The sequence below is a fragment of the Littorina saxatilis genome, linkage group LG1 (assembly GCF_037325665.1).
Source record: "Littorina saxatilis isolate snail1 linkage group LG1, US_GU_Lsax_2.0, whole genome shotgun sequence".
NCBI classification, from domain to species: Eukaryota; Metazoa; Mollusca; class Gastropoda; order Littorinimorpha; family Littorinidae; genus Littorina; species Littorina saxatilis.
The window spans coordinates 43,089,836-43,152,335 of NC_090245.1; the positions used below are offsets into that span (position 1 = coordinate 43,089,836).

At 41.2% G+C, this 62,500-nt stretch overlaps 3 protein-coding genes and 2 non-coding genes across 7 annotated transcripts; 4 read left to right on the forward strand and 1 right to left on the reverse strand.

Annotated features, from left to right (window-relative positions):
* Positions 1-1,392: 1,392 nt before the first annotated feature.
* LOC138970468 (uncharacterized) lies at positions 1,393-8,232 on the forward strand (the record flags this gene model as incomplete). The annotated part of the gene is given in 7 exon segments (XM_070342930.1): positions 1,393-1,524; positions 2,216-2,420; positions 2,663-2,852; positions 4,327-4,375; positions 4,724-4,926; positions 5,961-6,087; positions 7,022-8,232. Coding segments are annotated over 7 exon segments (1,089 nt in total), but the record flags the coding sequence as incomplete, so codon positions are not given.
* A 1,286-nt stretch (positions 8,233-9,518) lies between these two features.
* Positions 9,519-28,962, reverse strand: LOC138970480 (protein pygopus-like). 3 transcript variants are annotated; one of them, XM_070342944.1, is made up of 4 exons: positions 28,794-28,962; positions 27,199-27,362; positions 13,459-14,015; positions 9,519-11,743 (listed from the first exon to the last, which is right to left on the reverse strand). In XM_070342944.1, the coding sequence occupies exons 2-4, from the start codon at positions 27,320-27,322 to the stop codon at positions 11,582-11,584; spliced, it is 843 nt and encodes a 280-aa protein (XP_070199045.1). In that variant the 5' UTR covers positions 27,323-27,362; positions 28,794-28,962; the 3' UTR covers positions 9,519-11,581. The 3 variants fall into 3 exon arrangements, with proteins under 3 accessions (XP_070199045.1, XP_070199036.1, XP_070199051.1); XM_070342935.1 differs by having other exon boundaries at positions 28,732-28,962; XM_070342950.1 differs by lacking the exons at positions 27,199-27,362; positions 28,794-28,962 and adding an exon at positions 22,668-23,047.
* On the forward strand, positions 16,055-16,127 carry Trnat-ugu (transfer RNA threonine (anticodon UGU)). Its single transcript has one exon. It is a non-coding gene; the product is annotated as a tRNA-Thr (tRNA).
* A 2,263-nt stretch (positions 28,963-31,225) lies between the features above and the next one.
* On the forward strand, positions 31,226-56,517 carry LOC138970502 (engulfment and cell motility protein 1-like). The gene is made up of 20 exons (XM_070342959.1): positions 31,226-31,561; positions 33,039-33,079; positions 33,772-33,874; positions 34,507-34,557; positions 36,674-36,855; positions 37,397-37,496; positions 38,508-38,665; positions 41,220-41,298; positions 41,556-41,606; positions 42,161-42,280; positions 43,800-43,922; positions 44,544-44,648; positions 44,792-44,900; positions 46,705-46,841; positions 47,995-48,164; positions 49,802-49,917; positions 51,254-51,355; positions 51,834-51,913; positions 55,454-55,582; positions 56,082-56,517. The coding sequence occupies exons 1-20, from the start codon at positions 31,436-31,438 to the stop codon at positions 56,241-56,243; spliced, it is 2,244 nt and encodes a 747-aa protein (XP_070199060.1). The 5' UTR covers positions 31,226-31,435; the 3' UTR covers positions 56,244-56,517.
* Positions 43,042-43,161, forward strand: LOC138951184 (U6atac minor spliceosomal RNA). The gene has a single exon (XR_011451042.1). It is a non-coding gene; the product is annotated as a U6atac minor spliceosomal RNA (small nuclear RNA).
* Positions 56,518-62,500: the final 5,983 nt, after the last annotated feature.

The window sequence follows — 62,500 nt, forward strand, 5'->3', positions numbered from 1 at the left end:
AAGGCTGTTAGACTGGGAAGAGTTGGTGTTACTTCAGTTCGGTTTGTTTCTTTATCAATCAATGTCAACATTTTCTAATAGCATTAGCAGCCTGTTTCATGCTCAAAATAATCATACATTCTTCCTAAATTAAAGACCAAACACAGGTATAGGATCTTACAAGTTCATGTTATTCTTTATTTTTATCCGCTTACTTCCCTGTAAATATAATATTAATAATGGCCATAGGGCGGCATTCTTGAATGAAAACTTCAAATTCTCCAAAACTGTTTGGAAATGGAATTCTAGGTAGGGAAATCCTTTTGTGAAATGACGTCAGCGCCTTTCGGCAATTGGTCAATGCTGTATTGCCACCATAATGGATTGTGTTCACACTTGAAATTAATGCTACTTGAGTTTGTTTTCCAAACTGATATGTAGTGAACGAGAGCATACTGGGTCAGTAATCAGCTTCACTTAATTACCTCGAACAGTGAGATTGACAGAATGTACAGTAAACAAATCTATACGAATGGAGAGACTCAGTAACCGACGAGTGGATACCGGTCTTCATGCTCAAGAATATTCAATTTCAAAGTCAAAATTTCTCTTTTTACCCCGGAAGACAGTGAGCCGGGTAAGCTCAGTCGGTAGAGCACCCAATCGCCAATTCGTTACTTTGGTGGTCAAGGTTTCAAATCTCTGGCCAGGCAATGTGCATTTTACAAACTTTTTTTTAAATAGTTAAACTTTTTCTTTATTTTCTTACTGCTTGTATTTTGTTCAGTTCCTTTCAGTCCTTATTCATTTCTCTTCATTCCAAAGGTTTTGAGTGATGCATTATTTAAAGATGGAATCATTCAAACTCAAAGGGTTGTATAATTATTGAGTAATTCTTTTGAATGATTTCCCAGAATTACCAATTCAATTTTTAGTAACATCGGCTTTTCGGAAAAGCCCAATATGCGATTGTATCACTGCGCGTCAACTGCATGTAATGGTCGTTTACCACTTCTAAGTTCTAATTAATGTACTTCTGACTCCAAATATTCTCTCTTTCAGCAAGATTTTTTTTCACTTTAAAGGCAGATGTTAAAAGAAAAAAGGATCCCCTTTACCAAGGCCATAGTTGGTTCCCTCTTTGTTTCATTTCCAAGGTGTAGACACTAGATGTGTACATGTAGCTGTATACAAATATATACAGTGAAGAAAGTTCATGAATGACAACATTACTTAGTTAATGGCATGGAATTTCATTTGAATTTGGATTAAAATCACTGAAGATAAATGATTGGAAAATATGCCCCATACATCATGTATCTGCATGACTTTAGTCCAGTAGTAGTATATTAGGGTTTGATTTTAAATTGGCCATGAATTTTGAGTCCTACTCTTAAGTGTGTTTACTTTCAGTATGATCGTTGCATGATGTGCAATGGTTTCTTTGGAAAGAACTATGGTCAGCCTGTCTGCAGCACATGTCACCTGTTTCTCTTCTCTGTGGACATCAACAAGGAAGATGGAGAGGGGGAAGTGTACACAGAGGTTCGTACAAAATGGTGTCACATAATGGATTGTTTGTATACCTTTCATTTTGTTTCTTTTATTTCTTGTTCTCCTTTTTTGGGTTAACATTGTGGGCCTTTTTCCGTGCTTATGCTCTGCAAAGCTTTTTTGTATCGTGGCCTTAATTGGTAAAATGGTAGATAATCTGATTACATGTACGGTTAAAAAAATAAACTACATGTGCAGAAGCTTTTAGGACATTTGACGTAGCCGCTGTTGCTGTGTTGTACTACGTTGCAAGCCCCTGGAGCAATTTTTTGATTAGTGCTTTTGTGAACAAGAAACAATTGACAAGTGGCTCTATCCCATCTCCCCCCTTTCCCCGTTGCGATATAACCTTCGTGGTTGAAAACGACGTTAAACACCAAATAAAGAAAGAAAGAAAGCTGTTGCTGTGACAATGACAGTGTCAGCTGGTTTTCAAATCAGGTCAGGCTAAGCAAAATCAGCTTTCAGCTTTAAATGTTAGCCCGTCATAGTCATAATACTTGTGCAGCATTCTTGTCTTTTCTCTTGCTTTTGGCGATACATGTATAAAATAACATAAATCTGTAAATGTAAATGTGACTTAAGTAAGCTGTGTCTGGCTGCATGAACACAGCTTTTTGGCCATATAAGGGTGCTTCACATATTAGTTATTACACAGTATTTTGTTTGTTTTTCTCTGAAGAAAGCAGACTCAGATGACTCAGGCAATGAGGAACCAGTTGGAGAAGCAGATTTTTACGCCAGCAGTGCTGCTGAGGGTGCAAGTCGCGTGACGAAGCATGTTGTGCACAAGACAGACAGGCTGGCTGAGAGAATCAGCAATTTGACGATACCGCGAGAACGTGATCAGGTTCCAGAAGGGCTCGTGGATTCTTTGCCACCTGAGGGTAAGTTGAGTCCTGTGGCCTGGATGAAGAAAAGTTGGAATCAATTGGAGGTTTTAGAGAGAGAGAGAGAGAGAGTGTGTGTGTGTGTGTGTGTGTGTGTGTGTGTGTGAGTGTGTTTGTGTGTGTGTGTGTGTGGTTTTTAGCAGTCGATACAGTACTTCAAAGTTACGCAATCACTCCGTCATTTTCACAATCATCCAGTCGTCCACAATAGAATAATGCTCAGGTTGATTCTCTTTCAGTGCTGCTGGTGGTCTTCCGTTACCTTGACGATATCTCCAAGTGGACAGCAGGGCAGGTGTGCCAGAGGTGGCGACAGATTCTGGACGCAGAGATGTCCCAGTCAAAGTGGAAACATTTTATCAGTCTACGGTGGCCGCTGTTTCAGCCCCAGTACAAAGTGCACTGCTGGAGAGCTATCTATTCAGAACTGTACGCACCTTTTCCAATTCCATCCTTTCTCTGTCTTCTCAGCTATTTTTGTGTTACCTGCCTTTGGGGAAGTATAGAGTTGTAAAGTGCCATTTCACTTTGGGGAAGTATAGAGTTGTAAAGTGCCATTTCACTTTGGGGAAGTATAGAGTTGTAAAGTGCCATTTCACTTTGGGGAAGTATAGAGTTGTAAACAGTAAAGTGCCATTTCACTTTGGGGAAGTATAGAGTTGTAAAGTGCCATTTCACTTTGGGGAAGCATAGAGTTGTAAAGTGCCGTTTCACTTTGGGGAAGCATTGAGTTGTAAAGTGCCATTTCACTTTGGGGAAGTATAGAGTTGTAAAGTGCCATTTCACTTTGGGGAAGCATTGAGTTGTAAAGTGCCATTTCACTTTGGGGAAGTATAGAGTTGTAAAGTGCCATTTCACTTTGGGGAAGTATAGAGTTGTAAAGTGCCATTTCACTTTGGGGAAGCATTGAGTTGTAAAGTGCCATTTCACTTTGGGGAAGTATAGAGTTGTAAAATCATATTCCCTTTTGGAGAAGTACATGTACATGTATTGCGTTGTAAAGTGCTATTCCACTAAGAAAATCAACTCCAAATGCTATGATATTTGGTGAACTTGGAAGATATCCATTAGATGTTAATATGAAATGTAGAATGCTTTGCTATTGGTATAAACTGATTAGTCCTATTCATAAAAATAAATTTTCAAGTATTGTGTATTGCTTTACTTATAAATTGTATATCAACAAGATGATTGAATCTAATTATTTATGTTTTATTGAAAAAACCTTAAATGAAATTGGTCTCTCTGGCCTTTGGACTTTTCAAGAAAATGTTCAATACTCAAGCGCATGGTTTAAAACGAAAGTAAAAAGAAGCTTGTATGACCAGTATATCCATAAATGGTTTACAGAATTTGGAACAAAAAATATGTTTTGGAATTATCGAATGTTTAAAGATATATTTGCATGTGAAGACTATGTCACACACCTGCCATATCAGCAATGTGTTTCAATGATGAAGTTTAGAACATTAAAGAACAATTTGCATGTACAGAAAGAACGTTATCTTAACATCCCGAGGTCAGAAAGAACTTGCACCAAATGTGTATCACAAGACATAGGTGATGAATTCCATTATTTATTTGTCTGTGATTTTTTCAAAGAAGAAAGAGCTGAGTTGTTACCACCTTACTATTGGAAAAAACCTAATGCACTTAAATTTAAAAAGTTGTTTGCTACTAAGAAAAAAAAATTGCTAAAGAATATCTTGGACTTTATTAATAGAATTTGTAACAGTTTTTCATAATTTTTTTATTTTTTTATTTGCTATATTAATATATATTATGATTGTATTGATTGTATTTATTGTTCAAAATGCCCCCAGGGGTTATGGACTAATAAAAACTTGTAACTTGTAACTTGGGAAAATATTGAGTTGTACATGTATCGCCTGTTTTGTTTCAGATTGAGAAGCTCTCCCTGTCGCTACTGTCTGGAAAGTATGATGTTGCAGGTAAGAAAAATATGCTGTAATGTTCACACATAGATACATGTAGTTTGGATTTTAAGGCTGTTTCAAGGAGAGAAAGAAACATTAAAACAAAAATGAGAGTCAGAAAGGCAAGAAAGGAACTCTTGTATGTGCATTCGTTATACATGTATCTCTTAAAGTTTGATTAATATGAAATTGAAGTGGTTTTGTTATTTGATGGGAAGTTCATTGACAAGTTTGATCTCATTCTCAGATCATGAAAGCACGATATTTCTGTCAGAGACAGTTGGTGTTCAACTATATTGTACAAATTAAGATCCATACAGAAACATTGTAATATGATTTTCCTTTCAACTTCATTTTCTTCAGAGCACACCCCCAATAGAAGAAAACTCATGGCGACATCGGCGGCTGCGAAGTGAACTCAAAACGCTGAAGTCAGATCCGCCCGAGGGCATTCAGGCCACGCCCCTCGATCGTCACTGCTGTCACTGGCAGGCGTCCATCACCGGTCCCCAGGGAAGTCCGTACGAGGGAGGACTATTTCTGTTGTACCTGCAAATACCTCACAGGTGATTTTCTTCATTTGCTGTCAGTGCTGGGTTGTTGTCATTCTGATCATCATCGGTCCATGCCGTATCGCCGGCATATCTCTCTGACCGAGTGCATAATAACTGCGCAGAATCTATCAAAATAAGAATACAGAGTTATCTCCCATGTTTTTCGCTAATGTTTCTGAGAATAGACGAACTGAGACGAAAGTGATTGCAGATTAGCCGACTTCGACAGTGATCTCCGTTCTGTTCTTCACAGTTATGATAAAGACATCGTTCTAAGGTTAAAACAAGTCGAAATGTTGAGACTACTGTGGGAAGGAGACCGTGATATTGTTGCATCACTCCCAACTGGTTACGGAAAAAAAGTGTCGTCTGCTTCGTAGCCAAAGTTGATTATCACGTGACACTTTTGCCATATTTAGAGTTGTTTGCACAGTAAATACACCCGCGAAAGATAGCTTGCTTGAAACTGTCTTACATATCAATTCCTTTGTACTTTAAAAATTACACAATTTCATGAAAAATCATTATCGACGATCGCGAATCTGCTTATATCAATAACACATTACGAAAACCTCTACATATGTAAAAAAAATCGATTTCCTCTCCAGAGAAGGAAAACAAAGGCATCCTGTCAGGGATAAATGAGACCCTGAAGGGAAGTAACTCATTTTACCTGAGTTCAGGATGGGTTGTTGTTTGTCGTTGTTTTTTTGTGTGTGCATGCTTGTGTGTGTGTGTGTATGTTTGTGCGAGAGAGAGAGAGAGAGAGGAGGGGGGGGGGGAAGAAAGAGTCTGAGTCTGAAACTAGTCCACATTTTTCTTGTTTTGTGTTTTTTTCAAGGGATATGAAAGATTTCCTCCTTTCATTACTTAAATAACTATAATAAAGCAGATGTTGATTCTTTGTAAATACCCACAATTTTATGCATATCACCTGTCTTGGCTCAAAGTGCTGAAGAAATCATCTGCACTCATTTGCACATGGCATAAGATGCCTATCAGAAATGTCCCCAATTTTATTTATTTTATTTTGATGGTCTTAACAGCTATCCCATGCGGCCGCCCAAAGTCAGATTCATCACCAAGATTTTCCATCCCAACATCAGTCGCCATGGCGACGTTGGTTTGGATTCCATACATCACAACTGGAGCCTGGCTCTTACCATCTCAAAGGTGAGACAGCTTTTAACTTGTGTATGACCCTTTTAGCTTCTTTTGAAGGTATTTAATATTAGATCATGTGTACGTTTGTGTAATTGAACCTTTTGCTATGATTACCTGTTGTGAAACGTTTTGTTATTTGTTTGGTTTCCTCACTCTTGGTCACTATGCCCCGAGGGTATAAAGCTGACACTTATGTTCTCTGCCGATAACACTTCATTTCTTTTCACTAAACGTCAATTTTCATTGTTTCCTGAAGATTCCAGTGATTATACATGTAATAGAATTTCTGGCCAAAAGTCTTGGCTGCAGATCCAGTGCAACTCCAGATTGTGGGTGCATTATTTGGATGGAAATGATGTTTATTAAGCCTCAAATTAATTGGGCAAAGTCAAATTCAGCAAATTTTGAATGAACATTTCATAAACAAATTTGTAAGGTACCAAGCTGAAATGCAATCCCAGAGTTCGGACCAGGTCAAGATACAAGATACAAGATACAAAAAATAATTAAGAAAATTGATGCTAAAAAAGGGTCCGTGACAGTGCAGCCTTAACTTTTACGGCATCATCAAACAGCCCTATCAAAAATCAAGGAAAAAGCACTCAAGCAAATGCTATCAAAATTGTGAACATCAATTTTCATAAACATTTGTTTGGTAGTTTCTCATTACACACCCAACAGACACAGGGAGGGAGATTATATAAACCTCACCCTCCGCTCTCGTGAAATCATTCAGTCAAGTATTGACTGAATGTAAAAAGGAGGGAGTCTTAAAATGGAGGAGAATTTGCAGAGGTTATGAACACAAAATCTGAAAAAGCAAAGTCCTAAAAAGGGGAGGTCTTAATATTAGGGGGTGTTAGTAGGTGTGTTCTCGTGTACTGCCTTGAACCATGCTTTGTTTGCAAGTCATTTCTGAATACGCTGTTTGTTTTCTCTGCAGGTGTTGATAAGTATCCAGTCTCTACTAACAGACCCGTACTGTCACGTGTGTATGGAACCCAAGATTGGGGCCCTTCACCAGCTTGCCAAGCCAGAGTTTGAGAGAATTGCTAGACTATGGACGTGGAAGTACGCCATGCATGATTATGTCATGCCTACCGACGTGGATCTGAATGGGGTGTGATTGTGTTGAGGATGAGGGTGGTACGTGTGCAGACTTGTGTAACTGTAAGTGACGGATTGGATATGGTGTGGTGAGGTGATAAAATTGGGCTTCAGGGAATGTGTGTGTCTGTGCCTGTGTGTGTGTGTGTGTGTGTGTGTGGCTGAGTGTGTGTGGCTGAGTGTGTGTGGCCGAGTATGTGTGGGTTCGTTTGTGTGTGCGTAAGAGCGTGTGAAGTTCATTGTCAGAAGTGTGAAATACCGCTTGGAATTTCTCACCTTGAAACACGAATGGGAAATCGGCCCAAAAAAAGTTCTTGGGGACATTTGCTTTCATGATCTGTTAGTTCTTTGTACTCTACACCTTTGGAACTTGTGGTGGCTTGCTTGCCAAAAATCTACGGTTTTCTTCTACAAAGTTACACAAATCAAGAAAAGGTGTCTCTGCCTTGTCAGTTGTTTTCTTACTGAAGCTGTGCATGGCTTAAAAACGAGAACATCAATTGTGGTGACTATGTGTATTGCTCATTTTGTCATGATTTTCATCAGTCATTTAATTTTAAAGCAGACAAAATTGAGAATGTTGATATTCTCAGTGGGGGCAACCTTTATGATTTTAACATACAATTTGAGATTTTACTTTCCAGCACACAAAGTGTGTCTGCATCTCCTGGTCATCGCAAAGAGAGTTGACATCAGCCTTTTGTGTGTGCACACTTTCAGCTATGTGGTTTCATGTTTCTGTGTTGTTGTATTCGCTCTGTTTGCTGTTGATGAACATTTATAGTCAATTGGAAAGATTGAAACCTTTGGGCTGGAGCTTGTCAAGGATAATTCTAAATGAAAGCCTTGGGTTTTGGCTTTTTGTGAGTGTGCCGAGTGTAAGTGAAAACCGAGACATTAGCTGTTTTGTGCGCATGTTGATGGATTGAAATTGAGATTGAACACAGTAAAAACTTTGTCTTCTGATATTCTGATGTGTCTGAATGATTACTGAGGACAAAAGGACTGGTGCTGAGAGACGTCTGAAGAGTAAAAAAGATATAAATCCTCTGGGCTTTCATGAGTTATATGAGGTCAGTTTTATGGTGCAGTGCTTACTATCACAAGAGATACACATGTGTGTGTGTGTGATTGTTTATGTCTTTAGTGTGTTTGTCTTTTATTATGTTTTATGTTTTATCAGTGTGTATTCTGATTGAAGAAAGAAGGTATACATGTATCTGCATGTGTTTTTCTTTTCTTTCTTGCTCTATTTCACTTAATGATTTTACTAAGTTGATAAAATGTGTGAACAGCAAGTTCTAATGATTCTTCTGTCCTAAATTATTATGATCGAACAGAAGTCTCTTTCTCTGACCCCCCCTCCCCAACATGGGACCCAAATACTGTCATAATTCTTCCTTGCACAGATCCATTGATTGGAAGGGTCTTCTTCAGTGACACGAAGTCAAGAGTGAGCAGTCTGTTAACCCTTACACTGGTGCAATTCTGTAACACATGTTACATAGCCACTGGTGAATTAACAGAGAGAAAAATAAAGAAAAACGGTCATATAGGTTTTCGCATCCATGGGAGGTAATCGGAACCGACCAAACAGACTGAGCCAGTAGCGCGACATATGTCGTGACAGCCAGGTGACAGTATACGTAAAGTAGCGCGACATATGTCGCGACAACCAGCATAAGGATTAAGATCGATATGCCAGCATCTGAAGGGGAAGTTTCTTTAACTTTTGTAAAATACTGCTTAAAGATTTTCTGTTAACACACATTTTTTTAATCTGCAGATGTGATTTCTACACTAGTCTATTTAAAGTAATTGTGCTTTCTTTTATTTGTGTGTGTGTATGTGGGGGGGGGGGGGGGGGCCTTTCTTTTGTTCTGTTGGACGTTTTTGTTTTGTTTTTCTCTCTCTTTCTGTATGGTGGAATGAAAAAGAGTGGATGTGACATTTGTCATGAACGATTTGTAAGCTAGTGTGATCCGCTATGAAAGATTAAAATATGTCATTTCAACCGTGTGCTATCGTTTTTAGTTGAGAAGTGGTGCAGTTTTGCTTTGTGTGTGTGTGTATGTACTCCCTGCCGCTCTCTCTCTCTCTCTCTCTCTCTCTCTCTCTCTCTCTCTCTCTCTCTCTCTCTCTCTCTCTCTCTCTCTCTCTCTCTCTCTCTCTCTCTCTCTCTCTCTCTCTCTTTTGTCTGCCTGCCAGTCTCTCTCTCTCTATCTCTCTCTCTCTCTCTCCTTCCTCTCTCTCTCTCTCTCTCTCTCTCTCTCTCTCTCTCTCTCTCTCTCTCTCTCTCTCTCCGAGCAGTAGATGTACATCAACAAGACATGCAATGGACTAGATTTGCTTTAATTGCTTAAATAAAAAATATGTTACGTTTTCCTTGTTTCCCAAGCAGTGCAGCAATTCGAAATCTCGCCAAGATTTCAAAGCCCACATTTCTGTGATGGGCAGAAAGTTGTACGGAAACCATGAGCCTCTGCTCTGCCCAGGTCAAGATAAAATATGAAGAGTAAGATGAATACACACGCAAATATGTACAAACACCACTCACGCATACAATACATACATTTGTCCGAGTGTGCAAATTCCACAAACAGAGAACTGTCACTTCCAAACAAAAAAAAATAAAATCGCAGCCAGTATAATATCTTTTAGTCTTAGAACCACGTAATAGAAATTGAATACAACATTGTATTTACAACATTCCAGTCTTGCAAAACTTGGAAAGAAAATCGCATTTTTACAACACAAGTCCAGGCAATGTCAGTGAAATTCTGTCAACTTCGGCATGCCAAACATTTTCCATTCCAATAAGGCACAGCCATGGCGATCTGTCGTAGAGTACGCTATGGGCACAGCCCTTCCCATGAAAACAGTTCCGCTCACAATCTCAGTTCTGACCAGGCTTTTACACAGGAAAATAATATCCCATCTCTTGGACACATATAACACAACTGATCAACATCCTGACTGCTTCTTGCGAAGAGTAATACTTTTTTTCATGAATCATTTTAAAGGGTTACCAATAGAATTTAATTCAGTTAAACATAAAATCTTACTCTGCACAGAAAGCACGCGGGATGCTGAGTTTTAGTATGTGTCCAAGTGGAGAGATGGCGCCTTGTTGTTGCTCACCTAAAAGCCCGACCCGATCTGAGATGGTGAGTCGAATCGTTAACACGGGAAGGAACGTGCCGTAAATAATGACTTTTTAATGTTCCTTCAATCAATCAATCAATCAATATGAGGCTTATATCACGCGTATTCCGTGGGTACAGTTCTAAGCGCAGGGATTTATTTACTTATTTATTTTTTATTTTTTTATTTTATGCGATTTATTTATGCCGTGTGAGATGGAATTTTTTTACGCAATACATCACGCATTCACATCGGCCAGCAGATCGCAGCCATTTCGGCGCATATCCTACTTTTCACGGCCTATTATTCCAAGTCACACGGGTATTTTGGTGGACATTTTTATCTATGCCTATACAATTTTGCCAGGAAAGACCCTTTTGTCAATCGTGGGATCTTTAACGTGCACACCCCAATGTAGTGTACATGAAGGGACCTCGGTTTTTCGTCTCATCCATCCGAAAGATGTTCCTTGAGCTATAGTTATATAGTCTTCTGTGCGTCTAAAAATTAAATGCAGATTTTAGGTGAGTAAGTTGCCAAGCAGACAGACTAATGCTAGGATTTACCATCGTCGATGCATCTACACCTACGCCTTCGTTTGCGGCTGAGAATAAACATATATCTTATTCATTGAAATATCTGTTTCTATACACATACGAGTATGTTGTACTGTCTCTAATCGCCCACACTCATCTCTACAATCGGAAGTAACAGACGTGACCGAAATCATGCTTAGTTAAAGAGACCTAGTTCACTGAGGAACTTAAAGCCAGGAGAAAAGTCAGGGCCATGCACAACCAAAGATTTTCGTTAGTTATGCCAATAGTAGCGCCTTCCCAATCTAATCTAGATCACAATCGTTAGCCCTCATCTCTGTATTGAAACGACATACTTATCAGTTAGGCCTCTGCGTCTGCGGTGCAGTTATTGTACGCCCATTGCTTTTTTCTGCCCTCCCGCGTTTTATTACCTATAAACACCTGTTCCAGACTCAGAACCAAAGGCTGAAAATGCACGAAAAAGTTACCAATCGAGTGGGAGCCAACCGCGGGGTGAGCGGAGTGGTTGAAATTGATATTTGTTTATTTGTGATTCTAATGGACCAATCAGACGCTGCAACTGGCTCCCCGGCACTCGGTTGGTAACTTTCTCCTGCACCCCAGTCCAGATAACTGGGACCCTGCGTGCCATGAAACACGGATATGGTCAGATATGTCAATACGCTGGACACGCACTTCACGGGCAGTGGTCATCAGATGTTCCAGCTGGTCTGCGTGGTACGTCCGAAATAGATGGCGATGACGATGAGGGCGACGAGGCCGAGGACAAAGAGGATGGCCATGAAGATGACGAACTGCCGCAGTGAGGGGTGCTCCATCACCAGAGGCGACTTCGCCGAGTGATAGTGCTCCAGCTGCAAGCAACATTGCAAGGAGGGTTAGACTGTGTCATATAGGGGTGCTCCATCACCAGAAGCGTCTTCGCCGAATGAAAATGTTCCATGCAGCTGCAAGAAAGACGAAAGACTCAAGAATCAAATTTTTACTGTTCTTATAAAAACAACTGCGTCTTCGCCGAATGAAAGTGTTCCAGCTGCAAGCAACATTGCAAGGAGGGTTAGGCTGTGTCATATAGGGCTGCTCCATCACCAGAAGCGTCTTTGCCGAGTGAAAATTTAATTGATGCTCCAACTGCAAGCAATAATGCAAGGAGGGTAAGACTGTCATATACAGGGGTGCTCCATCACCAGAGGCGTCTTTTCCCAGTGAAAGTGCTCCAACTGCAAGCAACAGTATAAGGAGACTTATATTTTAATAAGTTATTCACGCTTTATCACGACAATGAACAATCTAATGTTCATCGCCTAATCTGCATAATTTATTAAATGTCCGCTATAAGTATCACGAAAATGTACTTAGAGTATCATAACAGGGCGTGTACAAGATATCGAGAACAGAAAATGTCCGCAAGTCGATCCATTCCACATCACACTTCAAGTAACAGAAATGTTCCACTTTTGAACACGTTTTAATCTGTTACAAGTGTTGAACACTTTGCGACATAGTACATATAGTTTCAGTACTGGCAAAAGTAGCACACATAGTGTTCACTAGTGTTCAAATGAACACTTGGGAACGATATGTGTTTATCAAGTGTACCTCTGCAGGAAGATAATAAGTGGGGACGGGTATGGGAAGCATTTGATATAGAAATGTTCACCACACCCTACTACCATCATTATTCTGTTCCGCTGTTGGACGTCTGCAGCCATGACACCATGTCATGATGGCGACCGACAAATAACCACAGCGACGTCGCTTAGTCAGACGAACACTGAAAGTTGTCACAGACAACAGTGGACATATTGTTTGAGTGTCGAGAAATACTGCTGTACTCGGACAGCCGTGAGAGGCTTTGTTCCAAAGAACAGAGACCTTTTTTTCCCCCCCAAAACAAACAAACAAACAAACAAACAAACAAACAAACACACACACACACACATACACACACATACATGTGCACACATACGCACACACATACGCACACACACACGCACACACACACACGCACACACACACTCCACCCCCACGCCCCCACCCCCACCCCACCCCACACACACTCACATACTGAGTACATAGAGATTTTTGAGAAATTGTTCCTGATTATCAATAGGAATAAAGAGTTCCATCGATATCATCACTGCTGAATGCAAGAGGTTAACCCTACCCCTCAAGTCAAACTACGCGCAGAACCGTTTTCTAGCCGTCAAACATTCTCACAGTCACGAATATCACTCACACCAATCAGTTTTTTTACACTAAAACCCGATTTTACTAAGGCAAAGTCGATTTCGCGAAGACTGCATCACGAAACTCGCTGCATGAACTGACGAAGCTTTGGCACTGAATTTTTGGTAAAATCACTTTGCGAAGTCAACTTCGACCTCAGTTAAAGGCCACCATCGCGGGCGCGACAGATGTAGCTCCGTTTTCCTGTGCCTTTGATACATTCAGTGTCGCCCGCAATGCTAAATCTATAGCTGTGGCCTTTCTTCTACAGCGGCAAGGCTTTGTCTCCTGGAGACGGAAGTTCGGCTTTAAGGTCAGTCTGAAGCAAAGAACAACTCACCCTGTCGTCCACCATGTGTCCGTCCTCCTGGGGCAGGTAACGGGCAGGGGGTCCCATTCCGCCGCCACCCCCACCTCCCCCATGCATCATTTGACCGCCCATCCCGGGCCCCATCATTCCGTGAGGGGGTGGCAGCATCATCTGTCCCCCCATCATGCCGGGGTGACCCCCAGGGGGACCGCCGCCGGGCTGATACCCGTAGGGGCTGGGGAAGGCTCCGGGGGGCAGCATGCCCATCATGTAGGGGTTAAAGGGCGGGGGGCGGGGCACTAGGGCCAGGTGCCCCCCGACGCTCTCGCCCTCGTAACTCGTGGTGGAGGAGGAGGAGGAGGAATCGGAGGAGGAGGAGGAGACGACCGCGGTGTTCCCCTTGACCTTCGCCGGCTGCTGCAGGGCTTGCTGACCTTGGGCGTGACCTTGACCTTGAGCTAGGCCGTCGTTGCTATAGTTACTGTGGCTGGTGCGTGAGGGGGGCGGCTGCAGGTTGTAGTAGGTGGCGTCCACGTCGTTGGTGGCGTTTGTGTTGGTCCTGCTGGGCGTTGACCCGCCGCCCTTGCCTGCACACAGGGAGAACACAAGGAACAACCATATCAATATACAAATTATAGTGCAATGCGTTATTCATAGACATGTGTGTGATTGCGCTGTAAATAATGTTATGTTATTGTTTGCATCCCCCAATGATTGTACAGCGCTTTGCAGGGTTTAAACCTTGGACACACGCGCTTTATAAATATTATGCATTATTTGTATTATTTAAAAGTATCCTATCCGATGTGTGTGTGTGTGTGTGTGTGTGTGTGTGTGTGTGTGTGTGTGTGTGTGTGTGTGTGTGTGTGTCACGGTGTGTGTGTTTTACGGTGTGTGCGTGTGTGTGTATGTGTGTGTGTGTGTGTGTGTGTGTGTGTGTGTGTGTGTGTGTGTGTGTGTGTGTGTGTGTGTGTGTGTGCACTAAGTTTGTCATGAATGAAAACGCGTGGAATGATAACAATACCGACTTCAAGTCACTCGTGATTAACGTTAACGGTAAACGTAATAGCCACATACATGTATATTTGACATTGCGCAATACAGCGCAGGCGAGGAGAGGCTCGCTGTCAAATAAGCTTACTACAAGCAGACCCATCTCATCCCCACACCATTTTTCACACATGCAAACTCGTGTATGACCCTCCACAGTCTTGCAATAAAGGAAAGAAAGAAAGAAAGAACAAAAGAAAGAGAGAAGGAAAGAAAGAAAGAAAGAAAAAAAATCAGAGAAAAACAAAATGTGTTCATTGTTTCTGTCGAAAAAGAGTCAACTTCTAGTGAATTATGCAGTGTAAACAGGATGTCTTGTCAAGAGTAACCACTAATCATTCCTCCAATCCCCACCCCCATCCCGCCTCAGACATTTTTTTCTTGCGAAGACGATAATGGATGAGTAAGGCAAGTAGTGGTGACGTGACAAGTGGTCGAAAGAATCCTGTCTCACTTGGCTGCCACGTACACACAACCTTCCGCTGACTGCTTCAGCCTCCTGAACAGTGGTGGCTTAACTACACGTTCATCGGGTTTTTTTTCTGAGTTTTCATCTTAATTAAACACCGACGTCTCCCCTCCCCCTTGATCAAACACACACTTACAGACTGACGCACAAACGCGCGTACGCACCACGCAGACGGACGCACGCACGCACGCACGCACGCACGCGCACACACACACACACACACACACACACACACACACACACACATGTGAACACACGCCTGTACGCGGCACGCACCCCGGCCGCTCCCACATACTCACACACAAGAACACCTTGTTATGTGTGTGTGTGTGTGTGTGTGTGTGTGTGTGTGTGTGTGTGTGTGTGTGTGTGTGTGTGTGTGTGTGTGTGTGTGTGTGTGTGTGTGTGTGTGTAAAATCGACAATCCAGAAAAGCGCGGTAGTGGTTGCGTTGAGCTGGATAGCACGCTTTTCTGTATCTCTATTCTTTTTAACTTTCTGAGCTTGTTTTTAATCCAAACATATCATATCTATATGTTTTTGGAATCAGGAACCGACAAGGAATAAGATGACATTGGTTTTAAATCGATTTCGGAAATTGAATTCTAATCATAATTTTCATATTTTTAAATTTGTTGAGCTTGTTTTTGATCCGAATATAACATATTGATATGTTTTTGGAATCAGGAAATGATGAAGAATAAGATGAAATTGTGTTTGGATAGTTTTGTAAAATAATAATTTTAATTACTAATTTCTGATTTTTAATGACCAAAGTCATTAATTCATTGTTAAGCCTCCAAGCTGAAATGCAATTCAAAAGTCCGGCCTTCGTAGAAGATTGCTTTGCCAAAATTTCAATCAATTTCATTGAAAAATGAGGGTGTGACAGTGCCGCCTCATTTATCGAAAAAAATAAAAAAATAAATTCTGGGGATATCATTCCCAGGAACTCTCTTGTGAAATTTCCTAAAGATTGGTCCAGTGGTTTACTCTGAATCGTTCTACACACACACACACACACACACACACACACACACACACACATATACACCACGACCCTCGTCTCGATTCCCCCTCTATGTTAAAACAGTTAGTGAAAACTTGGGTCCGGGTAGCTCAGGTGGTAGAGCACTGGACTTGTGATCGAGAGGTCGCTGGTTCGAATCCGGGCCGGGACGGACACGGGTCAACTTTATGTGCAGACCCAGAGACGGTATCCATCTCCCACCCCCGTGTCACCACAATGGCACGTTAAAGATCTTGGTCATTCTACCATAAGTGCTGATGGCTGATACCACCTAAACACGCATACATCAAAAAGCCGTGAGGGCGTAAAACTCGAATCGTATAAACCAATGCATGTCCAATAAAATTATAGGCAATTAAGACCTGACGGACAATAAGCCCCTTAAAATTTACTAATTGACTAAATCTAAAAAGAAGTGTGTAGCATAGCGTCGATCGGATAAACAACCTTGTGCAATTTTATTTCATGATGACATGGCAACAGTCGCACTGGAGAGAGAGAGAGAGAGAGAGAGAGACAGACAGACAGACAGACAGACAGACAGACAGACAGAGACAGAAAGACGGCCAGACAGACAGGGAGACAAAACAGACAGACAGAGTGCACCGAGAAAGGTACAGAGACAGACAGAGACAGAGAGACAGAGGAAGCAATTTCAAAAACACGAAGACCAGAGAATAAACAATAAAAGTAAAAGACAAAATAACGTTTTCAACAGACTTACTTTATCTCTAGACGGGCACCGGGCAGCAAAAACCCTAGACCACAGAAAATGTTCGTTTCAAACTGGAAACGGAAATCTGTACCTGTGTGGTGAGTCCACTTGACTCCCTAGAATGGCAACAATGTAGTCAAAACCTTCAGTCCCCTGACTCAAGGTTCGCCTCTCCTGTCTACCACAGCCATGTATTGTACAAACCCAAGATTTATTGTTCTCAGGACCGTGAAACCAAGTCGTACACCACTAGCCGAGCATCAGCTAAAAGTCTCTCCTTGTACATTTATCACAGTGGATATATATATGCGGATACTATACCACCTTGAAAAAAATGTGTTTGCTGTTGCAGAGTGTCGCTAAAATTGTGTCCACTTCTTTGACTTAAAAACGCTGCAAAGCTACCGTCTGCTTAATTTCGATATACACTGGCCTCTACGTGTACAGAATCGGCTTCAGAGAAAGTCGTTGAAGTTGCTAGTTAACTTAACTCGACTTTGCGAAAGAAACCGGAAAGTTTAGCTAGTCTAGAGAGTCTTGGTGTCACGATTACAGGAAACGATCAATCTTTGGGAGAGTAAAGTAGCAACAGCTTTGAGTTCTTGTTCAGTGACAACAGACTTGGTATATTTCGATAAATTAGCAAAGGCATAATGAATTTGGTGGAAAGAGCCGACAGAGTTGGTGGTCAAAAATGAATGGGAGGACGTGTGGAGTGGGGACGGGCATGGGGGGGGGGGGGGGTGCATTCTACTAATATGTAGTCACGCCCTGGGAGCAACTTTCCAAATTATAAGTCTTTAATGTGTATGCACGAGTAACACATGATTGTCCACAGTTTGTCCATGGCGTCACACATTTTCAGATGACTGACGCCACGCGTCCCTCTCACAGTAGAAGATGATCGAGTTATATAATTATATATATATATCAGTGGTAAAACGTATGAAGACAAAGTGTTTAATCATTTACCTTAAACGTGTGCTGAAAAGTTTAAACCATTTCATTTTCAACCCTTCATATCAAACAGAACCCATACACATTTCTTGGTTTTTGGTAAAAGCGACGACAAAGGTGAATGCAAAAAAAAAAAGAAGATCGTTGTCGACCAAGTCAGGAAGTGTCCCCATTAACTGAAGGAGATAACAAGATCTTGAAGGCGTCAGATGACACCGAATGGCTCATCAGACCAGGGCGAGACGGGAAGGAGTCAGGGCGGGGCAGCAGCCGCGCTGGATTACCACAACACTGGACCTTTTATTTGAAAGGTGTAGTGACCACTGACTGGGATGGACACAAATTAACGACCTATGGGCCCAGAAACATGACTTGAAGCAACACTTTTTGACAAGAAGCCCGCACAAGTCAGTTGAACAACAAAACTGTCTGATGAAAGAAACTGTGAATACTGGAAGTTTTGTTTTCTTTTTTTCTTTTGATCTATTTGCACCTGAAACAATGTCAGCATCAAACCTTGTGAACAGGATCTTTTACCATCGTTTGCGAACGTTTCGTCACACTAAAAACAAAAATGTACACAAAGAGCACAGGCAACAAAAACGAATTATCTCTCCCTCTTGTCAACAAACATCATTCAACACCAACCGCATGCGTACAAGTACACTAGGTGCTCAGGCCCACTCAGGAAGTTCAAACAGTATGTAATAAACAGAAACAAACCTCACGATTATAAGCAAAAACAGTTTCAAGATAAATAAAGGACAAATACCACATCTATTACAACCAAAACAAATATACACAGGTTTACGATAAGTGCTGGAATTCTTGTGAGGGGTGTGTGTGTGTGTGTGTGTGTGTGTGTGTGTGCATCCGTGCGTGCGTGCGTGCGTCCGTGCGAGCGTGCTTGCGTGCGTACGTGCGTGCCTGCCTGCCTGCCTGCCTGCGTGCGTGCGTGCGTGCGTGAGCGTGAGTTCTTGGCATGTCCCGGCCCGTTGAGGTTTACTGCGTCTTTATGCAATTTTACTCATTTTCACGCTTCTGGCGACCGCAACACGGTGGCCTAGTGGTAAGGCGTCCGCCCAGTGAGCGGGAGGTCGTGGGTTCGAACCCCGGCCGGGTCATACATAAGACTTTAAAATTGGCAATCTAGTGGCTGCTCCGCCTGGCGTCTGGCATTATGGGGTTAGTGCTAGGACTGGTTGGTCCGGTGTCAGAATAATGTGACTGGGTGAGACATGAAGCCTGTGCTGCGACTTCTCTCTTGTGTGTGGCAGCAGCGCCGCCCTGATATCACCCTTCGTGGTGGACTGGGCGTTAAGCAAACAAACAAACAAACGCTTCTGGCGAGAAATATTACAAGGCCAAGACAAAAAGATGATAAAGTACCAGCTACATTCTGGCCTTCGTCTTGGCCTCAGCGGTAAACCTGGTGAAGCTTTTATGCGGTTGTTCAACATTTCCGCTCAAGCAGACGAGAACAATCTTACATCAAAGAGATTACATGAAAACATTACATTACATGAAAACGACGTGTACACTTATAATAATTGCCGTCATCTCAGCGAGTCGACAACAAGAGAACGAAGGATTCCTCATGAAATATGCATAACAGAATAGTTTGTGGTAAACCTTCATCCATGTTGACGGCTCTCAACTTAAAGTTTAGCCTGGCACGCGGGTGCTGTCATGTCTTATACCCTTGTTAACAATGGCATGGTTGTCTGGGAGCATTGTTACACGCTGTAGCAGAATGTCATCAACATTTTTAAATGAACTGGCGTTGATCCCCGTCATTGCTAGCAAACAAAGCAATGCATTATCATTTTCCAGTACCCGGGTGCTTGTTCACTCTAAACAGAAGTGTTTCACTGTTGAACAACATTCTGTAACAAGTTTGAACACTTCTACTGGCAAAAGTACCACACATAGCATTGACTACTGTTCAATGTAACACCTGTGAACACTATGTGTTTATAATATGTGCCTCTTTTGTTAGCAGCACAATGTACTATGACACAAAGTGTTCAAAAAGTGTTACAGAAATGTGTTCAAAAGTAGAACACTTCTATTTAGAGTGTTCTTAGACGGCTGTGATTTTGATTAAAAAGACCGTCTACTATTTAATTATCGTCGCAGTGTTGGATATGGCTGACTTCACATTACAGCCTGCAGCATTACAATTATTGACATACCAATGTTTGCATGCACCGTTCGTTTTGTGACATCCCCATTACAGCCTGTGCCCTCAATGTCATGACGTCCAATTACAAACTACACCATTGCTGTTGTGACTCTTAATTGCAGTCTGCACCATTAATTTTGATATGATCTGATGGGTGTTATTGTTTTGTTGTTGTAGTTTTTGTGGGTTTTGTTTTTCTCGTTACAATCTTGACTATTATTTATCCTGACTTGTTATTACAGTCTGCATCATTCTCGCCGTTTGTAATATTCATGTCATAACTTCTCACAGCACAGTCTGCTTGGATCATTACCTTCATGGTTTCTAATTACTGTTTGCACTACATTCCTGGTAAGGCCATTTGCCCGTTCCAGTACTGTCGTGCCTTCCCATCACAGTCTGTACAATTCAATATATTTCACATTTCAGTCTGTACAATTCAATATATTTCACATTACAGTCTGTACAATTCAATATATTTCACATTACAGTCTGTACAATTCAATATATTATTTCACATCACAGTCTGTACAATTCAATATATTTCACATTACAGTCTGTACAATTCAATATATTTCACATTACAGTCTGTACAATTCAATATATTTCACATTACAGTCTGTACAATTCAATATATTTCACATCACAGTCTGTACAATTCAATATAATCATTTCACCATTTCTGTTTAAGTCTGCAGCATTACTACTATACTAGCACTATTTATGAAATGAAGTTCCATGTCTGCACTATCCTTCGCAAACTGAGACTCCTTATACGGTCATTGCTGCCATTGCCCTGACCTCGCATTACTACCTACACCATAACTGGCATGACTTTGTGTGTCTGCACTATTCCTCGTAGTGCCTCTTAATACAGTCTGTACCATTGCTGCCCTGACCTCGCATTACTATCTACACCATAACTGGCATGACTTTGTGTGTCTACTCTATTCCTCGTAGTGCCTCGTAATACAGTCTGTACCATTGCTGCCCTGACCTCGCATTACTATCTACACCATAACTGGCATGACTTTGTGTGTCTGCTCTATTCCTCGTAGTGCCTCTTAAAATACGGTCTGTACCATTGCTGCCCTGACCTTACTTACTATCTACACCATTACTGGTAGGACTTCTTGTGTCTGCACCATTCCTCGCACTGACTTCCCAATACAGTTAGAACATTTTCTGTGAGAACTTATCATTACTGTCTGCGCTATTTAGGTTCAAATCACCATGACGTCTAATCCCCTCTTAAAAAGTATGAATTGCATTGTATAGTTACCATTATTTTCATCAGAATATCATTCAGTAACAAAAACAAGAACAAAACCCAGTCAGTGAAGAGGTCACACCAGAGTAATTAAAAAGCCGATCACCGTTAGTTACAACATCGATTATGTATACTTATCACTATTATCATATCAAAATAATATAATTACATTACAATCGGACATTCACATTATATTGGTTCTACGAAGATCTGAGAGCAACCAGATGTCTGAGATGATCGAACATTATCACCAGTGTAATATCGTTTTCTTGCAATCTTTAATTCATCATCGTGCAGACTCACCACGGCTTGATCATTTCTTCTTGCAATTGATTTTTGATATCAAACAAACACACAAACTTACAAACTAACAAACAAACAAACAAACAAACAAACAAACAAACAAGCAAACAAACAAACAAAACCAAAACTTTTCAAGGTCACCACAAACAACCACTTCATCCTATTTGTAATCTCATCATCGAGTGTTTGCCTTTATGTTTTGAACACTATTCAATTTTTGACAACCAATGAACACCGTGCATATTTTACCATGCACTAAGCCAATAACATTCGCTTAGGTTCTCTCTACCCTAAATTCGCAAAGACAATATTCGATCCAACAATCCAGACGTGTTTGCTAGAGCATGACTATTCTACGGGTATTTTTTTATTTTTATTATTTTAATTTTTTTATTAAGGAGATTTCTATAGCGCATAACTAAAAGCACGGGTATAGCTCCGCTTCGTGGAAACAATTCGTAACACCGTTTCAGATCTAGTCAGGCTTTGACATGGAATAAAACCATCCCTCCACTTGGTCACATACCAAAACTGAGCAGCCTGAGTCCTCTCTGTCCCCAGTGGGTTGTTGTTGTTTTTGTAATGTAACCGTGTGCCGAAACACTACGATCACCTCGGGAGGCGAAGTGCAATCAAACAGGATTGAAAATGTTAGGGTCAATTTCTTAGCCCTATAAAACTGTTATGCAAACCCGAAAGGTTTCCATGAACATACAGACAATCGGAAACCACCAGACCCCATCACAAACAGAATTCCACAATCAACCGGTGTTGACTTAAAGGCCAACAACTCGGGTGCAGAGTCTGCTGTGAAAGGAGGGGTAGCCTCCCCTGTCACAGTAAGAATAAATTTAGTAAATGGCATCGGTTCCTTTCTCAAAAATATATTCATGACAAAATTCCAACTCACCACAGCAAGCAGTCAGGGTGTTGATTTTTGGTATGCGACCAAGTAGGATGAGGTGATTCCGGATTGCTTTCTAGCACAACCTTTTCTTTTCGCAACCATCACAATCTTCCATAGCACGAATCTGATGCTTTTGTTCCAATTTACGATTTGCATATAAGGAAACAGAAGTGTTGTAGTACTGCTGAACGTGTAATAGTTAACACCACCCATCGTAACTAACACTGAGACTTGAGACAAATGACAGAGTTAGGTATTAGACAAGGCAGACACTCATACCAGCGTGAAATTGTAGTGACAGAGTCGTGTTGAAGTCAGCCAACCGCACACATTGCAAAGAGTTATAATACCTACCTTTCTTTTTGCCCATTTCACACCGGACCGGTACGAATCACAGTAAATTGTGTTTGTGTCCCCTGTGTTTTCCACGATGAAACACGCACTACAGGTGCTCGCTTCAGAAAGCAACAAGTGACAGTTGCTGTCAACGCGTTTTAGCTGGAGTCTCTCACGGCACCGTTGCGGGCACAGTTCATTAAATCAAAGCTAGACGAATTGACACCGTATTTCATAAAAGTCCAGATCTTCTCCGTGAGACACTAACAACGTCACAAGCATCACTCTCTTGAACTTTGTAGCAAAATTGCTGGCAGTATTTAATCGTCACTGTCTTCAAGTCTTTGAGCCCTTTCTCGTCAGCCCTTCCGTTGATATTGTTGCGCGAAATATAATTACCATAAAATGACGACAAGTGGGGCTGTTTGGTGGTGACACAACGCACGACGCCACCTCTCGCTATGCCTCCTATCACTCACTGTCAAACGCGGTCTTACACGGGAACCGCCATCAGGCCATGGTGGGCTTCGGGTTCAACTGACATGGACCCTTGTTTGTTGTTCGTGCACACAGTCGCTACATTGTGTCGGGCATGCATACCTGCCGTCTTTAACCAAAAAAAATGTGACCAAAAAACGTGTGTGTGTGTGTGTGTGTGTGTGTGTGTGTGTGTGTGTGTGTGTTAAATTTGAACATAAAGAAAAACTGATAGCTCAGATTGCACCAGATTGCTCCATTTTCCGGCTGGGGGGGGGGGGGGGGGGGCGGAAACCCGGACCCCCCTAGGAGAAGGCTTTTGTCTTCTAAGTGACGGTTTAAGAAAGTAGTTGGTTATTTTGTTGGCTCAGGTTACACCAGATCGGACAATTGTCCTTGCCACGTTTTGATCCAAATTTGTCTTCTTCAATTTACTTTTTTGAAGGTGTATTAGGGGAAGTTTCTTGGCACAGATTGCACCAAATTGCTCCGTTTTCCATGTTATTATCAAAATGTTCCGGGGGGAGAGGAGGGGGGGGAGCATGCCCATAGAAACCCCCCTAAAAGGTTCGAACGCTTTGCGCCCTCAACTAAACGTGTCGTCGAATTGTCCCTAAAATTTGTTTGGAAACACCCCCTAAAAATGATGTGATCCGCCCCTGGTGTGTGTGTGTGTGTGGCAACAGGGAGGGGCAATGGGGGGTGAGGGTGTCACTGTCTGATGGGTGTGGCAACAGGGAGGGGCGATGGGGGGTGGGGGTGGGGAAGGGGCGAGGTATTTGGCGGGGTTGTTGACAGAGGGGAGCTCTTTCGCAAAAGGAAGTTGGCGTGTATCCCATTCATACGTCACGTTGCAATGGTTAACCTGTCCTTGAATGAGATACACACCAAATTACAGTTGCATACTTGAGAAAGGTTTTCAGATTTCCACCTGTCAGAGAAAATCACCGTTTCAACCGCAAAAAAAGTGCGTCTGGGCTTAAAACAGTATAAAATACAAGCATCCTTCACATACCAACATTCCAAAGTAACGCCTGGCAGTGTCCTGTGCAGCGAGATATTTATCATTTATTTGTTCATTTATCTATTTATTTATCTATCTACTTTTTTTCTTTTTTTTTTAGGGGGGGGGGGTGGGAGGGCTGGGGCTCCTGGGTGGATCCATAATGACTTTGAAACGGTTCAAACGGGAAGAGAGACCAGTATCTTTACAATGCTTAGTGAAGCGTAAACTCATGCATTTGATACAAGCAAGTGCGCTGTGCACGCAGCATACGCCTTTAATCACCAGTTGAATATCTATACTAGCTGTCTGGCTGAATTGTTGCGCATGCGCGCCCTTATTTTCTTTTTGAGCTTGGAGCATCTGAGCGCATTTTATAGTTTTATACACACGGTGTCGCCTAAACTTTGTAGACGCAGGCTTTCATCAACAAAACGTATTTCAATTGACTCAACTTTAACTCTTCGTTATTCGTACATGTATTTACCGTAACCATCCATCACCTTATAAACGCATCCTGTCTGTCCCTTCAGTGTTCCATTGCTCAGTCCTTTTCCAACCCACACAAATGGGAGTAAGTGTTTACAACTGACAAGAGTCGACTGCTATGTTGTGTACAAGTTTATTTTGCAAATTGGAAGGAAAATAAACCAAAAAAATTTCCGGGGGGGCATGCCCCCGGACCCCCCTAGCATATTCGGGCGCTTCGCGCCCATCACATTCACTTTCGATTCAAAGTGCCCCCCCCCCCCCCTTACAAAGCAACTGATCCGCCCCTGCGGCACTTAAATGTGCACCAGATGCTCTGAAATTAAAGCTTTTGACGAGGGATGGCCCTTGTGTCACAGTTGGTCTTGAAGATGTGATCAGAAGCGCGCAGGTATGTCTGTTTGTCTGCCTGCCCGTGTCTGCCTATCATGGGTATGGCGATCTTTTCTTCCATGAGAAATAGATACGTAGGGGAAGGGCTCCTAATATGGACCGGCTCCTAATATGGACCACCACCAACTAACGGCGCTAGAGCGCTCAAAAAAGTTTTATTCGCTGTATTCACCCTCTTTGGATAACTTGCACATGTCAAAACAGTTGCAGAAACACAAATCTCAAAACCGTTAGGCTTTTTCTCTTTTTTCACTTTTGGCAGCGTTCACTCTAAATTTGCAGCCTAAAACGGACTCGTTTCTGTCTACAGCCAAAGCTTTTATCAAACAGAAATGGCTATATATGACAGCTAATACCGTATTTGTTACATTTTAGCAGTGTTGACCCCGAGTTTCTACTGCAAACAAAAAATAATAGCAAAATCTCAAAGTATGTGCGAGTCCCCTAATATGGACCACCTTTAACAAATCGAAGAAAATAAAAGCTAAAGGCTATTTTCATTAATTCATTAAGAAGCTTGCTGGTAATAACCTATAACTAGCCCTCGAGATTTAAAAAAAATGCAACGAAAAGTCTTCTTTTCGTGGAAGTTGATAATTTCACTTATTTTCACTCTGTTTTTGATAAGCTTCTTTAGTTTCCTGGTGTGCTTCAAATAATGCTCTCATCAACCCGAAACAGATAAATCTAGAGCATATTTTAATTAGGCTGACTTGTACACTAAGTTGTATCATGTTATTTTGAAATATAAGGGGCTTTTTACAGTGATTCGTGAAGACCGCTTCGCTGGTCCATATTAGGCGCCCAGGCTCCTAATATGGACCCTTTGTGATTTTTCCTGTATTTATTTTTTGCTGAATGTGTATCAAAGCTATTTTACTCTAATTAGGCCTAGCGGTTAACCTAAGAAAGAAGGACTACCAAACACAAAATGAAACTTCTTTGCACGAAAACAAGCTAGTTATCAGCAATAAACAAAAAGTGGTCCATATTAGGGGCCCTTCCCCTACGTGATTGCCTGCAAGGCCCAGACTGTCACCACAGATATGAACATTTGTCAAACAACAGACTACCACGGCGCCATTTAAACACCCGACAGACATGTCACGCTGTGTAAAGCTAAGATAATACAACAGTGGAACCTCCCGATCTGAGACTTCCCCCTTTTTAACACCTTGATTGTTGCAGATTACCTGTTCATAACCTCTCTACATTACTTTTGTAATGTATGTGTGATGGTGTATGCTTTTAATTAAGCGTTGTTGACTATGAATGTAGATGTAAATGCTTGTATAACTGTGTTTTAATTTTAAATGTGTCAAGCGCAAAGAGCATAATTGTAAAGTTATGATGTTGCGCTATATAAATGCTCATTTATTATTATTATTATTATTATTATTATTATTATATTATCTCCATTTTAAGACCTGATTATCTCAGATTTTTGAAGGCAATAAAAGAGGGGTTTCACTGTATAGCAAAAAGGTCTTTTATTGCTGTAAGCAGCGATATTATGGTTGTCAGCATGTGGCAAAGCACACTGTCAAAACGTGTGAGCGACATTGTCTGAAGATAATCAACATGGGGGGTGTCAAGAATGTTACTCTCAGCGATTAGATAGATTTTGTTCGTCGCTCGAAGCACAGACTATATATAAAACGACAATTAAATGTGGACGCTTTAAACAATATGAGTTTGGGGGGGGGGGGGGGGGTGTCAAGAATGTTACTCTCAGCGATTAGATAGATTTTGTTCGTCGCTCGAAGCACAGACTATACATAAAACAACAATTAAATGTGGACGCTTTAAACAATATGACTTTATTCCTCCAACAGAAAAAAAGACAGAATAAGAATTAAGAAGGAAAGAAGAAAAGAAACAAACAAACAAACAAACAAAAAACCATGGGAAAACAAAAACAAAAACAAAAAAACAACCAACAATCAAATAAACAAACAAACAAAGTATGAAAAAAAAGAAAGAAACAAAGAAACAAACAAAGGAAGGAAGGAAGAAAGAAAGAAAGGAAGGAAGAGAGACGCCTTTCGATATCACATATATTTCCACCATTAGCCATTCACAATTTGTCTCTTTCTCGTCTTCCTCAAAACCCCTTAACACTGGCATGAGTCGGCATAGATCAAAGGAAAGGATGAGCAGAGAGACAGGTAGGTGAGCAGGCTTTACCTGTAGATCTGGTATCACCACATTCGGATCCGCGACAGCAGTCTGGATACCTGAGCTGCGTGTCACCGAAGGTTCGACCCGCAAACGCTGGGGGAAGGACGGCCACGCGCGCGGGACTGTTCATCTTTCCACGTCACACCGTCCACTCTGAGGCCCTTATGACACTGTTAGGACACGTCACACCAATCATTAGTTTCTGTCCCAGTTCCGGGGAGGATATATGTTAAAGCATCAACATTTTGACTGCTTCCTTGCTTGACCTCCGATTCTAGTTATTCTTGTGTCACTTTAATCTTCTTGAAATAAAGCAACTAGCACACACAAAAATCACCCATCTATACACAGAAACACAACAAACAAAAGCATTGCAAAGACAGAAAAAAAAGAAACTGGCAAAGCAAATGCAAGTAAGCACCCGTAAAAAGTCATCGAGACAGAAAAAGCATCGACAAGCAAAACCTCAGCATAACAGCATCAATACATACACAGAGAACACAGAGAAAACAAGTCGCGTAAGGCGAAACTACTACATTTAGTCAAGCTGTCGAACTCAAGGAATGAAACTGAACGCACTGTATTTTTTCACCAAGACAGGACAGCTTCGTCTATCCCCTCGAGAAGGAAATCGCTCACCTCCCACGTGCAAAACGCAGTGAAATTGACACGCCAGAATAGCGCGGAAGCGTATTGTGCTAAGGAGGAAAGCGCGCTTTTCTGTATTCTTGTTAACTTTCTGAGCTTGTTTTCAATACAACCTATCATGTCTTATGTTTTTGGAATCAGCAAATGATACAGAATGAGATGAACTCATTTTTGGATCGACTTCTTACATTTTAATCGTAAGACCAATTATATTAATCTATTTTCGTTAATTGTGATCACATTTTAAAAGTAAACATGACATATGTATATATTGTTAGATTCAGAGTGTGATGAAGAATACGATGCAATTAATTTTAAATCTGTTTGCGAGAATTCGATTCTAATGAAAAATTGAATGACCAAACTCATTAATTTATTTTTGAGCCTCCAAGCTGAAATGCAATACCAAAGTCCAGGGTTTGTCGAAGATTACTTGACCAAAATTTCAACCGTGACAGTGCCGCCTTAACTTTCAGGAAAAGCCGGATATGACGTCATCAAAGATTTTCATTAAAAAAATGAGAAAAAAAGTCTGGGGATGTCATACTCATGATCTCTCATGTCAAGTTTCATGAAGATCGGTCCAGTAGGTTTCTCTGAATCGCTCTACACACCCACACACACACATACACACAGACACACATACACCTTCCGATAACACACTGACACACGCACACACACACATACACACACACACAAACGCGCCGCGCGGCGCGCGCACTGACACCAACACACACGTACGCACGCACACAAACACACAAACACACCTTCCGATAACACGTGACACACACACACACACACACACGGCACACACACACACACCGATTTATACGCGCAACTTGAACTTGTGATTTGTTACAAAAGAACCAAAAAAACTGCATTGCATCCTACCTTCTAAAATCTCCGCACCAGCAGTCAAACGGGCACACACAAAAAAACAATTTTGGCCTCACCAGCAAGTGTCATACAGTGGCAGAATCCACCAATTCTGAATTCTTCACATCTAGTCTCAAAACGACACAATCATTACCCTGGCTACTGTATGTGCAAAGACAAAAGCCAAGAGAGAAGACCTCACAACTATGAAATTCTTTGTCCGTGTACGACGTGAGTGTTGGTAGTGTTGGCAGTATATCATGTGGGTTGGGGAGGCCGGAACTCAGAAATGACATGCAACCTTCAGGCTGCTACACGTTTCTCTTAGCCATCTGGGCATTTAGTATATTATGCTTTTGGGGTGGCGGAAATGTTGTGTTGGATGACAAAACGCTATGTAATTGATGCGTGACAATATTTGTGGTTGGAACTTTTGTGGTGGGGGTAAAGAGGGAGGTGGGGGTGGAGGCGCCCGGGGACGGTGTGTGTGTGCGTGTGTGTGTGCGTGTGTGCGTGTGTGTGTGGGTGTGTGTGTGTGTGTGCGTGTGTGTTTTTGTGTGTGTGCGTGTGTGTGCGTGCGTGTGTATGTGTGTGTGTATCAGTGTGCGTGTGTGTGTGTGAGTGTGTGTCGGTGTGTGTGCATGTGTGCGTGTGTCAGTGTGTGTGTGTGTGTGTGTGTGTGTGCGTGTGTGTGTTCGTGCGTGTGTGCGTGTGTATACGCGTATGTGTGTGCGTGCGTGTGTGTGTGTGTGTGCGTGCGTGTGTGTGTGTGTGTGTGTGCGTGTGTGTGTGTGTGCGTGCGTGTGTGTGTGTGTGTCAGTGTGCGTGTGTGTGTGTGCGTGTGTGTCGGTGTGTGTGCATGTGTGTGTGTGTGTGTGCGTGTGTGTGTGTGTGTGCGTATGTGTGTGTGTGTGTGCGTGTGTGTGTGTGTGTGTGTGTGTGCGTGTGTGTGTGCGTGCGTGTGTGTGCGTGTGTGTGTGTGTGTGTGTGTGCGTGCGTGTCAGTCACGGTGTGTGTGTGTGTGTGTGCGTGTGTGTGTGTGTGTGTGTGTGTGCGTGTGTGCGTGTGTGCGTGTGTATACGCGTATGTGTGTGCGTGCGTGTGTGTGTGTGTGTGTGTGTGTGCGTGTGTGTGTGTGTGTGTGCGTGTGACGGGTGTGTGTGTGTGTGTGCGTGTGTGTGTGTGTGCCGGTGTGTGTGTGCGTGTGTGTGTGTGTGTGTGTGCGTGCGTGTGTGTGTGTGTGTGTGTGCGTGTGTGTGTGCGTGTGTGTGTGTGTGTGCGTCAGTGTGTGTGTGTGTGTGTGTGTGTGTGCGTGTGTGTGTGCCCGGTGTGTGCAGTGTGTGTGCGTGTGTGGGCGGATGTGTGTGTGCGTGTGCGTGTGTGTGTGTGTGTGTGTGTGGGTGTGTGTGCGTGTGTGTGTGTGTGTGTGTGTGGGCCGGTCAGTGTCAGTGTGTCAGTGAGTGTGCACGGTGTGCGCCAGTGTGTGTGTGTGTGTGTGTGTGTATGTGTGTGTGTGTGTGTGCATACGTGCGTACGTACGTGCGTGTCTGTTTTGTGTGAATATTTGTTTGTCTGTTCACTTTAAAGACCATTGCCGGGCCGGGTCGAAATAGTCTGTGAATGTATTGTTTTGTCAATAACAAACGTTCCAACAACCTACCTTTCTTGTTTTTTTATTCTTAATTTTGGAACGTTGGCAGTCTCTTTGTTTTTGGATTTGTCGTTTCTAACAATAACAATAACAATAACAATAACAGCACTTTATTGTCCATTAAAATATTACATAAAAATGGAAATTTTTCTTCGGCACACCCTGTCTGCCTGTAAACGATTATAACAACAATTGTATAGGACGACACACATAAAACATAAAACATAAAAGGGATACAATCAAATATGATATTGCACTATGTAAATTTACCCTCTCATATCACAGGAGTTGGGTTTCACAGCCGAGTAATCACATTACAAATATTTCCCACACACCTTCACATGTACACATTGTTTGTTTTTTCCCAGCCGACCAGCCTCTACGTGATGCGAGAAGAATTTAAAATGGTGACTGCAGAAGGCAGGAATGACTTTTTAAACTGGTTTTTGCGTGCCAAAGGGACCTTATAACGTTTACCTGAAGGGAGAATTTCGAAACAGGGGTTGAGAGGATGGATCGGATCACGGACAATTTTGAGAGCTTTCCGCTTAATGGCAGCTTCGTAGAGACTGGTCAGCTGTCGTTGGGGTTGCCCAACAAGCTTGCTAGCCGTCGCAACAATGCGGTGGAGTTTAGCTTTGTTTTTAACATTTGTGGTACCATACCATGTCACAATGTTAAAAGTCAGTATGCTTTCATTAGATATCAAAACATCACCAATGACAGAGAGGGTCAGAGAGAATACCAAGCATGATTATGTTTGATTCTAGTTTCGTTTTCATCGCTGATGCGGAAGTGTGTCTGCAGAGCGACCTCTGCACCAAGGGCAGATAATTGCTATCCCGGAAGCGATTTTGACTTCCTAAACTTACAAAGTGGTTTTTCTGTGGTTGGTATCCTCCCATCAATGGCTTGATTGCTAGTTCTGTGGTGCCTTGGACTGCGTTTTAGCTACATCAGACGATGGATGAGAGGTTAAAGAAGCTTCGTTCGTGAAATAGTAGTGATTTGTACAGCTTTTAGCTTTCAAATCGCGTTGCTCCTTCGTGGAGGGGTGCGAAAGCAGAAATGTCGGCTGCACCGCCTCGAACATTACCAACTACTCCAAAGAGCCAGCTGAGTCAAAATGCCAACATCAGAAAAGTGGCCGTGACCATGCCCGGCTACCAGGCCCAGTTCTTGGAATTTGATCAGGTAATTTGTCACTGTGTGGCCATATATTTGTTTTTTGCTAAGTGGTGTGTTCCTCCTGTCAAGTGTTGTTATCACTGCTGCTGTGCTAGCAGACGGTTCATTTCTGGCATGACTCACACACCCAGAACTGTATTTCTTCCTTTTTCAGCATATAGATAACTCCCCCAGTTTCTTTAGACTAATAAGTTATGATTCTGGACCAGATGGGCAGATTTGTTGTGTTGGACTAGTGTGTGACAGTGACTACAGAGCAGTCAGCTTAGAATTAGATCATAGATGTGCCCCTGTGTCTTGAACTATTGATTAGTGTTCCTGCAACAAGGCCTAGCTCCTACAATGAGTGTGCCTGTCACAGGAGTGTGACAATGGTCTCAGACTGTTGAATGCGTGACTGGGTGGCAGTGCTGTGATGATTCAGCCAGCAGCTTACTCATTTTTTCATGATTTGAGTCACATGCGCAAAGCAACTATTCAGACTGTTTCCCACACAGTTTATTATTATTAAAACAAAAACAGTCAGTTTACTAGATCTATACAAAAAGTAAACCCTCTGTTTTAAGACTGTCTCTTTTGTTTTCTTCAGAAAGGCTCTATCTCAGAACTCTCATTGTAAAGTGCGTTGTAGAACTTACCTCCCTTTATCTACTCACTCAGTTTTCTTGGAGGGGGGGTGGGGGGTGTAAAAGCATTATCAAAACAGAAGGACCAGTGTTTCAGACCAAATTAAACAGCATAATCGCTATTGAGGAAGCTTCCCTTCCTATGTGTGCACGTGTTTCACTGTTTGTCATATGTGTGTCTGTCGACGTTTCACTGTCACTCGTGTCAGAGAGAGAAAGACAGGAAAAGAGATAGACTTGTGTTCTGACTTCTGTGCACTCTGTACTTTGCCTTACCTTGACTTTCTGCACGCTGTAAATTAAGTGCTTTCCTGTTAAGTGTAAAGTAGTTCTTTTATTGTCTGACACTATAATGTTTGTGCGTTGCTGATTTAGAAAGCTTGTTTGGTTTTTGTCAGAAAATGTCCCAAAGATAGGATTTGTTGATGAATAATAGAACGGTGTAACCCCCTTTTTAAAACCTGCAAATTTGAGAAAACGTGGTCTTAAAAGAGAGCGGGGGGTCTTTGAAATCGGGTTCCAGTGTTCTAGCTATCAATGAGTAATCTCTTTTCTAATTAATGTTTAAGGGGACTCAAAAGCTTTTGAGCACTATAGTTGTAGTGGCTAGTGTAAGTGAAGTTACTTTAAACTTCAGTGGGATTTGCCTTTTCTTTTCCTCTTCAAAGTTTTATTCAACTCTTTTGCTCTGTGTACATGTATGTATTTTACTCTTTGAGAATCATGGGAGTGACTCTTACTTCATATCATATTTTTCAGAAAAATCCCCATGAATGAACTTTCTGCATCAGTGCATGTATATTTACATTGTGAAGCTTCCTTTTTGCTGATAATGCAAGTATGTTTATTGTCTGCAGAAAAGGCCCCTGGCTGCTATAGTCCAGGACATATGTGTTAGGTAAGAAACCTTTAACATTTCAATGTGGTTTGTGTGTTTATATGTGTGTGTGTGTGTAATTGTGTCTACTCTAATACACTGTAGCAACTATTTGTCTTTTTGTCGCAGATAAGAATATAAACAGTCCAAAAAAATGTACACAACTATCTCACAGATGACTGTACAAACGGAAAACTTTCCAGTTAAAATGTAATGAAATTGATTCATGTGCGGGCCTTCTCCTGCCCAGACAATGATGCTAAGTAATTTGTAAATTTTTTTGCAGTTTTCGACTCCTTGTAAGGTCAATAAAACTTGGTATAATTTCTAATGGATAGATACCTGAGGCAAGACTGAAAGCTCTAGGGGTCTGTGCACCTAGAAGTGAGAAGCACAGTAACATTTACTTGTCAATGCACTTACCAAGAATGCACAAGAACAAAGAATGAGTTCTTAACTAAGTATGTGTGTGCTGTTAATAGTGTTTAGTAGCATGTGCAGTGAGACATCTCAGTAAAAGTTGTATACACATGTGTAATGATAGGGATACACAACAAAGAATTTTATGATTATGAGATTCATTATGATTTGCCCTTTTGGTCTGTTGTGTCCTGTTAAAATGAAATTTTACTGAATTTCCTGTTAGGTATTTTTGTTTGTTTTATTAGTGGGAAAGTTATATATATATATTCTACTTTCAACATTGTTTGCAGCTGGTCCCTGAGCGATCCAAGCAAGTTTGCTCTTCAAACCTGTGATTCCTCCAAAGCCAGTGAATCCTCAAAGTCGAATTACAACACCTATGTCACAGAGAGAGTACGTTTCCTGATTTCCTGTCCTTGCTCCAGTGTGCTTTTTTCCGCCCCTCTTTTTATGTGCTGTGCAGTGGAACGCCCCTTTTAAGACCTCAACAAATCTGAGAAAACAAGGTCCTTAAAACGAGTTAGGCTTAAAATGGGGGAAAATGTACAAAGGCTGTGAACGGGAGTCTGAAAAAAGAGGGTCGTAAAAGGTAGGGAGTCTAAAATTGGGGGTCTTAAAAGGGGGGTTCCTCTGTATAAGCTTAAGTCATTGGTTACTGCCCAAAGTAGGGTATTTTTGAAGTGATAAAAGCCAAAAGGTTAGGAATAATTTTTTCTTCAAACATTAACTCCGAAATTTTGAAGAACAAAACACAGATGTTTCCCTTTATTTTATTTTCATTTTGTGGTTTACAGACCTCTGGGTACATTTTGGATTTTCGTGGTTCATACGTCATTACATGGGTACAGGAAGGAACATGTTTGTGAACTGCAGTAGTAATTTTCTATATCACCAGTTCAGCAATGTTCTCTTTTGTTATCCCAAAGAACACATTTGAATTGACACTAGTTGAAGCCATGTGTGAAACTTCTTAGGCAATTACAACACTTGTGAATGCTGAACTTATTTTGCTTTCTTTATTCCAGAATCGACAGGAAATACAAAATGGAACCGTTCTTACTTTGGCTCCATCTCCGGTAAGCTCATATTTATTTGGAGTGGGCAAATTATTCTCATATATGTATAGGTTACAACACGAGTGGTTTTTTATATGGCTTGTATTTCAGTCAAGACCCAGCGGATGAATATCATCGGGAGACACGAGCCTTTGGCGAGTGGCTCTCGATTGATATTCCCGCTGGGTCTTGACTGAAATACAAGCCATATAAAAAACCACGAGTGTTGTAATCTGTATATCCCATTCTACCATCAAACACAAAGTGTAGACTACTAGCGGCACTTTTGCGATCTGTGGAGTGTGAAACAGTGTTTTCAGCGAGACATGGCCTTTTTGCAACCTTAAACTAAGTGACCGTCGCTGAAAAAATAAAACGAATGAGTGCATCTATAAGTACGCGGTAACACTACTTTCAGACCGTTTAAAAGCGTTAAGTAAAGGTTCATAAGTTGCAAGAAAGTAATGAAGTCGTATAGAAATCCATTTAGTTGAAGCGCACAATTCTTTTGCGTTTCAGGTCGGCGGAACGGGGAAACCGGTTTGGCCCCCATTTGGCTTACTCGACTCGATTCAGAATCGATTCCACGTTGTTTTTTTCGAACGCATTATTATACAATTAGTCTTATTGACAGAGAAGCAAATTTTAGGGAACACATATGTAGATTTAACCATTTGCTCCCTATTTGAAATGTATCTACATGATAAACTGTTTTGCGAGTGTGTTTGCATGAACCTAAACTGGTATTGATGCGATGAAAACAGGACCCAAGTCTGTCACCGCCGCTTGATTGCATTTTGAAAGAATATGACTGGATTACGGAAAAATACACACATGTTAAGTTCTTAGATACCTTCATCGCCAATGTGGACTTACTGCAGAGCCAGGCAAAAGAGTAGACTTGCTCGCAAAACACGTGAAACAGCTGATGATAGCGAAGCCCAACCGTGCCAGGTAAGGACGGTCTGACAGATTCTCAAAAGTCGTCTGCTAACGAAGCAAGGGGAGGGTACTCGTGTTTTTGTTTTGGTTCGCTGGCATCTGGTTATCTTGTAAGTTGAATGTTCGTTTTTTCCCACCTGCATTGCTTTCATAATGAAAGAAACGTTTGCTTATTGCATCTCATACATCAGATCAGTTCTGAGATTCATTTTTGCGTGCAACTGATATGGTTTTCTGAGCCGTGCAATACGATTTTGGAACTTCATACAAATGTGTCACATTGTTCGGCGCGAGGTCAAAGGTCGGGAGCAAAGTAGTTCTTCGCCCAAATCGGAATCTGCACTATCATATATTTTTTTGAGTCCATGATGTATTTATTGAGCTATAAAAATACAACATATATACCCATACTGAAGTAACAGAGACAAAGAAGGGAGGTCATGGGATATTATGTATATATATCATAGCATCACTATATTTCTTCAGGGATGGTACATATTACAGTCCAACCTGTCTATAACGACCACCTAAGGGACTGACAAAGGTGGTCATTACAGACAGGTGATCGCTATGGTAAGTTAAATGTGTGACATCGCCTAAAGTATTTAAAGAAAGGCTCGTCTGGGACACCTTTTGGGGTGGTTGTTGTTGGCAGGTGGTCGCTTTTGACAGGTGGTCGCAAAGGCAGGTTTGAATGTAGTTGTAAGCTCACCCACCAATAATTTAAATTATAGCTCACAAGATCATGTTTTTACATTTAGTCAAGTTTGTCTGGTTGATGTACAGTTAAACCTGCCCTGGCGACCCCCTGCCACTACTCCCCTTCCCAAAGGACCCTGACAAGTTTGTTTTTCTCAAATTCTATACATTTCCATAGTGACCATCTGTCTATGTCAACCACTTTTTGGGGGCCTCTTGGGTGGTTGTTAACTTGTTCACTGCCAGGAAATATTTGTATGCAAAGCAATACCTGTATTCATCTGAATTGACAACTTACAATGTGTCCTTGGTGTATAACTAAAAATGAATACAACACACAAACACACATTGTTTGTTTGTTGTTTTTCTTTTTCTTCAATTTTTATTTATGAAACGGTTTGTTGTCCGTTAAAGCAAGTTTTCCAGGACATCAGCTGACGTCCTGCGGGCAGCGAAAGGGTTAAAGACAGGTTCAACGGTATATGGTTCTTTACAGGCGCAGACAGCACAGGGCATTATCACCAAGCTCAGCGAGGGTTCCAACAAGACTCTGTCAGAGGACAAGCTGGAGGGTCTACGACAGCTGGTGCGGCGAGCGCCAGACTCTACCTTCGCTGTGGAGTTCATCAACAAAAATGGTCTTCCTATCATCATCAGCATCGTCACTGACGGCACCTTGTGAGTGACCTCTAAACTCTCTGTGTCATTACTTGCGGTTGTGTCATGTGGCATCACCTGAACTTGGTATCCATGATTCAAATAAATCATTAAATGATTGAAAAAGGGATGTTTTCTTTTGATATTTAAGTATGCAGTAGACTTATAAAACTCTGTAAGTCACCATATTGCGTTTACAAAATGTATATTAAAATATGGTCATAGACATAGAGAACATGAGTCAAGTTTCATACAGTGTAGATGAGAAATAGAATGCTTTAGTTTTATGTTCCTTCATTTTAGAACTAGGTGATGTGGAAGACTTTTACTGCCTTGTGTCTTGCTGGATTTGCTTCTTAAATTGCAAGGATCCTCTGATTTCACAGAAATAAACAAAATTGTTTACATCCCAAAAACCCCTGCAGGGGAGAGGAAAGGCCTTTATCTGAAGACAGATGCTGAAGAAGAAGACAGATGCTTTTGCAGAGAATGTTTTACTTTTACATGTACTGTACTTGACTTTGAAAACGTATGTTATATTTCTTTCGTTTGTATCTTGCAGCAAAAAGGAGCCACTGGCATTAACACTAAAATCATTTGTGTCATTGATGGATCATGGGATTGTATCATGGGACATCCTAGAACCAGACTTCATCAAACGGGTAAGCTTGCAGAAATTGTTCTGACAAATCCATCATGTTTACAAATCTTTGCACCACATACTACCCTTTCTGATTATAACTGTAAGCGCTGATAAATAGTATATTACAATGTTTCATACAAGCAGTTTGTAAAGTTGATTTATTGATCACTGGGGAACTTTGAATAGCTATTGACATTTGTGACTGCAATGACTTAAAGTTGAAGGCCCACTCATCTTGTAAAAACAGTTTGACTCTCTGTTGTCAGATCTGGCCAGGCTTTAAAATGAGGTAATATCATCTCTCCACTTGGTCACATACTAAAAATCAACACCCTCACTGCTTGCTGCGGTGGGATCAACTTTTTTGAGGAATTAATTTCCAAAAAGGGCAAGGAAATTAATTCTTTAACAAAAATACCACTTTACACAGAGAGCACCCAGGCTGTGCATTTTTGGTATGTGACCAAGTGGAGGGATGGTCTTATCCCATGTAAAAGGTTCGTGACCAAGTGGAGGGATGGTCTTATCCCATGTAAAAGGTTCGTGACCAAGTGGAGGGATGGTCTTATCCCATGTAAAAGCCCAAACAGATCTGAGACGGTGAGGCAATCTGTTTTCACGAGGCGAAGTGGGCCTTTAAAAGCGCAGGAATAAAAATGTTCTTGGACCTGTGAGACTCGTGTGTAGAAAGACCAGGTGGTTTGTCTTTTTGTGTGTAAAAAAAAAACCTGCATGAATGGAATAAACTTTAGCGGTTTTTTTGTGCCTCGTTGGATATTTGCCTTTTAATACTGGCTTTGTTACTACTGTCTGTGCTCTCTCGTGTGTATCGTCTACTGCAACATGTTCATAGTTAACATCCCACACACTGTGTTGGACCGAATACCTTCCAAATAAGCTTTTTCAGTTTGACCTCTGCACTGAGCAGTGATCTTCACCTGAACTGAAAGGGCGTTGCTTCAGGTGAATTCCATCCTTGCTTTAATCCAGTAAGTCTTAAACCCAGTGTTTTTTGGTGGTCTGTTTCCAGGTAGCTGACTGTGTCAATGTGGGCAGCAACAACCTGGATTTGGTGTGTCTCCAGTACGCGCTGGAGATCCTGGAAGCTGTTGTTCTGCACAGTTCTGGCAAACAGAGTGTAGTGGAGCAGTCGGTCACGTCGCAAAACATCATTCCTCATTTAGAAAGGTAGCACAGTGGAACCCCCCTTCTAAGACCCCCCAATTTAAGACTTTCTCCTTTTTAAGGCCCTGTTTTCTTAGACTTTCTATTTGTGAGAGGGTGGAGTGGAAGGGGTACCCAGATCAGGAAGCAATAGAGTCGCCAAGTCAGGGGTTGCATGTAAGGTGACTTTTATTTAACATATAACATAAGGCAGTGTCTGATGACTAGAAAAAAGAAAATAAAACATTATCTAAGACTAAGTACATGACATAACAAGTGTAAACGTGCTATGCATAACAAGGCATCGTAATCATAACAAACTTTCATCAGTAAACCTGAACTACCAAGAGAAGAGAGAGGAGGGGGTTGGGGAGGGGGGGGGGGGGGGGGGCATGGAGATACAAGACTAATTCACTACTCAATAGATCGCTGAGGACACAAGTCCTACCTGTAAGCATGGAAGGGTGACAAGGTGCGATAATTCTACAATCAGTTACTACAGGGGGAGTTACGTTATCTCTGAAGTCGCACAGCATGTGACGCGCATGCAATGCTACTATGAACAAAGAACAAGGCTCGCGCAGGAAAACTAGCCTTACATGCAAAACAACGTACTGACGCTATGATGACACTAGGATCAAATAGCTAATACACATATATATATACGTGCACACCATAGCATCAATCATACGATCAGAACACATCATAGACTTGGTCAAACCTAGCAAATACAATAATACAAAAGAAACAAACTCCACGAACACTTCACTTCTCAAAGCAGAGCACACACTTACACAACTCGTCACAGAACTTGAAACCGATCCTCCGTCACATCACTGATATAAAACCAGCTGTCAAAACGCTTGTTCCAACACACACTGTAAATGTTTGTTTTAAACACTCCTCAAATACATCCTTCGCCAAAACAAAGTTAATGGCTGAAACTACACAATACTACTCTCTCTGCAGCTACACACCAAAACAGCCATCGCCGGTTCAATCACAAGTTGAACGACACAATCTAAAATCACAACTGCAAGGGGTCTTCTCACTACCAATTCACACGGGTGACTGCCACAGCGCCACGCTATCTATATTAGCGTGCGCACACTTTAAACAGTCAACCAATGAAAACGCAGCATTTATACACATGTACAAACAACACAGCAACCTGCAGTGACACACATGGGTCAAGGGAGATAATCGGGTCAGAGACTGAAAGAGAGGAACAGTTCATTTGACACGACAATAATCGTGATTCGCCACCCTGCTACATATTCATAACCTCTGTAAATGTACTCCCATTTTAAGACTCGCTCCTTTTTACATTTAGTCAAGTTTTGACTAAATATTTTAACGTAGAGGGGGGAATCGAGACGAGGGTCGTGGTGTATGTCTGTCTGTCTGTCTGTGTGTGTGTGTGTCTAGAGCGATTCAGACTAAACTACTGGACCAATCTTTATGAAATTTGATATGAGAGTTCCTGGGTATGATATCCTCAGACGTTTTTTTAATTTTTTTGATAAATGTCTTTGATGACGTCAAATTCGGCTTTTCGTGAAAGTTGAGGCGGCACTGTCACGCTCTCATTTTTCAACCAAATTGGTTGAAATTTTGGTCAAGTAATCTCCGACGAAGCCCGGACTTCGGTATTGCATTTCAGCTTGGTGGCTTAAAAATTAATTAATGACTTTGGTCATTAAAAATATGAAAATTGTAAAAAAAATATTTTTTTTATAAAACGATCCAAATTTACGTTCATCTTATTCTCCATCATTTTCTGATTCCAAAAACATATACATATGTTATATTTGGATTAAAAACAAGCTCTGAAAATTAAAAATATAAAAATTATTATCACAATTAAATTTTCGAAATCAATTTAAAAACACTTTCATCTTATTCCTTGTCGGTTCCTGATTCCAAAAACATATAGATATGATATGTTTGGATTAAAAACACGCTCAGAAAGTTAAAACGAAGAGAGGTACAGAAAAGCGTGCTATCCTTCTCAGCACAACTACTACCCCGCTCTTCTTGTCAATTTCACTGCCTTTGCCATGAGCGGTGGACTGACGATGCTACGAGTATACGGTCTTGCTGCGTTGCATTGCGTTCAGTTTCATTCTGTGAGTTCGACAGCTACTTGACTAAATGTTGTATTTTCGCCTTACGCGACTTGTTAAAACCTGATTTTGTCAGAATTTTGGAGGTCTTAAAAGGGGAGTTCCATTGTACCTGTACAATGGGGAAGCAGAGTGTAGTGGAGCAGTACAATGGGGAAGCAGAGTGTAGTGGAGCAGTACAATGGGGAAGAGTTTTAGCTTGAAAGGTTGAGCAAAAGAGAACAAAATGTATCAGATGGATCAGTTTCACTGAAGATAAAGAGATAATCTTTTCTTGCTCACGAGTATCAGAATACAGAAATTGTATATGTAAGAAATAATGGAGCCAAGTTTTGTTGACAAGATAGTAGGAAACAGTTGATTGTTTGGGGGGTCTTGTTTTTCTTCTGACATTTAAATGAATCAAATCTGAACCCAAAAATGGTCACTGTAACCTGTTTATTTGTTTGCAGTATTAACCTAGAAGTTCAGAAAAATGCCATCGCTCTCATCAACGCTCTCTTCATGAAAGCAGATCAACCAAAACGACGGGTATGTTTCCCTTTGTAAGCTTACCATTTTTGAAGAATAGTTGGCAAGAAGATTTTGCTGAATGTTTGTACTTCTAGCGAATTGCTTTTTTGTATGCATGTATTGTTCGTGTTACTGCTGTTCTAAAAATATGTGTGGGACAATTCAGGTAAAAGGTACCATTAACAAGGGCAGAGGTTTGTTTGTCTAAATTTACTTGTCTGCAATCCAGTCATGATCATACAATGTGTTTATTAAATGATTTTCTTTTTTCACAGAAAATTGGCGAGAGTCTCCAGTCGAAACACATGAGAAACACAATACTCACAGTAAGTTGATCATGTGAACACTGGAAAGTTTTTTTGCCTGCAACTGTGTAATTGCTGCTGTATAACAAGATCAACGACTGTAGACTTTCACTATAATGTTCAATAAAAAATTAAAGTTGTCAAATGCTCAGGGTTGGTGCTAGGGAGCAGGATCTAGGTTTGAGACTAGAGTATATTCACTGGAATTTTTGAGCATGTGACTGTCAAAAGATACAAAGTTACACAAGTTAGTTTAGTTCTGTTGTTCTGCTTCTCGAGTAAAGAATATAGCCGGTTAAATAAATGTTAACTATCCTTTGCACTGATCTGTGATGAATAGTCTGTTTGAGGGTAAAGTTTATAAGAAAGTGTGCTTCTTTCAGTAAAATGTGTTGTAGTTATGAAACCCAAACAGCATATTTGAGTGTGCAGAATACTATTGAAAAACAAAAGAATTCTGTGCTCACCAAGAAGAAGACAGCACAACTTAACCAAAATGCGAAAGTAAAAGCAAAAATTATTAAAAGTAAAAGCAGAATAGAGTTATTAACCAGTGGTGTTATTTGTCTCCCCAGCATGTTATAAGGCAGCAAAATATTGGCACAGCCATGGCACATCAGCTATACGTTTTGCAAGTCCTGCTGATGAATCTCCACGAAGAAAGGATGAAAGCTCCTGTTGATCCACATGACCAGGTAAGTGAGGGGCTGTGGAGAAACACTGGAATCCCCCCCCCCCCCCACCCCCATTTCAGATCAACACAAATCTGAAAAAATCAGATCTGAAAGAGCAGGGAGTCTTAAAACGGGCGTTAATTTACAGAGGTTCTGAACAGAAAATCAGAGAAAAAAACAGGGTCTTAAAAGGGAGGGAGTCTTAAAAAGGGGTACCGCTGTATTATGCTCATGATGGGTGAAATCAGCTGGGTGATGAAAAATCCACACTACTGTTTGGTCTGAGTGAAAAAATATATATGTTCATAATGCTGGTGAATGTCAATGATTTCATAGATAAGGAGGCAGAAAAGGTACTTTAACAAAAAAATGCATCCTTTCCTCATTTTCTTAGGAGCCAAGCTAATTTGTAACCCCTGGTGTCATTTGTTCAAAAGAAACAGGTTTTTTGGGGGGGAAGGCATGTTAATATTTGGTGTGGACGAGATGCAAAGCAAGGGAGACAAATATGAGCATTTGGAAAAGAGTTACATTTCCTGGATTGAGTTTAATTTCAGGGTTATGAGCAAAGTTACAGCCAGGTTCTGCACCTGAATTGATTTAAATCATGATAATAAAGTGCCTGGTGTGACATTACGGAACTTACAATGATAGGTTTAGAAATATACACCCGTGAAAGGAATATAAAAATAGATTATGGTGCATTTGGATTGTAAGAACTTGTCAGGCTGCTTTCAATAGAAACACCCAGTATATAAAGTTAGTGACTACCAAAGATTAGTGTGTTGTAAGAAAGGAGAGAAGGTTAGCACTCCCCTTGACAAGGACGGACGGGACCCTTGTGGTCTTTATAACACACTTGGCATGTGTTCCCCTACTTTGGGATCACACCAATTTTTTGTGTGTGTACAGCTCTCACAGAATATGTTGCATAATTATGACTTGCTGTGTGATACCAGATTTACACAAGTTTTTTTTGTTTCTTCTGTTTATAAAGTATTGATATGTAAGCAAAGCTTGGTAAAATCTTTGACAAGCACAAAAAAACCGCTCCAGAAATGTTAGCTTCACGTTTCAGTTCTCATTTTTAGAGGAAACAGCAAACAGATAAGTGTTTCGAGAATCAGGTTTGTCTCAAAGACTGTCATCATGAGCAGTGGAAAATCAGGTCCCTGCCAGACTGTAGTTTGACACGACCTGATTTACATTATACATACACGTATGAATATATGGTTTAGTTACCGGTATGTCATGGATGGTCTCTCTCATTGTATGTAGGATAAATGTCACATCTGATCGGTTGATTAACAGCACAGACACTCCTTACTAGTTCAGGAAATGTTGCAGAATATTCAGGGTTGCATTAGATCCACAAAAAAATGGGTAGCGCCGTATACTGTATGGCAGCTCGCTTTCCCCAGGGAGAAAGCAGCCCGAATTTCTGTGAGGTTACTCTCATGGACTATATAAAAAATCTTATCTTATCCTTATCATTGCAAGATGGGTTTTTTAAGTTTAAAAAAATATCTGTTTGTTTCAGGTCATCATCCGAGAAATTGAAGAGCTTAGGAGGATAGCATTTGAAATCGAGGGAGATCCTAACATGAATGCAGTACGACGTTCACAAAGCGCAGCTAGAGATTTCAAAAAGCTAGGATTTGAGGTAAGTCGAACTTTTATTTTGAAACATTTTGATATTCCTCTGTTGTTGGTTTTGTTTGATTTCAGCAGCTTCTATCTATGTCCAGCGTAGTCTTCTGTACTCTCCATTCATTCTTCTTCTTCTGCGTTCGTGGGCTGAAACTCCCACGTACACTCGTGTTTTTTGCACGAGTGGAATTTTACGTGTATGACCGTTTTTTACCCCGCCATTTAGGCAGCCATACGCCGTTTTCGGAGGAAGCATGCTGGGTATTTTCGTGTTTCTATAACTCACCGAACTCTGACATGGATTACAGGATCTTTTTCGTGCGCACTTGGTCTTGTGCTTGCGGTGTACACACGGGGGGTGTTCGGACACCGAGGAGAGTATACACACAAAGTTGACTCTGAGAAATAAATCTCTCGCCGAACGTGGGGACGAACTCACGCTGACAGCGGCCAACTGGATACAAATCCAGCGCGCTACCGACTGACCTACATCCTCGCCCCTTCTCTCCATTCATTGACTTTGGTCTTGGCCTGGAGAATTGACTGTATTTACTGTTTGTTTGCCGTCTGTCTTTGTTTCTCTTTGTTTGACTTTCAGTCTTTTGCAGTATACTGAAATCAATATGTGTTTCAGAATCAAACGAACCCTGCGGAAGACTTTGTGAAGGTGCCCTGTGGTCTACTGGCTCTTGACTGTATGCTGTACTTTGCACAAAACCATGGGGAGAATTACGTCAAGGTAAACCTTTTTCAGGGCTCAATGTTGTCATGCCACAGGAAAGGATACAGATTAATATTAATTTGATTCGGGATGTTGAATGGGAGATGCACTTCTGATTTAACACCATATTCAACGTCACCTATCACTTTTCTGATGCACAGGTGGTACTGGAGAACTCAACACGTGCTGATGAACACGATTGTCCCTTTGTGCGGGCCAGCATGTATCTGACCAAGATGATCTGTGAAATCCTGAGGATAGGTGAACCGCGTAAGTACTCATCTTTTTCTTTTTTTTTAGGTGTAGTGGAGGAGTGGAAGGTAGTAGAATCGAAGCCCAAGTCCAAGCGTCTTGTTTCAACTTTTTATTCAAGAAAACAATGCAAGTAAGCGTAGAGGCCGAAGGCGAAACCCGTAGACAGCGAAGCAAGTGTAGTGTCGTGTTCAGCTGCTAGGAGCGAATGCATACTTATGCCGGTGTTCGGCCTATACTTATAGCCGCGGCGCGGACTGCATCGAAAGCGCCGTCCGGCGAGAATAAAAATCGCCTGAATACGGCCAGAAACACGGAATCTGTGTTTCTTACACATGCTTTACCCTACGTTATTTAAACAAATACATAACCAATCCTAACAAACAATACATAAAATTAAAGCTACGACCTTTAGCTTTCCGTTACAATAAATAACATTTCGTAAAAACTTATATTTATTTAGTAGGATACAAAAACAAAGGTCCTAGTGAAGGCACTGAACCAACTTCAGTGCGGAAAATTACAAAACTCTCCAAACTGGAATAATGGACAAACTCATAAATCATACAGATAAAAAGAACCGCAGACAAACATCATGATATGCGTTACTTGGGGGAAAATTATACATTCACTTAGTATGAAGCGGCACAGTCCGAAAGTAAATGGAATCGGCCAAATTCCGGCGCGAGTACCTGTCTGCATAAATTAGGAATCTTTGCAGAGAAACCAAGCATCACTCATTACAACCAAATCCTTATAAACAAACTAAAATCATATGCAACATAGGTACGGGATATGTAATAGTGATACAAAAATGACAAAACAATGATTGAAAAGACAAAGATGAGTTTGTGAGAATCAATTTCTCTCGACGATACATGAAAACCGGTCAAGGTCAAAGTGACGCTTTGGTCAGTTCGAAGCATTATCGTAAATAACACAATAATATGCAGCCATCCAGCCTAATCAGTGACTTCTATGCAAACCTAAATATAATTAGGACAATATCAAAGATAAAAGGGACTTTGAAAGATAGAAGTTAGGTAGATATATATAAAGAAAGGTATTTTATTAGAATGTGCACCGGCAAGGTGCGCTCGCATCATCGTATCGTCTGCTACGGGGTGGGTGATTCCGTTTGTACTGTACACAAGGCTGTTTCGCTATGCGATGATTAGAGTGTTTAGGGTAGCAAAGTGCACTTGGCTACATAGGGATGGTTATGTGCACAAGAAAGTGCCCCATCGGATAGGACCAAAACAGAGGTTCAGATGGGATGAAACCTCAAGCAAATATCAATTTCAGCCAATGAATATGACCAAAGCGCTTGGTCACTTTCTCCTGCACACTACCCCTGGAGTCGGGTGTGTCAACAATTTTGGTATTCCTAGTACCCCTGGCACATGCAAAAAAAAGTTCTTATCTGTTTAATAAATGGTATTAAAGTAATAAGGAAGAAATGGTGTATTTTTTATTCAGTGCCGTTGTGACATATGGGTTCCAAATTGCTAAACATTCATATATTTCATCGAAGTAACAGAAAGGTACAAACCGAACATATGCATACGTTGCACTTGCAGTTTTTTTAGAAATATCCCGCAATTTTGCATAAAGACCGCATTATTGCTGTTAGAAGGTGGAACTTTTGTGTGTGACATAGCAACAATATTATTGTGTGCACATAACAATAAACATCAGCAATATCTGTGTTTGACAAGATATCGTTGACTTTATGTGGACTAAAATTATCATTGTCATTTAGTGTTTAGTTTGTAACTTGTGTGATCAAGTTATACAGTGTTCAGTTTTTCTCATCCTGCAGCTGATGACACAGGACACGTGTACTACTCCATGTTCTTCTCCTCGGAGAAACCGTTTGAGGAGTTCTTCTGCACCATTATACAACTGCTGAACAAGACGTGGAGAGAGATGAGAGCCACCACGGCAGATTTTCCCAAGGTAACCTTGTGTCTCCTGTGTTGTTCCCAGCCTCAGAGGACAAAGGGTCAGTTCGACCTGGATTGAAAATATGTATAGGTCCAAATTTTCTGCTTTGTCCGCTTGGTTTGATAAGTGATGGCCAGAAGACCTTCTACGTGTCAAAACTATCGGACCGTCGACCAGCCAGGGGTCAGACCAATGGGTCAAATCAAAAAAGTATGCGTCATTGACCGAAGGCCAAGGTCGGGGAACAACACTGCTTGTGTGTTTGTGAAAAAGGTAGAGAATATGATGTTTATGTTAAGGGCTGCCTTTCTTGCTGCCTGAACGAAAGGATGTGTGTGTGTGTGTGTGTGTATGTATGTGTGTGTGTGTATGCATGTGTGTGTTTGTGAAAAAGGTAGAGAATATGATGTTTATGTTAAGGGCTGCCTTTCTTGCTGCCTGAACGAAAGGATGTGTGTGTTTGTGTGTGCGTGTGTGAGTGTGTGTGTATGCATGTGTGTGTGTGTATGCATGTGTGTGTGTGTATGCATGTGTGTGTTTGCTCTGTGAGTGTTTTAGGCAGATGATGACAGGACTATCATATCCTGGAACATACTACCATGTGCTGTCCTGAACTTTTTCTGAAATCCGTTGAACAGAGGCTTTTTTATAAGACAAATTATTAAACTATTAGACTGTGGGGAAAAATTAGTACATTTATGAATTTTCTGTCTGTCTTGTGTACCCCCCCCCCCCCCCCCCAGCCCCCTCTCTCTCTCTTTCTCTCTCTCTCTCTCTCTCTCTCTCTCTCTCTCTCTCTCTCTCTCCCTCTCTCTCTCTCTCTCTCTCTCTCCCTCTCTCTCATGCCTTCTGGTTAAAAAGAAAAAGTACTTAGAACTGCACTTTCTCCTTTACATAGACTGGTTTTCATCAAAAGCTTTCTTCTCACTGTTGGGGGAAAGCCTTGAAATTGTAACACCCCCCCCCCCCCCCCCCCTTTTAAGACCTCAAAAAATCAGGAAAAAACAAGGTTTAAAAAAGGAAGAAGTCTTAAAATGGGGCAAATTTACTGAGGTTATGAAGAAAAAGTCTAAGAACACAGGGTCTTAAAAGGGAGGAAGTCTTACATTGGGAGGACTTAAAATGGAGGTTCAACTGTACCTTGAAGTATATGAGTATGATTCAGGTGCTAGAGGTGGTGAAGGAGCAGGTGACGCGCGCGCTCAACACCCACTCCTCTTCCTTCGAGTCGTTCCGCAACAAAGTCTTCACCCTCACCTACTCTGAGATCCTCAAGCTGCTGGAGAACGAGCGCAAGATCAAGGAGGAGTTTGAGTCACAAACCAAACCTGTGAAGTAAGTGTGTCAGGGTAATCTTTAGTCACAAACCAAATCTGTGGTGTAAGTGTGTGAGGGTTATCTTGAGTCACAAACCAAACCTGTGAAGTAAGTGTGTCAGGGTAATCTTTAGTCACAAACCAAACCTGTAGTGTAAGTGTGTGAGGGTTATTTTGAGTCACAAACCAAATCTGTAGTGTAAGTGTGTGAGGGTTATCTTGAGTCACAAACCAAATCTGTAGTGTAAGTGTGTGAGGGTTATCTTGAGTCACAAACCAAACCTGTAGTGTAAGTGTGTGAGGGTTATTTTGAGTCACAAACCAAATCTGTAGTGTAAGTGTGTGAGGGTTATCTTGAGTCACAAACCAAACCTGTAGTGTAAGTGTGTGAGGGTTATCTTGAGTCACAAACCAAACCTGTAGTGTAAGTGTGTGAGGGTTATCTTGAGTCACAAACCAAACCTGTAGTGTAAGTGTGTGAGGGTTATCTTGAGTCACAAACCAAATCTGTAGTGTAAGTGTGTGAGGGTTATTTTGAGTCACAAACCAAACCTGTAGTGTAAGTGTGTGAGGGTTATCTTGAGTCACAAACCAAACCTGTAGTGTAAGTGTGTGAGGGTTATCTTGAGTCACAAACCAAACCTGTAGTGTAAGTGTGTGAGGGTTATCTTGAGTCACAAACCAAATCTGTAGCATGTGTAGGTTATCTGTGTCTGTTAAGAATAAAATAAACAATGGCAAGCTTATGGAACATTTTACAGTATTGACAAAATAAAACATTCACTGGAACCTCTATCTAATGATTTTGAAAGTAAACGAACAAGATATGCAGAAGACAAATGATTGATTATGGTGTTGCTAGTATGCAAACTTATCTTTGGTTGTTGAACAATCCTTGTTGGTAACCTTCAACAACCGAAGATAAATTTGTCATATTATTTGTATGTTGTTTATCGTTTTTGTCTTTGTTAGATCAAGGTTCAGATAGTTGTTTTGTTTTGTCAATTAAATGTTCCATAGTCTTCTGTTCTAGGTTTTTTTATTATTCAATTTGTGTGTGTGTGTGTGTGTGTGTGTGTGTGTGTGTGTGTGTGTGTGTGTGTGTGTGTGTGTGTGTGTGTGTGTGTGTGTGTGTGTGTGTGTGTGTGTGTGTGATTTTAGAAGTAAAATTGGTGTTTTGATGAAAGATGCATGTCTGTGGGTAAAAATATTATCAGCATATTGTTTGTGCAACAGTAACCAGAAGACTGCAGGTTATTTTCAGGATGTTATCATTTATTTTGAGCTATCATCACATCATACTTGCAGGAAGGAAAGTTCCCGTCAGGAATTCCTGAAATCAGAGATTTACTTCCGTAAGGATTTCCTGATTTGTAGAGATGAAAGTATACCCTAAAGTGTTTTGAGAGCAAATTATTCAATCGGTCTTCTATGCAGGATTATTCTGAGTTTGAAATTCCCAATCCTCAGCCCTATGTTTTCATCACTAAATAAATGTGTGACTACAAGTGAAAAATCATTTCTATGCTTTGTGTAAAATACTCATCTATCATATGGAGGTATTCAGTTTTCAGAGGGCTAATGCTGAGAGAAGATGAGGAGACAAGTTGAGGAAAACTTCAGGTCTTTTTCTAAGGTCAATTCTTGTCATTTCAGAGAGTTGAGAAAGAAGTTGATACCAGAAATACAGGACATTGTCAAACAACAGCGTCTCAACTACTTGGTGGAAGGCTCGTGTTTTCCAAAGTATTCTCGCAATGGTCGTATCAAAGGTAAGCATTGTGGTGATGTGACATACTTTCCTCTTTTTACATTTAGTCAAGTTTTTTTTATTTTTCTGGTTATACAATACAGTGGAACCCCCCCTGAAAGACCTCAGATGTGAGAAATTGAGGTCTAAGAAAGGAGGGAGTCTTAAAATCGGGGTACATTTACAAAGGTTAAGAGCATACAGTCTGATAAACCAAGGTATTAAAATGGGGGAGGTGTTAAATTTGAAGGTCTTCTTCTTCTTCTTCTGCGTTCGTGGGCTGAAACTCCCACGTACACTCATGTGGGTGTTTTTTTTGCACGAGTGGAATTTTACGTGTATGACCGTTTTTTTACCCCGCCATTTAGGCAGCCATACGCCGTTTTCGGAGGAAGCATGCTGGGTATTTTCGTGTTTCTATAACCCACCGAACTCTGACATGGATTACAGGATCTTTTTCGTGCGCACTTGGTCTTGTGCTTGCGTGTACACACGGGGGTGTTCGGACACCGAGGAGAGTCTGCACACAAAGTTGACTCGAGAAATAAATCTCTCGCCGAACGTGGGGACGAACTCACGCTGACAGCGGCCAACTGGATACAAATTCAGCGCGCTACCGACTGAGCTACATCCCCGCCCTCAGCGCGCTACTGACTGAGCTACATCCCCGCCCTCAGCGCGCTACCGACTGAGCTACGTCCCCGCCCTCAGCGCGCTACCGACTGAGCTACGTCCCCGCCCTCAGCGCGCTACCGACTGAGCTACGTCCCCGCCCCAATTGGAAGGTCTTAAAGGGGATCTTCCAGTGAACTAGTCTTTATCTATTTTTGAGTAATGTGTCAAATAAAATAAATTAAGATTCTCTGTGGCTCCCTCCCACTTGGATGGCGTATTTTACCTGTTTCAGTCTGTGGCACTATGACAGAACACAATTATATCTTGTACAGGTTGCTCTTTACCAAAATACTCTTTGGTGACCGATTCTAATCAAAGGGACAGACCGGGTAGCTCAGTTGGTAAAGCACCGGACTTGGGATCCTAGGGTCACGGGTTTAAAATCCAGGCCGGGATAGTCACGGGTCAATTTTATGCATACGTAAAAACAATATCCATGTCCCAACCCCGTGTCACCATAGTGGCACATAAAAGATCTCAGTCATTCTACCTTAAGTGCAGGTGGCTGATTACACATTAACACGCACCGACTGGGTAGCGCGACTTTTGCTGATGCAAGCTTTCCACTGGGAGGAAGCGATCCAAATTTCCCAGCGAAAGGATAATGCAGTAATTGAACAAATTAAATAAAATCTAAGCATGTTTCTATGAGGAGTAAGGGGGAACAAAATTTTCTCTTTCAGACAAGTTCTGGTTCTGGCGTCTGGCACCGAACCACAAAGCCTTGCACTACGGTGATTGCAGCGAGTCAGACCATCCCAAGCTGGAGGACCTGCCCAGCAAATGTAAGTGCTGTACACTACACTCCCACAGTGAAAACTGGCATTGCAAATGATACCCGTGTGTATGTGCATGCCTGCTTATTTGTGTGTGTGTTTAAGTAGGAGGGTCAGTGTGTACATGTGTGTGTGTTTGTTTGTGTGTGTTTTGAGTGTGTGTTTGTGGGACAGTGTGTGTGTGTGTGTGTGTGTGTGTGTGTGTGTGTGTGTGTGTGTGTGTGTGTGTGTGTGTGTGTGTGTGTGTGTGTGTGTGTGTGTTTAAGGGTCAGTAGTGTCTCTATCTCTGTCTCTGTGTTTGTGTGATTTTCTTCTGCAATGGTAAAGCTGTTAGTAAAATCTCATTTAAAAAAAGAAGTGATCATGGAATTGGTAGTAATGAAGTACAGCTTAAGAGATAAACAGCTAAGAGGACAGCATCAACAAGTCATGCTAACAACCAGCATCACCTTCCATCCATCACATGTTAGGTATTGTGTGTGTGCAGTGCCGCTGGTGGACATCCAGCGCATGGTGACAGGCAAAGACTGTCCTCATGTGGGGGGTAAACAGGGCCTAAGGAGAACGGTGAGTGAACTGCCTCTCTGTCTTTCAATGTTAGTAGTGTGGGGAGGTAGCTCAGTTGGTAGCGGCGCTGGTTTGAAACCAGTTGTCTCTGTCGGCGTGGGTTTGACCCCTAGGTTCGGCAAGGGATTTTATTCCCAGGGTCAACTTTATGCAGACTCTTCTCTGTGTCTGAACTACCCTGTGTGCACGCCTGTGCCTAATGAAGATCCAAAGTTCACATTGAAAGTCTCAGGGCTTGGAAACATCAGTACATGCATGCAGAAAAAAGTGTGTTTTTTAAATTGATAGCGCTGTACTATATGGCAACTTGCCTTCCTCAGTGAGATAGCAGCCCGAATTTCCATGAAGGTAACTTCACAGGATAATGTGATAGAAATTCCTAAACATACCATAATACATTAAGTCGAGTTTTCTTTGATACAATTACGTATGCGAAAGTCAGCGACTTGCATTTTGTTCTGATTCATGAATCGGTGATGTTGTTGCACACCATTTTGACAACTGAAGATTAGTGTGCATAAGCTTTATTGTGTGATAAGGGGAGGAAGATTGTCATGCTACTGTGGGTTTTGATGCTAGGTATTGTAACAGTTACCTCCCTTCAACAACAAAATCCCGGTGAACTTCTCTACCAGGATTGTCACTGTAGTTGCCAATCTCCACTCATATGAAAGTTTAATGGCACAGAGCCACTGTCACGATTTTCAACTTTGTGCAGATTTGCTTTCAAATCTGTGCACATACCATGTTTGGATAAAAGAGTCTTTATAATTCACGAAAAGACATGGTTCACAAACGATGGGATCCAAATATCAACCTCCATTAAAATTTGATTGCAATATGTCAAGTATAGTGAGTTATGAAGCTAGAATAATATCTACCAGGTGACATGGTTACAGTCTGTAAATATTCTGCAGAAGAGATGGAGTTGGTGTCTATAAATTTCTTTGGATATATCAATTAATGTGTCACATTATCTTATGTTATCTCATCTCATCTCATCGCATCTCATCCAATTCTTAGTCTATCGTATTATATTGTACAAAAATCATTGTTCTTTTTTCTTTTCTTTTGCATCAGAATCAGATGGGAAGACTAGCAGTAGCATTCCACATCGAGACGTATCTTATCATATCCCATGACCTCCCTTCTTTGTCTCTGTTACTTCAGTATGGGTATATATGTTGTATTTTTATAGCTCAATAAATACATCATGGACTCCAAAAAATATATGATAGTGCAGATTCCGATTTGGGCAAAGGACTACTTTCCTCCCGACCTTTGACCTCGCGCCGAACAATGTGACACATTTGTATGAAGTTCTAAAATCGTATTGCACGGCTCAGAAAACCATATCAGTTGCACGCAAAAATGAATCTCAGAACTGATCTGATGTATGAGATGCAATAAGCAAAAGTTTCTTTCATTATGAAAGCAATGCAGGTCGAAAAAAACGAACATTCAACTTACAAGATAACCAGATGCTAGCGAACCAAAACAAAAACACGAGTACCCTCCCCTTGCATCGTTAGCAGACGACTTTTGAGAATCTGTCGGTAGTGTGTTTTGGTGTGCGCCTTCAGCTATCAAACATCGGCTGTTTCACGTGTTTTGCGAGCAAGTCTACTCTTTTGCCTGGCTCTGCAGTAAGTCCACATATTTTTCCGTAATCCAGTCATATTCCTTCAAAATGCAATCAATCGGCGGTGACACTGAGACGTGTCGGTCGCGTTTTCCTCACACCCATACCAGTTTAAGTTCATCCATGCAAACACACTCGCAAAACAGTTTATCACGTAGATACATTTCAAATAGGGAGCAAATGGTTAAATCTAAACCTACATATTTGTTCCCTAAAATTTGCTTCTCTGTCAATAAGCCTAATTACACACGTTCGAGAAAAACAACGTGGAATCGATTCTGAATCGAGTAAGCCAAATGGGTCCCAAACCCGTTTCGCCCGTTCTGCCGACCTGAAACGCAAAACAAAAGAATTGTGCGCTTCAACTAAATTAATTTCTATTCGACTTCATTACTTTCTTGCAACTTATGAACCTTTACTTAAAGCTTTTAAATGGTCTGAAAGTAGTGTTACCGCGTACTTATCGATGCACTCATTCGTTTTATTTTTTCAGCGACGGTCACTTAGTTTAAGGTTGCAAAAGGGCTAAGTCTCGCTGGCAACAGTTTTACCCTGCACAGATCGCAACAGTGCCGCTAGTAGTCTACACTTTGTGTTTGATGGTAGAATGGGATATACAGATTACAACACTCGTGGTTTTTTATATGGCTTGTATTTCAGTCAAGACCCAGCGGGAATATCAATCGAGAGCCACTCGCCAGAGGCTCGTGTCTCCCGATGATATTCATCCGCTGGGTCTTGACTGAAATACAAGCCATATAAAAAACCACTCGTGTTGTAACCTATACATATCCCATGACCTCCCTTCTTTGTCTCTGTAAATGTACTCTAGGTATATTTCTTGTATATCCATTGTACTCTTGTCAAATCCATGATGTAACTATTGCACTCTTCTAACACATAAAATAGTGGATAAATACGGGTGCACGAAATACATCATAGCTGGCTCTACTTTTTGTCGTCCTTGACATTCCAAAAGCAAATGTACCTGTAAGACCGGATGTGCAAGGGGTCACCACGCTTTTGAGAACATGCGCGAGAGTCGTTCAGTGCTATAGCTTAGTTTTGGTCTCGTCTTGCCGAGACTATCATCACAGCGTCATAGATTTCATGAAGTCTGTCATCCATCGCGTCATATTATGGGGACGTAATCTGTTATGTTTCCTTCTATTCGCAGTTCTGTTTCTCTCTTGTGATCAACATGACAAGCCGTATGTGTTTGAGTGTGTGTGCTCGTGCTCTCAACTAAAACAGAAGTCAAACTAGCAATCGTTAAAAACCCAGTCCGTTCGAGAAGCAATGTTATGCTCATGTGAAGTTACAGTGTACCTGGTACACACGTTCTTATCGGTACATCATCGACTACGACTGTTCTCTGGACAAGCTGTTCGATGCACTTTGCGAGTTTTTCTAGCTCTTCTGTGGTGCAGTAGGCCCTTATGGACGATGAAGGTGTCCAAGATCTCAGGAGATGCGTGTGTAACCACTAGGTATTCAGTCAAATCCGTCTAAGAGGCTTTCAGCTGACGGGGACAACCAAACCACCATTATGCACCGACTTGACATAGATCAACAGACGTGCCTTTAGAATAATGTATGTGCAGAGGTGCCTCATCTGAACAGACAACTAAAGCTTGATGTTTCCGTCACACGTTGTCTTTTGGATCTTCATGGGATATACAGTTTACAACACTCGTGATTTTGTATATGGCTTGTATTTCAGTCAAGACCAAGCGGGAATATCAAAGGGACTCACTCGCCAGAGGCTCATGAGTCCCTTGATATTCATCCGCTGGGTCTTGACTGAAATACAAGCCATATAAAAAAACACTCCTGTTGTAACCTCTATTTATCTTATCTTATCTTATCTTATCTTATCTTATCTTATCTTCATGCAGAATCAGGTGGGGCGACTAGCGTTCAGCATTGTGACGGAAGCCGAGGAAGATCAGATCTGTTTTGTTGCTGCTACAGACTACGATTACCACATGTGGTGTGATGGGCTCAACGCATTGCTAGGCAACGAGGTAAGCATTTCTTGTTGTTATCTTTTGTGAACTTGTCTTTCTCTTTCCATGAATTCTCTCACTGTTAGTTTTAAAAGGATGATTATATTGTCAAAGGCCTTTTCGAAGTCCACGAAGTTGATGTACAGCTGTCTGTGCCGTTCTGTGCACTGCTCAATAAAGTTCCGCAGGGCAAATATCTGATCATTTTGTTAATTTTGTATTCATCATCTTCATTCATTCAGACAGATGAATAACAAAAATAACAAAAAACAGTTGTACTTTTCTATACCTCTTTACTCAACTATGTTTATATGATTTTTGCCATCAGAAGTTACTGTACATGAAGTGTTACAGTGGAACCCTCCTTTTACGACATTCAAAAATCTGAGATAATCGGGTCTTAAAATGGAGGGAGTCTTAAAATGGGGGTCTTAAAAGGGGGGTTCCACTGTCTTAGCCCTAGTGTTACACTGATTTCACACAGGGTGAAAAGCTGAGCTATTTGCTGCCTTTGCAGATGACCAGTGGGCAGGTGGAGCAAGACATGGAGATGCTGCTGTCCATGGAAATCAAGATCCGACTGCTGGACACCGAGGGTCTGCAGATACCCGCCGAGGCACCCCGGCTCCCTCGCCCGCCGGACAACTTCAATTTTGCCTACATGAACTTCAACTTGTGACACCAGCAAACCTCAGACTTATGGTGCAATGGAATAGAGAGAGAGAAAGAGAGCCGTGTTGGTCTTCATGCGGATTGTCAAGGGGGATTGACAGAAAAAGAGAGCCGTGTGGGTCTTCGTGTGGGTTGTCAAGGGGGATAGAAAGAGAAAGAGAGCCATGTGGATTGTCAAGGGGGATAGAAAGAGAGCCATGTGGATTGTCAAGGGGGATAGACAGAGAAAGAGAGCCATGTGGATTGTCAAGGGGGATAGAAAGAGAGCCGTGTGGATTGTCAAGGGGGATAGACAGAGAAAGAGAGCCATGTGGATTGTCAAGGGGAATAGAAAGAGAAAGAGAGCTATGTGGATTGTCAAGGGGGATAGAAAGAGAGCCATGTGGATTGTCAAGGGGGATAGACAGAGAAAGAGAGCCATGTGGATTGTCAAGGGGGATAGAAAGAGAAAGAGAGCCATGTGGATTGTCAAGGGGGATAGAAAGAGAGCCATGTGGATTGTCAAGGGGGATAGAAAGAGAAAGAGAGCCATGTGGATTGTCAAGGGGGATAGACAGAGAAAGAGAGCCATGTGGATTGTCAAGGGGGATAGACAGAGAAAGAGAGCCATGTGGATTGTCAAGGGGGATAGACAGAGAAAGAGAGCCATGTGGATTGTCAAGGGGGATAGACAGAGAGCCGTGTGGATTGTCAAGGGGGATAGAAAGAGAGCCATGTGGATTGTCAAGGGGGATAGAAAGAGAGCCATGTGGATTGTCAAGGGGGGATAGAAAGAGAAAGAGAGCCATGTGGATTGTCAAGGGGGATAGAAAGAGAGCCATGTGGATTGTCAAGGGGGATAGACAGAGAAAGAGAGCCATGTGGATTGTCAAGGGGGATAGACAGAGAAAGAGAGCCATGTGGATTGTCAAGGGGGATAGAAAGAGAAAGAGCCATGTGGATTGTCAAGGGGGATAGACAGAGAAAGAGAGCCATGTGGATTGTGAAGGGGGATAGAAAGAGAGCCATGTGGATTGTCAAGGGGGATAAAAAGAGAAAGAGAGCCATGTGGATTGTCAAGGGGGATAGACAGAGAAAGAGAGCCATGTGGATTGTCAAGGGGGATAGACAGAGAAAGAGAGCCATGTGGATTGTCAAGGGGGATAGAAAGAGAGCCATGTGGATTGTCAAGGGGGGTAGACAGAGAAAGAGAGCTGCGTTGGTCTTCATGTGGATTGTCAAAGTGGATAGATACTGATGTCCTGCATACAACTGAAACAGCTGTTAAGAGACAGGAAGGCATGCAGAATCTTGTTTGTGCAGCTACTTAAAATAATTGTTCTGTGTGCTTGTTTTGATATTCGCCTACATCTGTTTGGGTGTTAGGTGTTGCGTGGATCAAGAACTGACTGACTTCAAAGGTTGGGACACCGTTTAATTGTGTAAGCAAGAAAGTGCAGTCTCGTGCAGGGGTAAACTTGTTTTTCTAGTCGCGGAAGCAGTGGATATTTGCTGACTTCTGTAAAGTATTTAAATGGTACTTATTTGTTAACTTCATTTGGTAAAATTTGCTTGACTGGATTTATGCATACTTTTGTTTAATGATTAAGTAACATTCCTAGTGTGCCTGACCAAAACGAATTCTTTGTTGTGCATTGTTAGAAGAGGTGAGTGAAACCATCATTGATTTTTGTTTTTCAATGCTACACCATTGGTAGGAAATGTTGAGTATTTTTTTTGTTGGACCCCTGTCCCTCCACTTTTTCAAAACCAAGATTGTTGGCTTTTCTAAAAAAAAAAGAATATACTTTTTGTTTTAAGTTGGTGTTATATTTGTTTTCTATGGATGCTAGTTACTTATTCACACATTATGTCAAAAAATTGTGCTTTCATTTGAGACTAAGGTAAGACTGTTTTCCTCAGATAAGAAATCAAACTGTGTAGTGCCATCTACTTAACCTCTGCAACTGCTGCTGAGAAAACCTGTTCCTTTTTTAAATGTCTGAGTGTGGGAGACAGAAAAATATTTTTTGCAATTGATAAAAAAAAAGGGCTTATTTGACCTGTTTCAGAAGTGGTCTTGCAAGTAAAAGAGTTACCAAGTTTAATTCAGAGAATGAAAACCATGAATTTATGGAAGTTGGATGGCTTTATTTATTTCACCTTAAAAGTTAAATCTGTGGGTCAGCGTTTCCACTTGGCCCATAACAGCCTGAACTCATGCAGGAACCAATTATTGGAGAGCATGACTGCAAGTGCAATTGAAGTTTAACATAAGGCATGGCTTTGATGTTCACAGCCTGTTGGACTTGGGAATCGAACAGTAAAAGCAGAAAATTAATCTTTAGAATTAGGACTTTGGAATCAAACAGGAAAAGCAGAAAATTAACCTAGCTTCTCCCGAATAACAAATTTGGAGCAAAGGGCCAGTTGAATAGGCTTTAACTGTCTCTTCTGTCAAAGTTTGAAGTATTTCCTCGAACGAAGTGGTTGACAAAAGACGCTCTGTTATTTAAAAGTTCACTGATGTCTCAAGTGTGAGTGGCTTGATTCCTAGTTGTAATTTGATAAATGTTTTATCACACTTTATCTGTGGTCCGTCAACATTTTTTTAAGTGTTTGAAAGCTTTTGGTTTGCACAAACAGCTTCTTGCAGATATTCTTATAAAACAATGCTTATACACTTCCCACAGGTAGGCTTGTGGTCATGTTGGTTACGTTCAGAGTAGAAGTTTTTGGGAACCACATCTTAGTTGATTAATAGTCTTTAGTCAGGGTGATTAGGATGTGTTTCCAGGGTATTGTGATAAAGCTCAAAACGGAACGAGCTTGAACACTTTTAATCATCGCATGCACATAATATTTGAGTTATTTGACCAACCCCATCAAATATTAAATGATTTTTTTTTCTCACTCTGTATATATTATGTTATCACTTCTTTAGAACATTGAGAGAGAAACAATGCTTGATCAATCTCTTTTGCTTTTTTTGACATTGGGTTAGTAAATGTATTCCATTTAATAGGTATATCCTTTAACATTTTATGTACAGATCTTAGGGCTGCTCACTTTTTTCTCTTGTGAAATGTATGCCCTCTTTAACGAAGCAGTTTTGTATTCTGCTAGTGCTACTATGTTTATTGATTTGAATACTAGGTTTGTCGCTTTCCTGTGTGCGTACATTTGTGTGTGTGTGTGTGTGTGTATGTGTGTGTGTGTGTGTGTGTGTGTGTGTGTGTGTGTGTGTGTGTGTGTGTGTGTGTGTGTGTGTTCTGCATTTAAAGTAGAAGTAGAGAGTTATTTGCATATTAGCTTCACATTGACATTGACTAAAAGATTATCAGGCAGTGAATAAGATAATTGAAGTGAGGTTTTAGTTTTCAGGACTGATAAATAGATTATGTGTTGTATACATTCTAGCATTGGGAAACGGGAATGAATGTACATGTGTGCTATAATTAATAAAGTAGACGATGGTTTGTTATTGATAGACATCTTTCTTCACTGAGTCTATTTCAATGGCCCAAAATGAACTACTTGTGAAGGCTTTAAAAAAAAAAATCAAAAATCATGCTGTCCTTGGCATATTAGGCTCTCTGTCTTTCGAGCTCTTAAACTATAATTACGAGTTAAGGTTTTATTCTGTTGTTTAGTTTCAGAACGTGTACATGTAGCAAAAAACTTCAGTAAATCAAGTAAACTAATCTTGTGATGTAGTTACCTCCATCACCTTCATTCAGTTATAGTGACCTGAACAGTATGGACAGATTATTGTATGTGAATCTGAACTTAAGTGTTGTGTGTGAGATAGGTTGATGAAGTGTACATCTGTACATGTGTATATTTGTTTACTAGGTTGCAGGTTAAGACAGAAATCAATGATTGATCTACATCTTTTTATCATTTGTATAACTGTTGCTTTAGATCTTTTGATCATGATAGGTTAATTTGTCTTTTTCTTCTTTTAATTTTTTTAGCATTTACACTTCATCTTCATATGTCATTCAAAGCACCAGAGTATAAACATTTTTTAATGGTTTTGTACTGTGCAATGTTATGCATCATGTACAAGACAGTTGTGTTTTATTCATGGAGTTGACAGCATAATTATGCTGTATATTTGTCAGAATTTTGGAATGGGTGCAAACCATTTTTTTTCTTTTCAAGAATTCATTTGTGTGGAAACTAACATGTAGTTTTGTTATACACGGTACTTGAGGTATATTTCCATAATAATTCCAGGAGAGTTATTTGCAGCTATTTTGTCTTTCCATTGACTTATCAGCAAGATATGTTTCTCCAATCACCTCTGGGATGATTTTTTTTAATTTGGACAAATGTGAATGTTTTAGTGTGAGAAATAGTTATTTTTCATTCAAAATTGATGCTGGCATAAGAATTCATGTATATGTTGGTTGTCTGGAAGAAACAGTATTTTCATGCAATGAACAAGTGTATATGATAGAATGGGCTTTGCGTACATTGCCATCTTGATGTACTGTTTCAAAAGTGTTTTCATGTATGTTGTTATGCACATGCATTGTGCTTTTGAACATCTGAAGTGAAACTTTTTCTCTGGAACTTTAGTGAAGTTAAGGACACTGAAAATTGTGTGATGGCAAACAAAGTCATGAATCCCAGGCAAACCCTAAAACTACAAACTGAAGTAGAATAGATTAACAGCAGAACAATTTAACAGGGACAAAATAAAAATGATTTGGTGAAATAACATAATTTTGGTGTAGTGTCAGTCTGATGGGTTTCTGTCTTGGTTCTGCTGCAGCTTCACGTTCTGATATGAGTTCAGCTTTAAAGATACTTGTTACTGTCACTTAATGAAAATCAATGTTCAAAAGACAGTAAGCCTACTGCCCTTCAGTATGTAGGCATCTAGCCGACAATACGATTTTGACCATGTAAAGGAAAAAGCTCTGCTCAAATGCAATCAAGTTATGCTATAAAAAGATCTTGCCTCAGAAACTTGTCAGATCTGGTGGTGTTGTATATTTTTCTCTCTTGCTAGACAACTGGCTTTTAATTATTGGATCTTATGCCGAATAAGGGTACCAACATTCTCTAAGCCATGTGCACCTCATATGTGAATGCATGCTCATACCATGCGTCAAGAGATTCCTTAGCCCCTTGACTGCCCGAAGAATTTAGCAAAAGAATTCAATAAAAACAAAATCATAACATACAAGTTAAAACAATTAGACCAAAACTGAGAAAATGGTCTCCAAGGGAGGCAATCATCTTGCTGCAATTCAAAGGGCAATGTACAGCGGTTGTTTCCCTTATCAGAGTATGTTTTTTTTCATGATAGTAAAAAAATGTACCTGATATTTATTATGGCAGTCAAGGGGTTAACAGAGTGTGTTGGCAGGTTCTTCCGTTATCATACTCATGCAGGAGTGCAACTGTAGCCCCTTGCTATCTTTGATCAGGATCAGAGCGCCATTTTTGCTTTTGCTGATGAAGCAGGTGATCAGACAAGTATATTCTAGTCACAGAATCAGTGAATGATATTCGGTTAGTGATGTACTGTGACTGTCCAACAGACTTTCACCATCTCCCACATCTTTCCTTACCACCATACTGCTCCCACTGTGCTACTTTAAATGTGGTAGTGTTGCAAAGTATTTTTTCACAAAATTGTTCTACATGCACTGTAAGGTGAAACATGCACATGCACGCACACCTACAAACACACACACACACACACACACACACCTACAAACACACACACACACACGCACGCACACCTACAAACACACACACACGCACACACACACACACACACACCTACAAACACACACACACACACGCACGCACACCTACAAACACACACACACGCACGCACACCTACAAACACACACACACACACACGCACACACACAAATACTAACACTGACATTCTTATATCCATGCATGCATGTGAGCCCTTGTGAACCAAATCAACATTCCATTTCCGTTGATCATTCTGGTGTATTCGGTCTATAGTATGTGCCTTTGTCGTTTCCACTCCAGCGAGTGGTCACTCAGAGGTTGTGAAACCTTTTTCATGCAAACTTTTCATATAGCTAGCACTCATGACTTGCCAAAAACAAACAAGATATGTTATTTTATAAACCCTTATTCAAGTCTTCTCTTGTGAATGAGGACAGATGCGTTTCCACGTCGTGTTTTCATTTGACAGATTATTTAACGCTTATCCTTGTACAGTGGAACCCCCCTGATAAGAACTCTAAAAATCCCAGAAAATAAGGTCTCAGGAAGGAGAGGGTC

Coding starts and splice junctions, on each gene's coding strand:
- LOC138970480 (XM_070342944.1), bottom strand. CDS start 27,322: ATGAACAGTCCCGCGCGCGTGGCCGTCCTTCCCCCAGCGTTTGCGGGT. Junction 14,016..27,198: donor TGGTGATACCAGATCTACAG/GTAAAGCCTGCT, acceptor CCCTGTGTGCAG/GCAAGGGCGGCGGGTCAACG. Junction 11,744..13,458: donor GACACATGGTGGACGACAGG/GTGAGTTGTTCT, acceptor TGTTGCTTGCAG/CTGGAGCACTATCACTCGGC.
- LOC138970502 (XM_070342959.1), top strand. CDS start 31,436: ATGTCGGCTGCACCGCCTCGAACATTACCAACTACTCCAAAGAGCCAG. Junction 38,666..41,219: donor ATCATTCCTCATTTAGAAAG/GTAGCACAGTGG, acceptor ATTTGTTTGCAG/TATTAACCTAGAAGTTCAGA. Junction 41,607..42,160: donor TGAGAAACACAATACTCACA/GTAAGTTGATCA, acceptor TTGTCTCCCCAG/CATGTTATAAGGCAGCAAAA.